The sequence below is a fragment of the Hypanus sabinus genome, chromosome 26, assembly GCF_030144855.1.
Source record: "Hypanus sabinus isolate sHypSab1 chromosome 26, sHypSab1.hap1, whole genome shotgun sequence".
Lineage (NCBI taxonomy): Eukaryota > Metazoa > Chordata > Chondrichthyes > Myliobatiformes > Dasyatidae > Hypanus > Hypanus sabinus.
In genome coordinates this window covers 26143623-26215711 of record NC_082731.1, presented here as the reverse complement: position 1 = coordinate 26215711, position 72089 = coordinate 26143623, and the positions used below count along the sequence as shown (strand labels likewise).

The 72089-nt window shown below is 42.5% G+C and overlaps 1 protein-coding gene across 2 annotated transcripts; it reads right to left on the bottom strand.

Moving 5' to 3' along the window:
* Positions 1-39000: 39000 nt before the first annotated feature.
* On the bottom strand, positions 39001-60799 carry LOC132381328 (T cell receptor delta constant). Of its 2 annotated transcripts, none has more exons than XM_059950694.1 (5): positions 60702-60799; positions 43008-43322; positions 42411-42461; positions 41154-41264; positions 39001-40127 (listed from the first exon to the last, which is right to left on the bottom strand). In XM_059950694.1, exons 1-4 carry the CDS (start codon positions 60739-60741, stop codon positions 41155-41157), a joined length of 516 nt encoding a protein of 171 aa, XP_059806677.1. In that variant the 5' UTR covers positions 60742-60799; the 3' UTR covers positions 39001-40127; position 41154. The 2 variants fall into 2 exon arrangements, with proteins under 2 accessions (XP_059806677.1, XP_059806678.1); XM_059950695.1 differs by lacking the exon at positions 60702-60799 and adding an exon at positions 59139-59229.
* Positions 60800-72089: the final 11290 nt, after the last annotated feature.

Sequence of the window (72089 nt, the reverse complement as noted above, 5' to 3'; positions counted from 1 at the left end):
AGGAAAAATAATATTTCTGAAACAGAAACTACGAAAGTGGATCTAAATCTATGAAAGTATTGGCGTCGAAACTGAAAAATAAAGATAGCAGAAAATACAGTTCATAGAATTAGGGATCCAAGAAAAAGGTGGTAGAAATAAACTAAAGGAAATTCAGGCAGCTTCTGAAGTGTTGTACAAAACTCTATATTCCAATGTTCCACGGGGAAGCATAACCCAAATTGACACCTTCATGAATTCTCTGGAGTTACTCATTCTAAGTGAAGAACAGAATAGAACCATGACTGCTGACACAACTGAAGCTGAACTAAAAACTGCAATTAGTAGGCCTAAGTCATCAGTATCAGATAAATATACGGCAGAGTGGTATGAAGAATTTAAAACATAATTAATTCCCGTTTCACGGAACTGGGCCCTAAAAGAGGCACAAATGCCACCCAGCTTGAAGGAGGTGAAAATCACAGCTGTACCGGAAGAAGGCAAGGATAAAATTGAAATTGGGTCATGTAAACCAATATCTGTTCTTACTGTGGATTATACATTATCTACCTACATCATGGCCAAACGATTAGACGATTTCCTACCCACACACGTACATAATGATCAGACAGGTTTTGTATAACAACGACAAACACAGTACAATATACAGACCCATCACATTACGGATCATATACAAAAATAATTTGAAGCAATAGTGATAAGCGTGGACGCTGAAAAGGCATTTGGTTCGGTTAATTGGAATTGTCTTTACAGAGTTTTATATGAAGGTTAACATGACACAATTATTAAAACTATACAGGCACTATATGACAATCCTACTGCAAGGATTAAAATCAATGGATATTTATCAAATAGTTTTACCCTAGAAAGGGGTACGAGACAGGGCTGTGAATTTTCACTGGTACTCTTCGCATTATATTCAGATTCAGTTTATTGTCATTTAGAAACCACAAATGCAATACAGTTAAAAAATGAGACAACGTTCCCCCAGAATGATATCACAAAAGCATGTGACAAAACAGACTACCCCAGAAAATCCACGTAACGTTTGGCAATCACAAATCCAGAGTCCGGAGAGGCTGCTGCATACTAATATCGCGCTACCGTCCAGCGCGTTCCCCGGAAAGGAGCTCCAAATCCACCAGACAAAAACAAGACCAAAAACTAAAGCTACAAGACCTGCACAAAACCACATAATTACAACACATAGTCACAACAGTGCAAACAATAGCATAATTGATAAAAAAAAACAGACTATGGGCACAGTAAAAATAGTCCAAGATGTTAAAGTCTTTTAACATGTTCAGTTAAAAGAAGATGTTAAGTTCAGAAGAAACCCCCACAGTTTCCACAAGTCCCCAGGGTCCCGACAGACTCGCCATCCCAGGCTGGCGGCAGAAGGGAGCACCCGGCTATGGACTTCCAAGGCGCAGCCCGACTCAGCCTCGCAGACGCAGCAAACACCGAAAGCGACCTGAGTCCGTCGAAAGAACTCCAAGTCCGTCGTACCTCCGAGCCGACGACAATCCCCTCCGGCACAGCTTCTCCGAGCACCATCCTCTGCCGAGCGTATTAAGACGGCCCAGCCAACGGTAATCGGCAACGCGACACCGAGGACTGGGGGCCTGTCCTTCCCAGCAGAGGCCCGGACCTCACAGTAGCAGCAGCAACGAAGGAGGTCTTCCTGGAATTTCCCGATGTTTCTCCGTGCTTCCACGTCCATTTTTCATCGATTATGTTTGCACACGGCACCCCACTTCACAAATAACAGATAATCAGTTCCGGAGTGGCCGCTGCAAGCTGCGTCGCACCACCATCTTGGATATGAGCATCTGGAACCATTAGCTCAATACATCAGAAATAATGAAGATATCAGCGAAATTACTATTAAAGTGACAGAGCATGAATTGGCCAGTTAGAGCATAAATTGGCCTGTTACGCCGATGACATTTTGTTCTTTGAGGGCACCCAACAAACTCTTTACCGAAATTGATGCAATCCTTTGAACAATATGGTCAATTAACAGGATGCAAGATCAACATAGATAAAACCCAATTACTTTCATATAACTATAGCCCACCAAGAGAAATTGTAAGTATTTACCCCTGGGCATGGCAAACAGAGTCTTTCAAATACTTGGCAAAATTATCGGAATGCAATTATTCGCCATATATAAAAATTAAGAAAGATATAACAAGATGGAACCTAATTCCTTTTTTAATGTCTCAGTTCAAGGATTGAATCCATTAAAATAAATGTACTTCCCAGACTATTGTATCTCTTTCAGACCCTACCAATAGAGATTAACCAAAATCAATTCAATGGAAATGTTACCAAATTATATATGGCAAGGTAAAATGCCCAGAGACCTTCCAGAAACATTGCAATTAACCAGGGAAAGGGGGGGGGGGGGGATGGGGCCAACCTTCTCTTGGAGATTATTATTTTGCAGCACAGTTGAGAGCTGAGAAATGCTAGTAGAACCCGTCATGTGACACTCAATGGAACAAAAAAACAATGAAGAGGGGATACTTTTCTTTCCCATACAGGCAATTTTGGCTGATAACAACCTACAAAATTACATAAATACCATTGATAACCCATGAATGAAATGAACTCTTAAAATAATGAAACATTTTATAAAAGAATATAAACTAGAGGGAGATATTGCAATATTTACATGGCGTGCATATGACTCAGATTTTATGCCGAATAAACTAGATGCTAGATTTAAGGTCTTGACAGCGAAAGGGATAACAGTTATTTGTAATATAATGAAGGAAAGAACGCTGTTCAGTTTTGAAATGCTTAAAGAGAAACACTTTTCTTTTAGAAAAACAAATATTTTTATCAGTATTTACAGATGCGACAGTATGTCAGTTAGAAGGGTAAAACGTAACCAAATTTGAAAGAGCTATTTAGAAAAGCATATAATTCAGATAACGGCAGTAAAATTATTTCAAGCGTGTTTAAGGGTTTGTCAAATCTTAAAACACATTCGACTTCATACATTAAGACAAAATGGGAGAAGGAAGGAGGGATAATTATATGTGAGGAAGAATGGACAATAATATGGAGGTTTCAATGGAAGTGTACCAGTTCACAGAAATGACGGGAGATTTGGTGGAAAAACTTGACATGATAATTAATTACAACATCTCAGAAATCCCATTGTGATAGTAATCTCCCTGTTTGCTGGAGATATTGTGGAAGTCAAAATGGAATCCCCTATCATATTTTCTGGGAATGCATATTGGAGTGGGATACATAATGCCCTACAAGGCATTTTTAAATGAGAAAGTAAGATCATATATTTTGGCTCTATACCTGAACAATAGTTGAAAAGAGATAGACATTTAATGAATATGCTGTTGGTGGCTGGTAAAAACACTTACCAGGAAATGGCTATCACAGGAGAGCCCAACTTTAAACGCATGGATGGAAATTACAATGGACATTTATAAAATGGAGAGGATTACAGCATTTGTTAATCATAAGCTGGAGCAATTTGGTTCATATTGAGAAAAATGGTTTACTTACATAATACCTCATAGGCTTGATTTTATTCTCACAAATCAATGAATATGTTGTAAAAATACCTCCCTACATGTACATAGTTTATTCCTTTTGCTTGTTCTTTCTTCTCTTTTCCATAAGTGTATACCTCAGATAAATATTAAGTGGATATTTGTGGCAATATGACTATATATATATATAAACACACACGCATAGAGTGCTTGGGGAGGTATATATATATATATATATATATCTTGTGAAAATGCTTGTTTAATAACGAACTCAATGAAAAATAAATTACCAAAAAAAAAAAAAAACAGGTTGAATGGCGTATAAGACTCGATGGCTAGACAGCCTAATTCTTCTTTTGTCTCTTATGGTACTATCATCTAAAATACTCAATTAGTTCATTTTCCATCTCTATTTGTCCTCCAGTATTATTTATCGGGCCTTATTTTCCAGCAGTCCGACATCCACTCTGATCTCTCTTTCATTTTATGCATGCTTGTAAAATTCCTTTGCTATCGACTTTGATATTTTTTGCTAGCCTGCATTCAGATTTCACGTTTTTCCTTCTAAGGATTCCTTTAGTTGTTTTCTGTAGTTTTTCAAAAGCTTCCCAATCCTCCATTTTACCACTAATTTTTGCTTTGTTGTATGTACTCTCTTTTGCTTCTAAATTATCTTTGACTTGCCTTGTCAGCCACGGTTGTTCTGTTTTGCCATTTGAGTATTTCTTTGTTTTAGGTACATATCCTCTTTCCCCCCAGAAGCTCACGCCGTTGCTGCTCTGCTGTAATTCCTGCTGGCATCTTCTTCTAATTTACCTTGGTCAACTCCTCTCTCATACCACTGTAATTTACTTTACTCCACTGAAACACTCCTAGGTCAGGCTTTTCTTTCTTACTCCCGACGTCGAACTGCTCTTTGTTGATTACAGTTCAGTTTTCAACACTATCAGTAGTAATGTGCAAAGTCCAAAAAGTTGTAACTCTGTACTTTCCTCTGCATCTGAATTCCTGTCTTCCTCATTGGGAGATCACATTCAGTGCGGAGCGGAAATAGCTGATTATCTTGGCTCATACTTTGACTGTTAAGTTGCTTTTATTTCATTTAGCTTTTCTATAAAAGCTGCTTGTTCAGTATTCTGCTTGACTGGGTCGTTGTTGAAGATACGAGATAAGGAGAAATATGTGCCATCCAATTAGGATGGTCGAATTAAGGGGATGTTTCTTTGGTGAGGGACCCGAAGGTTGGGCTTGGGACTTCTGAGCGAAAGGAGATTTGTAGGCCTCCGTTAGTCTCGATAGACCATGGATTTTCACCTTGGAAAGTTTCCAGGGCGCAAGCCTGGGCAAGGGTTTTTTTATATGGAAGACCGGCAGTTGTCCAAGCTGCAAGTCTCCTTTCTCCACGCCACCAATGTTGTCCAAGGGAAGGGCTTTAGGAAACGAAAGGCAGAGGGAAGATACAGGACAGAAGAGGTCGTAGGATTCCAGCTGGAGCGGAATCGTGATGCGATAAGGCCAGGGGCAAGATCGATTGAGGATCGATGGAGAAATTTTAAGCTCATCTTGTGACTGCTTCATTAAAATGGCCCCTTTTCTTTTCGTTCTTTTCTTCACTGACAGTTTAGTCAAATAAATTCCGTCAAATATGTATACGATAAGATATGGAAATTGATATAAATATAAACTGTCAGTCATATGCTGTGTATGGTTTGCTATTTCGTGGCGCTAGTTTGTAACAAGGTAGCAAATTATACAACACCCACGCATAGAGGGCTTGGGGAGGGAGAGAGCTTTAATCTCAGCCATTTGGAGGGGCTAGATGTCTTCCCTCGACTTATACAGCCAAGGAAACCAAGGGTTTTCATTGTGTGGGCTTGTCCGGGATTGATTTTGTTGGATGATGTTTGATTGCCCTGAGCATTGATTCAATGCGTTATGGTACGTGGTTATGGATGCTGCAAGGTGTGAGTGGTGGTGGAATCCATGAGGTTACTAGTAATGATTGCGTGGGTATTGAGTCGGGTGGACATTGGTATTCCTGAGAAGTTGTTAATTCAAACTTTAAGTACCGTTAAGCAGGAGCAGTTACGATTGTGGAGAGCAATTTTGACAAATCAGCGGGAAAAGACTTTGTTTTAGTTGAGACTAACGCTGACGTAACGGCGGAAAACTTCCTGATACTATTGAGGCCCCGGGAGAGGAGAGCGGGCTGAATCGCAAGCCGAGTCTCCCCTGGCTGGGAGCGGTCCAAAGACAGACATTCGGTTTCTGCGGAACGAGGTGAAGAAATGGTCTGATCTGTAATATCTCATGAGTCCTCCCAGTCAGGAGTAAGAATTCTGAATTGGCAGTGCCCAGGCAGAGGGTCCTAGTTACGAAAGCTGAGAATGTTTTCAGGGGTGAAGCTCACACCGAGGGGGAAGAGGAGTATGAGACCTGGGCGGAGCAGACTTTTCAGATGTTGGATAAGTGGGAGTGCTTTGATGACTAAAAAGACCGCGAATGGTTGAAGAGATGAGAGGCCGGTCTGCTGCTGTAGTGAGATCCGCAAAGACACAGAACGCTTTGCTACCTCGGAGGGCTGCATGCAAGTGTTAGGAGATGTGTTTGGCGCTACGGGAAGTCCAATGGAGCTTATGAGGTAATTTCAGAACATGTTTCAGGAGAAAGGGGAAAAATGCCCACATTTTTCGGCTAATGAGGTAACTAAATTGCTCGAGGCGTAAAAAGACCATTCTGACGGATGAGGCGAACAGTCAAGAATAAACTAAATAGCAAAATACGTCCAGTCCCTGAACGCTTCGGGTCTCGAACTGGCTCGAAAGACGCTCCCCAATCCATCGTTAGTTGAGCTGATCAGAGAATTAAGAGGAGGAGTATGTGTCGGAGGGGCGGAGATGGTGGGGCTTCTTCTGCAGGATAGCGTACACATTAGCAGCCCTCTCGCTGGTGACCACGGATAGCCCACTCCGGGAGTGGTAAAGAAGATTGTGGCAGATTTGAGATATTTTGGTTGTTACCAGAGGGTGCCACCTCCCTGTAAGACAGGGACGCGGCTCTTTAAGCGAACGGACTACGCAGAGGACTGCTAGTAACCGGGGTCCCGCGCGAAGGGGACCGGCCGTTATTGTCTGTTATAACTGTGGCGAAGACGGCTACTTTAGGCGGGAGTCTGAACGACAGGAAACCCCTCTGAGACTGAGCCCCCTGTACCTAAGCAGAGAGTGATCTCCGGAAACTTAGAAGTGACCCAGTGAGGGAATGGCCTGGCGTTTCGTGGGGAACACTTTCCCAGAAATATATCAAGCATCACCCTAAAGCAAAAAAAAAAACTATCCCTGAAAGCATCGTGGGGCCAAACTCCAGTGTATCGCTACGGACAGAGGATAGTTGCGCTAGAAGCATACTTGACACAGGCTCGCAGGTACTTTACTGTACCGTTCGTTTTACATCTGGAATTTGACGCATTTACCATTGAAGTCTCACAGTACACTACAGATCTGGGTCTTAGTAAGGCTGATTATCCGTATGCTGGTTACTTGTCGTTGAAGCTGGAGTTTTCGGAAGCAGATGTGGGAGTAGCTGGACCCTATTGCGTGGAGGCTAAGGACAGAGTTAGAGAGGGTTTTTTGAAAACGTTGTCTGTTCACACGGTGTTTCAAGCTGCTTTTGAGGAAGTGCGAAGACGCACTAGGCTGTAAGGTAAGCTTAGACGAGGGTATTTGTGGTTTACCCAGTCAAAACCAGTCGTGTTACGGCCTGGGGAAATAGCGACACCGATGGGAACCCCAAATTACCCAGAAGGGCCCCCATAGTGGATGCTCCGGAAGACCACAAAAAGGAGACAGGCTTACCTGCTGGGGCACTGGTGAGGCCCGAACTGCAGAAGTGCTCAATTGTACAGGTGAACAGGATGGGAGTGACCGTCAGGAACGCTACGGCTAGGGAAGCCACCATCAAGAGGAGTTGCCACTGGCGCACCTTTTCTCGGTTACAGTGATGTCTAGTGTCCCTGTAGGACAAGCCGGGGAGAAACTCTCCAAAAAGGGAAAGTTTTCAACTGAGTAATTCAATTTTTTGGGACTCCCCAGTACCTGAAGGTTGGAAGACGATGTTGGTAGAGAAAATGTTGAAGCTGGAAGGTATATTTTCTACTGAACACACACCAGCAGGGTGACAGAGAACACACCCTTCAGAGAAAGTTTGCTGCGCCTGGCACTTGCAGAGGCGGAAAAAGTTCGGCAGCATTTGTGGAATTTGGGATCATCACTGAGTCCAGGAGCTCTTATGGGTCCCCAATAATAGCTGGCAGGAAGAATAATAGGAAGTTACGAATGTGTGTGGACAACAGGACTTTGAACAGGTGTACCGTCCCCGACCAGTATACGGTCCCGACGATTGAAGATGTGCTGGCCTGTCTGAGTGGTGCGGAGCGGTTCAGTGTGCTGATCTTCATGAGTGGATTTTACAAGATCCCCATGTGTGAGCTGACAAAGAGAAAACGGCATTATTATGTCCACTGGGATTCTTCCAGTTCGAAAGAATGCCGCAGGGCCTATTCGGAACCCCTGCAATTTTCCAGCGTATCATGGAGATAACGGTGGGGGATATGAACTTGCTTGAGGTATTTCTGTATCCGAATATGTTCGGGTCCACCTTGGCGGAAAACTAAGCGGGCTTACTGAAGTTGTTGGGCCGCCTGAATGCTGAAGGTTTAAAACTTGCCCTGGACATGTGCCATTTCAGCAACACGTCTTTCAACTATTGCGGGCACATAGTCTCGTGGAATAGAGTAGCTACGGATCTGTCTAAGGTAGAGGCGGTGACCATGTAGACAAGGTCCCTTACTGAGCGCTTTGCGCTCGTTCCTTGGGTTCTGTGAGTGCTCTTGAAGGATTACACGAGTGAGTTACCCTTTGAATCAACTTCTGTGCGATTACCCTCTATTAGGGCAGGACGAAATGAGAGGTGTGCAAAGATTATATTAACCTGTCGGAGCCTTTTGGGACGAGATGGGCTGCGAAATTTGAAGAGGTCTTTTAGTCTCTAAAGGAGCTGCTGACAAAAGCCCCTGTGCAGGCTTTTGCAGATCCCGGATTGCCATATGTACGGCATACGGATACCATCAGAGATGACTCACGAGGTACCCTGCATTAGGACCAGGATCCATTTTGAGACCTGTTGCATTTGTCAGCCGGCGCCTGTCACCCTTCGAGAAAGGGTTGGAGTTCCTTGCCTTGAAATGGGTTGTGGTGGGGACTGAAAGGTTAAGTGACTACCTCTATAGAGCCAGGTTTGAAGTGAAGACGGACAATAATCCTCTAACTGATATTCTGACCTCGACGAAATTGGACGCCACAGGCTATCGGTGCCTGTCGGCATTGTCTGCCCATTGTTTCAGCCTGAAATAGCAGCCGGGAAGTCGGAACATTGAGGCCGATGCGTTGGCCCGACCTGCGCGTGCCAGGCTGGACGAGGACGGAGAATGTTCCTGACCCGGAGTGAAGACCATGTGTCAATTTTACTTCAAGGTAAAGGCAAAGGAAAGGCAAAGGCAATATACGAGCGCTAGATCAACTGGAAGCTACTGGTGACGCCAGTCCACAAGCTTACTGCAACCTGACCACCCTGTAGGTAAACCAGTTGCCAGAAATCAGTCTTGGGGAAGTGGCAGATGCTCAGCAAGATGACGCGGGCAACGGTACTGTTTGATCCGCAGTCGAAAATGGAGACATGGCCCATGCGGAGAGGAAGAAATACGCTGCAGTGACTGAATTACTGAGAGAATGGCCCGGATTTGAGTTGAGGAGCCGAATCCTATACCGGGTCACTTCGCCTCTGGATCGGCCTCGGCATTCTTAGCTGATTGGGTCTGAGAAGCATCGGAGGATTGTGCTGACGTCGCTTCATGATGATTCTGTCTATTTGGGGATTGCCAAGACCTATGGACTGCTCAGCAAGGGCGTATCTACGGAAAATAGTGTCTATGACAAGCACTGATTTTGCGCCTTTGTCTAAACATCTGACACTTATATTTAGATAACTTTACCATAATATCAGCTCAAAAATGCAAGTCAAGCACGTTATCTTTTATTAAACAAATTATGGCACTACATGAAAATTGTAACTGCACCTTCCTTGCTTTCACAGATGCAAATTGCTCTATGATGTGATCAAAGCCAGTTTTTTTTTTTCAGTTTCTTCTCTTTCTACACTCAGCGGAGCAAGATCACAAAGTCTGCCTTGACCCATGGAGGCTGTTAAATACGAAAGTATTAGTTTTAACTTGCTGAATGATCTCTCACAGCTGGCGATGGAAACTGCGATGAGTAGCATTATCTGTATAGCATTGCGAAGATCGGGAAGACGCTGTCATCTCCATACTGAATAATAAGTTTAAGAAGCACTTCTGGTCTTGATATGTTCATGTTGACCAGCCTTGATAGCAATATTCTGCAATCCAAAATGTCTTCATATAGCTGCTGTCTTCAACATCAGAGCTGTACAATTCGCCCAAATTTTCGCACTTTTTCTTTAGGTCGTTACCGTCGGCGCCGGTACACAGTCACTCAACATCGGGAAGGAACCCAAACGGCGTCAGTGTCATGCAAACGACCGAATCTTTCGTCCATTTCTCTGTGAAGACGGTCGAGTGTTCCCTTCATGACTCTTTCCGTTTCTTCCTCAGTTGTGAGTTCTCTCGAGTTCTCATCAGCCATTCGTTTCTTTCGTCTCTGACATCTTTCAACTTCAATATTTCTTTCTTGACAGAGACCGACTCCTTCTTCGAATGTCTCACTGGCCAACACCTCTTTCAACATAAAAATGATCTTGGAGAGCTTTCAAATCCAGGGCAGCGTCGTGGAAGTTCATGCTAGGATCCTGCAGCCTCTTTTGAATACGGTCAATGTGAATAAGTACATTGTTCCAAAATCCTAGCAAATTCAGAAACTCGTAACTCAACAGCTACTTTGGGGCACTTCTTTTTTCACTGGTCTCGTATTCATTGTCTGTCATGTCCTGGAGAACTTGAAGTATCTTCTCAAAGTACTTGTTGACGGGCTTTACTGTTTCTGTCCTTGCAGTCAACCTGGTTTTGGACTCCGACTTAACAACCATAGGCACGGCGTTCTTGGAGTTTTTCCCAGCGCTGTGTTGAACAAGAGAAAAACACGTAGAGAGCTTCGATAGTTCCAAAAAATGTAACCATCATTGTCTACTGCTTGGCTACATCTACCAAGCTGAGTGAGTGATTGTCGCAATTCACAAACACGTCACGTTATTGTTCTCACTTATTCTTTGATGAACACCGCTTCTGTGTCCAACCATCAGAGCAGCATTGTCAGAGCATTGCGACCGACAATCTTGTAGCTTCATTATACCTTCCCGACAATGACGACTACATTGATACTGCTTCCTTCACCCATGTTGTGCTCGTCAATTTCATCGACTTCGCCTCTAACTTCCACCCAGCCCTCAAATTCACTTGGTCCATCTCGGACACTCCTCTCCCATTTCTCGATCTCTCGGTCTCTGGCAGTGGCAACAGACTGTCCACTGACATCTTCTATAAAACCACTGACTCTCATAACTACCACTACAATACCTCTTCCCACCCTGCCACATGCAAAAATGTTATTCCCGGTTCCTCCGTCTCCACCGCATCTGCTCCCAGAATGAGGCTTTCATATCCAGGACATCTCAATTGTCCTCTTTCTTTAAGGATAGTGGTTTCCCTTCTGCCGTCAATCAGTCTCTTCCATTTCCCGCAATTCGGCCCTCACCCCATCCTCCCGTCACCACAACAGAGACCGAGTTCCCCTTGTCCTCACCGAACACCGCACCAGCCTCTGGAACCAATATATTATCCTCTGCAACTTCCGACACCTTCAACAAGACCTTCTCTACCCTTCTCTACTTTCCACGTGGAGCGGACCCTCCGCAACTCCCTGTTCCACAGGTCCCTCCCCACAGATCTCCCACCTGGCACTTATCCCTGCACGCTTATGTGCTACACCTGTCCCTACACCTCCTCTATTACTACCATTCAGGTAGCCGCAAACAGTCCTTCTAGGTGAGGCAACACTTCACCTTTGAGCCTGTTGGAGTCATTTATTGCATCCGGTGTTCCAGTGCGGCCCCCTCTACATCAGGGAGACCAGACGCTGATTGAGGTACCTCTTCGTCGAGCATCTCCACTCCATCCGCTACACCACACACAGGATCTCTCGGTTGCCAACCACCTTAACTCTGCTTCACATTACCATTCGGATATGTTCATACATAGCTTCCTCTACTGCCATGATGAGGCCAAACTCATGTTGGAGGTGCAACAACTCATCTACCGTTTGGGTAGTCTCCAGTCCCTTGGCATGGACATTGAATTCTCCATCTTCCGGTAACTCCCTTCCCCTGTCTTCCCCCAATCCATTTTCACTCTACCTTATCCTCCAGCTGCCAATCACCTTCCTCATGGTTCCGCCTTCTTCTACTACCGATAGTGCAGTACCCTTACATTCCTTCTTCACTTTCCTGCCTATACCTTCCCTGCTTCTGCTCCCCCTCCCGTTGATCTTTCCCCTCACTGGTTTTTTACCTTGGAACCTACCAGCCGTCTCCTTCCCACTCTCCCTCTCACCTTCGTTCTAGGGCCCCTGCCAATCCCTCTTCAGTCCTGGCGAAGGGCTCGGCCCGAATCGTTGACTGCTTATTTTCCCGGATGCTGCCTGAACTGAGTTCCTCCAGCGTGTTGTGCATGTTTCTTTGACCCCAGCATCTACAGAGTATTTAGTGTTCATGATCTTGTAGCTCCATTTCGTCCTTCTCTAGCTGTTTCAATATTTCTTAAACCAAGCTCTCAGCATCCTTCTAGCTTACCTGGATAAAACCAAGGAAGGACTCTCTAACACGGACTGGTTTCCTCTCAAAATCAACTTCCACATACCCTACTACTTCTGAATCTGCTCACGGTGTGACTGATCAGGAGTAGAATCGAATATGAAAACATAGTACTTGGCTTTGCGAATAATTCTCAAGAAACTATGGCGAACAGTGGATGCCATCATGTGGATGAATTAGTTCTGGACACCCGTTGAAAGTTAAGACGTGGATCTAGGATGACTTTCCAAATGAGTGAGGTGTTCTTTTCTGACAGGGTAAAAGATGGCCAGTAGTTTCAGTAAACCAAGGGAATTTCCCACATTGGAGCCATCGTCCACCTGAAATGATTCCCTGTGTCCTCGCAAAGCCAGGTTCCGAGTTGCAAGGAATTTTATGCAGTGGAGGTTTCTCGTCAAGATATCACACGACTTATGTTTTTCCTTCTCAATCTGTGACTGAAATACTGCGTCAATAACTCCTCTGTTTCCAGCTTAGTTTCCTTACATTTTCTTCCATTGATTCTCGATGATTCTTACCATTTTCATGAACACTAATCCTTTCAGTTACTTTCCACTGGTTGAATCCACTTTTCTGCTCCAATGAGGCCTGATGGTCTGACCGAGAATAGTGAAGACAACAGATACAAAATGCAGACTTTTTAAAAAAGGGGAATAGACCAGCTATGAGAGAGTCACTTTCACAGCATAACCATTTCCCAATTTCCTCTTGATCTAAGTTTTGCTCATTGAGCGGTTTTTTTTTGTTGGTAGGAAAGGCCCCTCAGTGTTCCGGAAATACTTCAAACCCAGCTTTATCATTTCTGTTCTAAACGCGTCAGGCAGAATTGCTTTTCCTGTATCCGTGTCGAAGTTCAGAAGTCCAATGTCATGCTGTTCAGTCACTTCTGGCATGACAGTTCGAGGCTCTTTGACAACATCAAGTTCACTTGGTTCAGTGTCGTCAGGTAAAATCTCGTCAATAAACTCAACATCACCACCACCACCATTGTCTTCCCCTCCTGTCATGTTCATGCTCTCTTGGCAGCCTCACTCTTAATGTCATCATAATCGGATTTATCTGTCTTGACTTCCTCCTCGGCTTGTGACGCTTTGGTGCTTGATCCACCTTTGGATTCTAACAAATTTGTAGCAGGTGCAGGCGACTTCATGGAAAGTGTCGAAATACTTGCTCCGGGCTTTTCAAAGAAAGGCATGAAAAATTTGCTCGACTTCTTGGCTTACTCCACCTCCAGCTTTCATCTCTTCTGCCATTCATCTCCACTTTCCTTCTGCTTCGTGAAGAAATGTTTCTTGGTCTTTTTACACAATGCTCAGAAATAAGGCCATCCGAGTGCTTCTCACCCATGATAATCAAAGACAGATCGTACATCTGAAGAAAATTCTTTTTTCACTATCCGAGCATGGCTTTTCTGGTTTTAATAGAAATTGCTCAGTAGCGCCCTCTTCAAGTGACGCCCAGGGTCACTTAACATACCATGCCGTACCTTAGATACTCGCCATATTATCTGATGTTTAGGCGCGAGGTGAGGTTGCCCGTTGACCACTGTTCAGGGATCTGCGAGGAAGATCTACCACCGAAGACTTACCTGAAGTGTGAACGATAGGAAACTCCTCATACGATAAGACATATCTTATGTGTCTGATATAAGAAGGGAGCTGAAAAGGCTCATGAATTAGCTGAGGTCGTGGCTACCAAGCAGGATCAAAGAAATAAGAGGAGTCATGATCAAAAGGTTAGTTTCCCACAACTCATGCCTGGAGGACGAGTCCGCCTAAAGAATTTGGAGCTACTCGGAAGCGTAAGTTACATGACGGCTGGGCGGCTACGTCCTATATCGTGGAGAGTCAGATGCCAAACGTCCCAGTTTTCTGGATGAAACCGAAGGTTGGGAATGGGCCTGTCAAGATTCTCCATCGAAACCACCTTCTGCTTCTGGGACAGGAGGTGCATATTGCCCAGGAGTCCTACCTGGATCCTACACTCAGTAAGAGGACTGTTCCGCAATGTCGATGACTGAAGGACCAGCAGCAGAAAGGATCAAACCGGCGGCCGCACCTGAGTGGGATACGGATACAGACTCAGAGCATGAGCAAATGGAGCTGTGGTAAATGCTGCCCAATAATTGAGGAAGATACCCCCAACCTTTCTCACGCTGAGACAGGTTAAATGGTAGAGGTGGTGGCGGGGCGGGGGTTGGGTGCTTAGCACTGCTCAGGCAGGCTTACAGCTGGATAATGAACGGGAGCTGGTCCCTGAAATAACTGGGGATATAGCTGAGCTCAGCCAAATGGCAGAGGGATTCCAGTTGCGGAAATGAACGCAGGATAGATCGGAGTAGGCCTCGCCATATAAACCAGAAGTATTCCTGTCTGAAACTGAAGAAGTTGATGACGTGGTAAGGAGGTCTTAAAAGCTGAAAAGACCCCCAGATAGGTAGGCCTATGTAGCACCAGTGGAACAGAGTACTACGAATAGGCCACTGTTGAGATATGTCACTGCACTCTACAAATCGATTAGAGGTGCTGACATCACAAAATCCCTTTGAAAGCGATGTTGTTAATACGAGATGACAAATTATTTCAAATTTATGAGGACATGACTATTTTGGTGTGGTGAGAGTGCAATGACCTGGTGCAGATTTTTACTGTATTTAATTCATTTAGCAGTTCTGTAAGAAAAGTCTGTTCTGTTTTCAGCTTGTTTGGGTATTGTTGAAGATAAGAGATGAGGAGAAATGTGTGCCATCTAATTAGGATGGTCGACTTAAAGGGAAGTCTCACTGGTCAGGGCCACCACATTTGGGCTCGGGGCTTTTGTTCGAGAAGAGATGAAGGAGGAAGACGCAGTGGAGAAGAGGTCATAGTATTTGATCCAGAGCGGGGCCGTGATTCGACGAAGCTAGGGACGAGATCGATTGAGGATCGGTGACTGTGGAGAAACTTGGAGTTCCAACTTGTGCACATTTAACAGTTTGATTAAAATGGGCCATTTCCGTTTTTGTTTTTTACTTTCCTAACCGTTTAGTCAAATTAAGATTCATAAATATAATATTTTAATCGTATGCAGTGTACGATTTGTTATATTATGGTTCTAATTTGTAATAGGGGAGAAAATTACACAACAACCACACAAATAGGGGTTTGGGGTGAGAGATTGTCTTCCTTAGACTTTCACAGCCAAGGAAACGAAGGGGTTTCACAAGGAAGGTACGGGGGTCTGAGACCAAGAACTCCAGCAGAGTTCTACAGATATATTGCGGAGAGCATTCTAATTGGGCGCATCCCTGCCCGGTGTAGAGCGCCGACTGCTTTCTGATGCCTCCTTCGAGCTATCCTGTCTATTCGTCAGCTCCTTCTTGTTAGCCCGTAACTTTGCAGAGCTCGTTTGTTCCTTGTTTCCTAAACCTTAAGTAAGCTTCTTTGTTCCTTTTGACTAGATGTACCTATAACTTGCCATCTGTTGCTCCTTCACCCTACTATACTTTCCCTGCATCAATAGGAACAATCAAATCAGAACCCCATCCGAATACTTCTTTAAAGTTATCAACATTTACATTGTGCATTTCCCGGAGTACATCTGCTCCCACTTTACGCTCCAAATTTCCTGGCTAACGGCATTATCCCTTCCACCTATTATGTTCTTCACCATACCGTTTGCTCCTATCACGTTCTAAGCTTATTCTCAAGGTAATAAAGTTATAGTCACACTATTCGAAATGTTCACACGCCAAGGGATTTGACATCTAACCAGATTCATTGCCTGGTACCTTATCCAGTATCGAATCTTCTCCAGTCATCTTCTCTGCATATCATGTTTGTAATTCCTCCTGTACACACCAAACAAATTTCACCATTTCTGAACCTTTTGTAACAAGGAGGTGTCCGTTAATATTAGGGAAGTTGAAGTCACGCAAAACAACAACCTATTAGTTTCCACCATTTTCAAAATATGCCTCCAGATAAAGTGATCCCTTCTTTCCTGTTTCTGAGTTCTAGCCACACTGGCTCATTAGATAATCCATGTACGATGTCACCACTTACTTGTGTCTCTATTGCTTTATAATGTTGGTGGGAAATTGCTCATTCGATCTGTTCTCTAGCCTACTGAGCTTCCCGCTGTCTACAGCCCTCGTTGTATTCATAAATAAAACGGCAGAATCGGAAATTGAGCATCTCTAAAGGAGCAGTAGAGGGAGCCAAACATGTGCAGTCAGGGCCTGACCGCCCTGCTTTAAAATTTAATTAATACATACTGGCAAGATACCTGCAGGCTGCAATGATGCATGTTATTGCGAGTTCGACAACTACAGAGAATTTTTATTGAACAAATAAAATAATAATGCCATACTTCTAGTCCCACTGTACCTGTACAGGCTATCAGAACTACATATACTAATCACATTTGTACTAATACTATTTCCCTTTCTTTTCTTCATACTTAAATGTCTTCATGGAGAAGGGTTTGTTTCCATGTTGTATGTCTCTATGACTATGATGTCCATCGGAAAGTCATTCTAAGTGTCAGCTACTTAGTGTGAAAAATGTTCCTCCCTCGGTTCCTCATTAAAATTTATCCTTCTGGCCTTAAATACCTGTATGCTGACTTTAACCGGCCCTGCGATGGGAAGTACTCAATGACAACTCACTATATCTGTTTCTCACAGTATTCTGTACAACCTCATTAAGAGCAAACCGTACAGGTATTTGTTAGTAAGAGGACGCGGTGATGAAAAAAAACACAAACAAACAACGCAAAAACAACTGCAGGGCAAAAGGGAAAGGATTTCTATTCCTTAGACTGAGAAAGGAACACTCGGAATGCTGTTGCACCAGAGTCAGTAGAGCTTTCAAAGAGATATCGATAGAGGGATAGGTTAATGTGATGCGGATGCAAAATGTAACTTTGGATGGATCCAGCTGCATATCTGACTCCAAGAGTCACCAGTGGCACAATGACACAAATCGGCTTCTTGATTGTGTGCTTCCTACGTACCAGTAATGGCAGAGAAACGGAAATTGCAATCCTATGCAAAAATTAGAAATGGGAGTCTATCACATTCATTGTTCGTAATTGAACGTTAAATTATTTGGCTTCACGTCACTCAAAATATGTAGTACTTTGTTTGCATTCGGATGAGAAAATACCTGTTACTTCCAACAGACTAGAGATGCATGTTTATGAAGGAGACCCAAGTTGATCGATTTAGGCTTCACATGGAAACTGAGTGATCAGTTCAGAAGTTTGAATCATGTGAGCATTCAATTTTCTAACTTCAGCATGAATTTAATTTAAGCATAACAGTACCTCCAGTAGAGGGCGGCCGATATATAGATGAAGAGGCGACAGGTAGGTGATCAAAAACACAGGACATTTTGTAGATGCTGGAAATCCAAAGTAACATACACAAAATGCAGGAGGATTCAGCAGCATCAATGTGAGTGAACGGACAATCGATGTTTCAGGCGGAGACTGATTAATACAGTTAGGCAAATTAATAATCCTGGGCAGCTTATTGTGACTATCCTGTGACAACTCATAAGACCAGAAGACATAGGAGCAGAATTAGACCATTTTGCCCATCAAGTCTGCTCGCCATTCAATCATGGCTGATTCGCTTTTTTCCATCTCCTCCTCAACCCCATTTCCCGCCCTACTCCCTGTAACCTTTAATGCCATGCTCAATCAGGAACCTATCAATTTCCACCTTATGTGCACCCGACTAGCAGACCTCCATACCTGCATGTGGCAACAAATTCCGGAAATTCACCACACATTGTCTAAAGAAAAACATTCGCATCTGCGTTTTCAACGGGCGCCCCTCTATCCTGCGGCTGTGCCCTCTTATCCTAGACTCTCCCAGCATGGGAAACATCGTTTCCTCATCTACTCTTAGGCCTTTCAACATTCGAAAGCTTTTAATTAGATCGCCGGTCAGGCTTCTGCAATCCTGCGAGAGCAGACCCTGGACCGCCAAACGTCCTCGTATGATAACCCTTTCATTCCTGGATTCATGCTTGTTAACCTTCACTAGACCCTCTCCAATGTCAACACATCTTTTCTAAGACGAGGGAGCAAAAACTGTTCACAATACCCAAGGTTTATATACGTTATAAAGTTTCAGCATCACATCCTTGCTCTTCTATTCTAGACCTCTTGAAATGAATGCTAACAGAGCATTTTCCTTCCCTACCACCGAGTCTACCTGCAAGTTAACCTTTAGGGTATTCTGAATAAGGACTCCCAAGTCCACCTGAATTTCAGATTCCTGGATTTCCTCCCCATTTAGAAAACAGTCCGCACATTTATTTCTACTACCAAAATGCGTGACCATGCATTTTTCCAACAGTGTATTTCATTTTCCAGTTCGTTTCCCGGTCTCCCAATCTGTCTAAATCCTTCTTAACCCATCCGTTTCCACAACACTATCTCTTTCCACAAAACTTCGTATAATCTGCAAAGCAATCTATTCCATCATCTAAATCATTTATATACAGCATGAAAAAAGAAGAGGTCCCTACACCGATCTCTCGATAACACTAGTAGTCACTGGCAGACAACCAGAAAAGTTTCCTTTTATTCTCACCCGCTGATTCCCACCAATTAGCCAATGCTCTAAACATACTAGTAACTTTCCTGTAATACCATGGACTCTTAACTTGGTAAGCAACCTCATGTGTGGCATCTTGTCAAAGGCCTTCTCAATGTCCAAATATACAACATCCACCGCATCCCCTTTATTTATCCTACTTGTAATCACCTCAAGGAATTCTAATACGTTCTTTCTGAAGAAAACCATGCTGATTTTGTACTATCTTGTCCTCTGTCAACAAATACTCCATCACCTCAAATTTAGCAATTGACTGCAACGTCTTCCCAACTATTCTCAGACTAACTGGTCTATAATTTTCTTTCTTCTGTATTCCTCCTTTAAAAATCCACCAACACCAATTATACCAACTCTTTGCCTTCTATTGGTTAACCAATCTACTATCCATGCAAATACCCTTCATTGACTCCACGCATCCGTGTCGAGGAAAGGCATCGAAACATTCGGGCTCTGAAGACCAGATTATGTAATGGTTTCTTCCCCCAAGCTATCAGACTCCTCAATACCCAGAGCCTGGACTGACACCTTACTGCCCAATTGTCCTGTTTATCATTTATTGTATTGCCTGCAGTGTTTTGTGCACTTTATGTAGTCATATGTAGGTCTGTAGTCTAGTGTAGTTGTTTTTTTCCCCCTGTGTTGTTGTTTTCTTTTTACGTAGTTCAGTCTAGATTTTGCACTGTGTCATGTAACACCATGGCCCTGGAAAATGTTGTCTCATTTTTACTATGTACTGTACCAGCAGTTATCGTTGAAATGATAATAAGAGTAACTTTACTTGACTTGACTTGAAGTCTCTTGTGCAGCATCTTATCGAACGCCTTCTGGAAATCCAAATATACGACATCCACTTGTTCCCCTCTATCCAGTGCAGTCACTATGTCCTCAAAGAACTCCAGTAAGTTTGTTAAACAGGACCTGTCCTTTCTGAATTCATGCTGAGTCTTTCTAATGGAACCACTGCTTTCTAAATGTTTCGTTATTTCTTCCTTAATGACATCTTCAAGCATTTTCTCGACTACAGATATTAAGCTAACAGGCCTATAGTCACCCGTCTTTTGCCTACATCCTTTTTAAAAATGGCGTGACATTTGCTGTCTTGCAATCCACCAGGACCTGCCCAGAGTCTAGAGAGTTTTGATAAAATGATTACCAACGCGTCTACTGTAAGCTCCACAATTTCTTCAGCACTTTGTGATGCATCCTATCAGGATCAGGGGACTTAATCTACCTTCAGGCTCTCTAGTTTTCTCATTATCTTTTTAGTGACAGTGACTTTATCTGGGTCCTCACTTCCCATTCCGTCCACAACATACTTCTTTGGCATATTAGACGTGTCCTCCACCGTGAAGACCGATACAAAATAGTCGTTCAATGCCTCAGCAAATTCCTTATCACTTAATATCAATTTCTCCTTCTTGTCATGCGAGGTACCTACGTTGACTTTAGCTATCCTATTCCGCTTTATATATTGATAAAAAACTTTTGCTATATGTTTTTATATTTTGTGCTAATTTACTTTCATGCTATATTTTTCCGTTCCTCATTTCTCGTCTAGTTGCTCTCGTTCTTATAGAGTGGAGTAACATCTGCAATTTTTCAGTACTCTAACACCATGCCACAATCAAGTAATTTCTATTGCCACCACAATCTCTAAAGCTACCCCTTTTTGAACCCCAGGGTGCAGTTCCTCTGGTCCGGGTGATCTATGTATCTATAGGTCTTTCAGCTTTTTGGGCTCCTTCCCCTTTGTGACAACTATGCGCATTTAGATACAGCACCTCCTGCTGAGGAAAAATCTTATAATTCCATTCACACTCCAGTTATTCCAAGAGAAATAGAACACACCAAACCCATCTCCGCACATACCAGTTCCAAAACGGTACGTTTACTTTTGCCATTAAATGCACTGAGTGGGAATTTGAAGTGGTCGGTTAACCCCCCAGCAGGATATATGAATGTCGCAACAAATGGAAGGATATAGCGCTCACGGAGGTCAGCATGGACATCACTTCTCCGAACTAAGTGATCCACTAACAGGCGAAGAAAAGGCCAATAACCGACGATTTGCATTTCAGTATTTGAAGAAAGAGACTACAGAGCTGATAGATACTCTGGATCCATAAATGTTGCTGTGAATTGATGGATAGCAAACGCAACCCCTTATTAAATCAAGAGCGGACAGGGACATATTTCAGACAAACGTTTGTGATGAGAAGATTGCTAGCATCGGTTATGATGCAGATTATTTTTGTTGTACACCATGAAAATAATCAGATGATTCTCTTCTGGAGAAAGTGGGAACTGTACAGATTGAATGGGTTGCACCTGAACTAGAGGGGGAGCAATATCCTTGCAGGTAGGTTTGCTAGCATGGGTCGTGAGGGTTTAAACTAATTTACAAGGGGGATGTGACCCGGAGCGATGGAGCAGTGAAAAAAGTGCATGGAGTAAAGCCAGATCCAAAAAATAGAGAGGCTTTCAGGAAAGAGAAGCGGAATAAAGGGTGTAAACGTAGTAAGGTAGAAGGGCTAAAGTGCGTGTACTTCAATGCAAGAAGCATCAGGAACAAAGGTGATGAACTGCGAGCTTGGATACATACATGGAATTATGATGTAGTGGCCTTTACGGAGACTTGGCTGGCACCAGGGTAGGAATGGATTCTCAATATTCCTGGATTTCAGTGCTTTAAAAGGGATAGAGAGGGGGAAAATGGGAGGAGGGGTGGCATTACTGGTCAGGGATACTATTACAGCTGCAGAAAGGGTGGGTAATGTAGCAGGATCCTCTTTTGACTCTGTATGGGTGGAAGTCAGGAACAGGAAGGGAGCAGTTACTCAACTGGGTGTATTCTATAGGTCCTCTAGTAGCAGCAGAGATACCGAGGAGCAGATTGTGAGGCAGATTTTGGAAAGGTGCAAAAATAACAGGGTTGTTATCATGGGTGACTTTAACTTCTCTAATATTGATTGGCACTTGATTAGTTCCAATGGTTTAGATAGGGCAGAGTTTGTTAAGTGTGTCCAGGATGGATTCCTGTCACAGTATGTTGACAGGCCGATTAGGGGTAAAGCCATACTAGATCTAGTATTAGGTCACGAACCGGGTCAGGTCACAGTTCTATCAGTGGGTGAGCATCTGGGGGACAGTGATCACAGCTCCCTGACCTTAAGCATTATCATGGAAAAGGATAGAATCAGAGGGGACAGGAACGTTTTTAATTGGGTAAGGGCAAATTTTGAGGCTATAAGACTAGAACTTGCGGGTGTGGATTAGGATGATGTTTTTGCAACTGAAATGTACGATGGACATGTGGTCAATGTTTAGGGATATCTTGCAGGATGTTTGGGATAATTTTTTTTTTTCCGGTGAGGAAGATAAATAATGGTAAGGTGAAGGAACCATGGGTGACAAGTGATGTGGAAAATCTGGACAGGTGGAAGAAGGCACGTACTTGAGGTTTAGGAAGCAAGGATCAGATGGATCTATTGAGCAATACAGGGTAGCAAGAAAGGAGCTTACGAAGGGGCTGAGAAGAGCAAGAAGGGGGCATAAGAAGGCCTTGGCGAGCAGGGTAAAGGAAAACCCCAAGGCATTCTTCAATTATGTGAAGAACAAAAGGATGACAGGAGTGAAGGTAGGACCGATTAGAGATAAAACTGGGAACATATGCCTGGAGGCTATGGAAGTGAGCGAGGTCCTGAATGACCACTGAAAAAGAAATTGCTGACGGTGAGGACAATATGAGTGAGGTTGACGTTCTGAAGCATGTTAATATTAATGGAGAGGAGGTGTTGGAATTGTTAAAATACATTAGGACAGATAAGTCCACAGGGCCTGACGGAATATTCCCCAGGCTGCTCCACGAGGCAAGCGAAGAGATTTCTGAGCCTCTGGCTAGGGTCTTTATGTCCTCGTTGTCCACGGGAATGCTACCGGAGGTTTAGAGGGAGGCGAATGTTGTCCCCTTGTTCAAAAAAAGGTAGCAGGGATAGTCCGCGTAATTATAGACCAGTGAACCTTACGTCTGTGTGGGAAAGCCGTTGGAAAAGATTTTTAGCGATAGGATCTATGGGCATTTAGAGAATCATGGTCTGATCAGGGACAGTCAGCATGGCTTTGTGAAGGGCAGATCGTGCCTAACAAGCCTGATAGTGTTCCTTGAGGAGGTGACCAGGCATACAGATGAGGGTCGTGCAGTGGAAGTGATCTACATGGATTTTAGTAAGGCATTTGACAAGGTTCCACATGGTAGGCTTATTCAGAAAGTCAGAATGCATGGGATCCAGGGAAGTTTAGCCAGGTGGATTCAGAATTGGCTTGCCTGCAGAAGGCAGAGAGCCCTGATGGAGGGAGTACATTCAGACTGGAGAGTTGTGACTAGTGATGGCCCACAAGGATCTGTTCTGGGACCTCTACTTTTTGTGATTTTTATGAACGACCTGGATGTGGGGGTAGAAGAGTTGGTTGGCAAGTTTGCAGACGACACAAATGTTGGAGGTGGTGTAGATAGTGTAGAGGATTGTCGAAGATTGCATGGAGACATTGATCGGATGCAAAAGTGGGCTGAGAAGTGGCAGATGGAGTTCAACCCAAAGAAGTGTGAGGTCGTAAACTTTGGAAGGACAAAATCCAAGGCAGAGTACAAAGTAAGTGGCAGGATACTTGGCAGTGTAGAGGAGCAGAGTGATCTGGGAGTACATGTCCACAGATCCCTGAAAGTTGCCTCACAGGTAGATAGTGTAGTTAAGAAAGCTTATGGGGTGCTAGCTTTCATAAGTCGAGGGATAGAGTTTAAGAGTCGCGATGAAATGATGCAGCTCTATAAATCACTAGTTAGGCCACACTTAGAGTACTGTGTCCAGTTCTGGTCGTCTCACTATAGGAAGGATGTGGAAGCTTTGGAAAGGGTACAGAGGAGATTTACCAGGATGCTGTCTGGTTTAGAGAGTATGGATTATGATCAGTGATTAAGGGAGCTAGGGCTTTACTCTTTGGAGAGAAGGAGGATGAGTGGAGACATGATAGAGGTGTACAAGATATTTAGAGGAATAGACAGAGTGGAAAGCCAGCGCCTCTTCCTCAGGGCACTACTGCTCAGTACAAGAGGACATGGCTTTAAGATAAGGGGAGGGAAGTTCAAGGGGGATATTAGAGGAAGGTTTTTCGCTCTGAGAGTGTTTGGTGCGTGGAATGCACTGCCTGAATCAGTGGTGGAGACAGATACACTCGTGAAGTTTAAGAGACAACTAGACAGGTATATGGAGGAATTTAAAGTGGGGGTTATATGGGAGGCAGGGATTGCAGGTCGGCACAACATTGTGGGCCGAAGGTCCTGTAATGTGCTCTACGTTCTATGTTCTATATTCCGTTAAGGAGATGCTAGCCTGGTTACGTGAAAGGGAAATTGTTTAACTAACACATCGCATGTTCTTTGGGGATGCACCTGAGTGAGCGAATAACAGGGAACAAGCTGATGTGGTGTATTCGCAATTTTCGAAGGCGTTCCATTTTTTTTTTCAAAATACTAATATATTGAAGATTGGTTATGATGTGGAACACAAAGAGAGGAGATTATCGGATATTTCTCATGCTGATTAGCAGAATATTGTTTTATACTGCGTTGAATTGGACCTGTATCAATGATTTGGCCGAATAGACCATGTCCCTTAATCCTGTACTGTCTAACGACAGATAAATGGGGAAACCTCTTTTGCGCCCTCTACAAAGCCTCAAAATCTTTCCTGTAATAGGGTGACCAGAACTAAGTGAAAAATTTCAGAAGCTATGACACTATAATTTTCTAGATTTACTAACCCCAAACCTAATATTGCTTTCCGACTCTGGAACTTACTATCCTGACTTAAAAAGACAAGCATGCCACTGTACATGCCATCTTTTTACCATAACAACTTTTTAGGCTAATTTCAGAGAGATATGGACAGACCTCAAGAGCACTTTGAACATCCATACTGTTAAGCATCTTAGGATTAATAGTGCACTGCCGCTTTAAGACACATGTCCCAAAGTGAGACACCTCTCATTTAGTCAGATTAAACATCATATTCCTTAGAATTCTGACCTCACAATCCACTTCATTATGAATTTCACCTTGACTGCTTCATTGCACTTTCTCTGTAATACTTTATTCTGCATCCTCTTATTATTTCCTTTGCATGCCATAGACGTACTGATGTGATGAATTAATCTGTACGCATAACATGCAAACGGAGTTTTTCCACTGCACTTCTGCAGATGCGATATTCATAAACCATTTTACAAACAAACACATTTATCAAATTATATCTGCATCAGATTGATATCCTCCCATATCATCTAGCAATCTTCTGCATTGTACACAACATCTCAAATATTTGCTTCAACTAAGAACACTAACACAACTAATGTATCTGCATTTCATCCAGGTCATATATGATTTATAATATAAATATAAATAAACACCAAAGTAACAATTGTGTATGTGTTTATAAATGTACAGTATATGCATAAATAAATAAACTAATCTCTCTCTCTCTCCCTCTCTCTCATGTGTACACACACAGGCACACACACGCACACATACATATGTACAAAAGCATGCGTCTATTTTCACCAATCATTTCTCTCAACGCCTTGAAAATCTCAATTACGTTAGTGTGACAGAATTTACCCCGCATATAAACATTCTGACTGCCCCCAATTCCAAATACTCATGGACCATAATCCATAGAATTCCCTCCAATATCTGGCCTACCACTGACGTGAGTGGATTTATTACATATTTCTACGGTGATACGTGTTTCCCTTCTTGAACAAAATAATTGTTCTCCAGCCCAGAGAGGACACAAAGATCTTGGTCAAGACCCAATCAAGTTTGTCCAACCTGAGTATTGGTTAATCAATGGAAGACATAGCCTGTGTAGATAAACAGTGCTATTTATTTCCAGAGTGGAAATGTCAAATAATGGCGGGTATATCTTTAAGATGAGTGGGAGAACGTACAGCAGATATGTAAGATGCAATTGTAATGACAGAGCTTGGCTGGAAATGTTGCAGGGCCTGCAGCCTCTAACTCCTCTATGTTTATTGAGTTGTTTTGTATGAATCTGTCCTTCTGGACCGATGGACAGAAGCATGATTGGCTGTGCTGGTATGCACCGAAGAAGAGCATTTGAAAACTTATTCTCTGGCCAGCATTATTTTCTTATTAACAGTGTGCTGATCTTCTCCAGTAATTATGGACATGGATAGGTCTAAAGAGCTTCCTGAAGAATGATCAATTCTGTTCCTCGCAGTAGAAAATGGGACGAATTTTTGGAAACTGAAGCAATTCTGAGAAACGGGAGTGTTGTTGCTATTGAAGACAGCAGTCTTCCAGTTCTCAGGCATTGAACAACATTGATCAGCTGGTAAAATCAACATACAAATGACAAAAAGAGAACATAGAAAATAGAAATTTACAGCACATTACAGAGCGTTTTCTGATAATTTTATCTCTTCATCGTTCCTCTTTCAATTTGTCTTCATTTGAGGGCACAATATAATTAATAATTTTTCATGATTGACTGGCATTATTTTAAGTATCGAGGCCATCGTCAGTAGCAGCCAGTGAGCTCTTTAGGTCTCTTCCGTGGATCAATACAGAAGCGTCGAGCTGCAATGCTTGAATAATTGAGTAATAGCAATAGATTCACAGGTCCTGCAGTTCATCTATGTTATTCCCATTCATAAAATTGGTCAATATCCTTACAAACCATTCCAATTATCGTACTTGTTGTATTACTCTTTAAGTGTTGATTGTGTACCTCTGTCAAGCAATTCCTATTACAGCTTATTAGATATATGAACCACCCTCTGTGTGAAATAATTCCCTCCGGCACCTTTAATATCTTTCACCTCTCATTGCAAACATATACCAAATCATTCTTTATTCCATAACGCTGGGAGGAAAACTGAATTTTGTCCCTATCCACTCCCTCATCCGACTTTGTGAGATAGATACTCCTCCTTCTATGCATCAATAAAAATAGTCCTCTGAACTCTTTCACTTTAATATATATTCCCCATGACAGTGCAATCAAAGGTGAATACAAAGGTCCAGCCTTTCCGCCGACTCCTGGTGACAATCCCTACTTTTCCGCCACAGGCGGCTGGGCGGACGCTCGTCCAAAACATCAGGATAATGGAAGCGTTGATAAGGTGAAAGATTAGTCCAGGTAAACCAGGAATCCAAGATATACGAACAAGTAAACACGGGAACTTGAATACTTCGGTATCGACAGGTCTTTGTCTTCCTGTCGCAATGCTGGCCTCTCCATACTGACCCCATTCGCTGAACCCCAAATGACTGCTGCTTCAGGTGCTCATCTAATATTGCACAAATGTTGTAACACTGCCTGCTTTCACTATATCTACACTTAGTACCTTTTGGGCTTCTTCCGAACTTTGTCATTCAAGCGACGATACATCATATATTTACATTCGCGACGTTTAGAATAAGATCCTACTAGAGGCAAATGGTATTCTAAAAGAGTGGCAAAAAGAGTCGGCATGGGTGTGGTGGACAGTAGGACCTATTTCAGGATCGTAACCAAGGATAGATGGAAAACATTCATTGCTGCCCCAACCGCCAGCGGCGTAATGGACAAAAGAAACAGCCAGACTCCGTTTATTTGGGTATAGAACTCTAAAATTAAAAGGCTTACTTTCAACATGAGAGGTAGAAAAAATCATGCAGTTTGAGGAGCAAACTTTTCACAACACTGCTATTCGGTATTTGGAATGGGCGGACGATAGAGCATTTAGACATATAAGTGAATAGGAATAGTGTCATGGTTCGGTCTGGCAATTCCCCATTGCCTCTTTAATCGGGTTCTAACCCCCTTGCCTGATTTTCAATCATTCCTAATTCGGCAAATCACACACACCTGCTTCACATCAGTAACTGAAGGATAAACGCCCTGGAAACATAAGAACCGGTGTGAGTAACCTCGTTTCCTGGTTCTTAGGACTGCCAGTTCTAAGTCTAGCTTCGCTCTTGGATATCGATTCCACGCTTGTTACGTCAATAACGCCTCCCGACTCTGCCTCTGCGCCTGTGCTCTGCAGCTGGGTTCGTCCACCGGCACGCTTGTGTAACCGAACATACTGCCCATAATGATCCCGTACAACAGGCCCGAGGGGCTGTTACGAGGGGATGCCTTGGTTTGGGCAACCACGATACGGGAAAACCGACTAGAGGATTGTTTCTCCTTCTTCTACTTTTTTGCTGAAATGAGGAAGGTCTTCGAAAAACCCACTCGAGGTACAGACGCCGCTAAACGCTTGCTGACTCTTTGTCAGTGTTCGCGAAGTGCAGCAAGGTATTCTAGCGATTTCCGAACCTTAGCCGCAGACTCAGGGTGGACTGATGTGGCCCTACGGGAGCTGTTTCTACAGGGCGTCTGGGACAAAATAAAGGATGAACTGACAGCGAGGCAGGACACGGACTATCTGACTCTCTGATCTCACTTGCCACTAGATTGGATTATTGACCAAGAGTGGCTGAGTGAAAGAACCAGTTGCCGCGCTCCTCGGGGAAGCCCACTTATCAGTCACAGCCAGCCTCCCTTCCCCAGACTCTCCAAGTGTAGGTCCTTCTCCGACCGTACCCCACCCACCCCACCCCCACGCTGTGGAAGTAACCGATGCAGCTGGGACAGAGCCGTCTCTCCCCGGTCGAACGATTTCGGAGGTGGAGAGATGGGGACTGTTTCTATTGTGGCCATCCAAGACATTTCCAGGATACCTGCCCTCAGCGGCCAAAAGGGAGGGCAGCAGTGAAAAAAGAATGGTACATGGTGAGCCGGAAGATACTCCCTTCAGTCCTCCCACCCCGCCCCCACCCCCCCAGACTCGAATGCAGATCCCAGCTACCGTGAATTACCAATGACAGTCTCTGTCCCTATACGCTTTGGAGGATTCCGGTGCCGAGGGCAATCTACTTGACGAAGACATAGCCTCCCAGGCTGGAATACTGCACGAGCCGATAACTACCCTCTTGGACGGAAAACTGCTGGCTCGGGTGACCCACTGTGCGCCGGCCCTGACCTTGATCCTATCCGGCAACGATCGGGAGGAGGTAGGATTCAGTCTCATTCGTTCACCTCAAGCCCCGGTAGATCTAGGGTATCCATGGCTGACCCAACACAATCCCCACATCGACTGGTCCATCGGGAGGATATCCGAATGGAGCCAGTCTTGCCACGCCAACAGTCTGCGGTCAGCCACATCTCCCAGTGAAGCTACGCGACCCCGCTGATCTCGGAACCCCTCGATTTGTCCCGAGTCCCCACGGAATACCATGAGCTGGGACCGGTATTCAGTAAACAAAGGACCCTTTCCCTACCTCCGCATCGCCCATGTGATTGTGCAATCGACCTTCTCCCCGAGGCCTCGATACCCACCAATCTCCTTTTTAACCTATCCCGTCCGGAGTAAGAGGCCATGGAGAAGTACATCAGCCAGTCCCTCGCGGCGGGCATTATTCAGACCTTCATGTTCCCCGGTAGGCGCCGGTTTCTCCTTTGTAGAAAAGAAGGACGGGTCGCTTCGTCTTTGCATTGACTACAGAGGCCTAAGCAGTATGACAGTTGAGACTAAGTTCCCTCTACCACTGATCAGTTCGGGTTTTGAACCATTGCATTGAGCCAGCATTTTCTGAATGCTGGGCCTTTGGAACGCCTAACATCCAGTCAGGGTGAGAGAGGGGGACGAGTGAAGGACGGCCTTTAATACACCTCTGGACCACTTCGAATATTTGGACATGCCGTTTTGCCTCACTGATGCTCCCGACGTTTTTCAAACCCTCATTAATGGAGTATTGAGGGACCTTATTAATCGGTTCGTATTCGTTTACCTCGATGATATCCTGATATTTTCTAGCTCCCCAAGAACACGTTCACCATGTTCGTCAAGTCCTCCAGAGACGGTGGGAAAAACAATTATTTTTGAAGGCGGAGAAATGTGAGTTCGATGTTCCTTCGGTCAGCTTCCTGGGTTATATCATTGAGAACGGGCAGATGAGAGTAGACCCCGAGAAGATCCGGGCAGTGGAAAAATGGCCTAGGCCCACGACCCGGAAAAACTCCAACGATTGCTGGGGTTTGCAAATTTCTACCGCCGATTTATCAGAGACTACAGTCGAGTGGTAGCCTCTCTTACCCGGCTTACCTCGTCTACTACCCCATTCTGTTGGAACTCCGAAGCTGACTCGGCGTTCAGTGACCTGAGGAACCGTTTCACCACCGCTCCCATCCTGCTCCGTCGGGACTCAGTCCGTCAATTCATTGTCGAGATGGACGCCTCTGACTCCGGGATAGGAGCAGTCCTATCCGAACGATCAAGTCTGGACGACAAGCTTCACTCCTGCGCCTTCAATTCTCGCCGACTTTTCCCCCGATGAGCGGAATTATGATGTGGGGAATCGGGAACCACCGGCTGTCAAACTAGCATTGGAAGAATGGAGGCATTGGCTAGAGGGGGCAGAACAACGGTTTGTGGTATGGACTGATCATAAAAACCTGGGGTATATTCAGACCGCCAAACGTTTGAACTCCCGCCAGGACCGTTTGGCATTATTTTTTGTACGGTTCAAGTTTTCCTTCACATCCCGTCCAGTGTCCAAGTACAGGAAGCCTGACGCGCTCTCCCACCAATACGACTCCAAGGAGGACACTTCCAGCTCAGGGACTATCCTCCCAGCATCCTGCGTGGTTGCCACCCGCACTTGGGAGATCTAGTCCAGAGTAAATGAAGCCCAATGTGATGACCCTTACTCCGGTAATGGACCGGGCATACACCTGTCCTTTTCCCATTTCCGTCGGGTCTCATGTTCTCCATTGAGGACACACGTCTAGTTTCGCCTGCCACCCCGGGAGTGATCGGCCTCGAGCGCACCTGAAAAGAACACTTTTGGTGGCCGTCCATTGTGGCGGATACACGCTCCTATGTCTCGGCATGTTCCACCTGTGCCCGGGGAAAAAGCCCGCGGCTTTATTTCGTTCTCTACCTGTCCCTAGTCATCCTTTGTCACATATCGCCCTAGACCTCGTCACTGGTCTACTCCATTAACATGGGAACAGCACCGTACTCACCGTGGTAGACCGGTTCTTCAAAGCGGTGCACTTTGTAGCCTTCTCTGAACTACCTTCCTCTCAAGAAACCGCAGATATTCTCGTCCGGCACATCTTCCGCCACCCCGGAATCCCCACGGACATCGTCTCCATTCGAGGTCCCCAGTTTGTCTCACAGGTACGGAAGGCCTTCTGTCAAGCCTTAAGTGCATCGGTCAGCCTGTTATCTGGCTTCCACCACCAGACGAACGGGCAGACGGAAGGGGTCGACCAAGACCTGGAGGCGACGCTACGTTGTGTAACGGCCGTTGGAATGTCTCCATTCGAGTGTTCCCTCGGGCTCCAAAACCCGCTTTCCCCGCGCAAGGAAAGGAGATTGCGATACCGTCTGTTCAGGACCACACTGATCGGTGCCTTAAGGTTTGGGAGGTGTCATGCACGGCCTTACTCAGGTCAGCAAAACGCAATAAGAAGACGGCTGACACACACCGGACCCCGGCGCCGGAGTACCAACCGGGGCAGATGGCGTGGCTTTCATCCAAGGGCATCCAGCTCCAGAACAAACATAGGAAACTCGCCCGTCACGTCCTGGGACCATTCAAGGTCGAAAGTGTTATCAATCCCGCAGCGGCCCTCCTAAAACTACCAAGATCTATGCGCTTCCACCCGACTTTTCATGTTTCCCAGTTAAAGCCAGTCCCCTTCAGCCCCGTGTCCCCGTCTGAGACCCCCCAACTGCCAGTATCATCGACAACCATCTGGTATACACTGTCCGAGGACTACTGGACGTGCGCCGTAGGGACAGGGGTTTCCAATACCTCGTAGACTGGGAAGGGTACGGTCCAGAATAGCGTTCCTGGGCTCCCCGCATCTTCATCCTAGAGCAGTCCCTCATCCAGAATTTTCATTGGGACCATCTAAACAGGCCTGGAGGATCGCCTGGAGGCTCCCGTTGAAGGAGGGGTATTGTTATCATTCCCGCCTGGCAATTCCTTATTACCTCTTTAATAGGGCCCTAACCCCCTTGCCTGATTTCCAATCATTCCTAATTCGGCAAATCACACACACCTGCTTCCCATCAGTAACTGCAGGATAAAATCCCTTGAAACACAACAGGGAACTGCCAGTTCGTTGGTCGACTCCGGTGTTTGTAACCTCGTTTCATGGTTCTTAGGACTGGCATTTCTAAGTCTAGCATCGCTCCTAGATACCGATTCCATGCTCGCTACGTCAATAACGCCTCCCGAATCTGCCTCCGCGCCTGTATTCTGCACCTGGGTTCGTCCATCGCCACGCTCGTGTAACAAATAGAGCAAAGAGATGCGAGTGTGACGAAGGCTATTTGGATTAGTGCACACTGGGATCATTGTCGGTATGGGCAATGGATGAAGGGCCCGTTGACTATCGTTGACGCTATGATACCCTCAAAACCTATTATTTCTGGTGAAACTCCTCCATCTGGCTATAAACAACGGTATAGGACAATTATTTTTCTCCATCTCTTTAGCCTAATAATTGTGTACCATTCTACTGGGTCCCCCTTTCCCCGCCTTCACCGCCCCAAGTAACACTGTCAGTCTCCCCAGTCTCTTTGCATCAGACAAACGCTCCCTCCCGGGTAAAATCATTTTCATTCTCGTTTGCATACTATCTAATTCAAACATATCCTACCTATACTGTAGCAAAATAACAATCCATCTGCCATCTAATGTTTTGGATGATGTTTCTGCTCCAACGATTCCATACACCAACCAACAAAGGCAACTAATCACCTGTCTTCCTAGACTCCTTATGTAGCAATCATCTACCTTCAGTAATCTTTGGATTTATGATCCACGTTTTTCATCTTCTTCCGCACACGCTGACCCGTTCTTTGCACATGTTATTACTCTCCCAAAATGTATAACCGGATTTTTTATATCTATTTCAGTTCTGGTCACATCACTACAGGAAAGATGTGCATACTGTAGGGAGAGTGCAGAGGAGATTTACAAGGATGTTTTCTAAATTGTAGGGCCTATCTTATGAGAAGGTTGAGTGTATTTGGCCTTTTCTCTTTGGAGCGACAGACGATGAGAGGTGACCTGTTGTATAAGATGATGAGGGTCATTGATAGCATGGATAGCCAGAGGGTTTTCCCAGGGCTGAAATGGCTAACACCAGGGAGCATAGTTTTAAGGTGCTTGGAAATAGGTATCGGGGTAAGATTTTCACACAGAGTGCGTGGAATGCACTGCTGGCGGCGGTGGTGGAAGCGGATACAATAGGGCTTTTTAAGAGCCTCTTAGTTAGGTACATGGAGCGTGGAAAAGTAGAAGGCTATGCGCTAAGGACATTCTAGGCAGTTTCTAGAGTAGGTTACATGGTCGGCACAATATGGTGGACGTAGGGCGTGTAATATGCTGCAATTCGCTATGTATGTTTCTGTCAATCTGGCTCATATCCCCTCACTGTACAATAACAGGTCATTCGGCCTATCTAGATATTTCGAATCAGAGCCCCACTTACTTCTTTGTCACCTTCTCTTTCTCATAGGCCCATTGACTTCACCTTCATCCTTCAGCCGCTGAGAAGAAAAATAACTTGCTTTGACAACTTTCTTTGTCAATTCTTTGAGTTGGAGAGGGAAATCGTGATGTCCAGGGAGCTTATGCAGTCGCAGGGAGAAAGTGTGAACCATACGGGGACAGTACTGGCGGTCAACGTTGAACCGTCAGCTGGAAATTTGAGGCAGCTGTGTCAAACCTCATACAGTATGGCCACAGGAATCTCCAAAGTCAAATGCTTTCACCATGCTATCTCCAGCAAAGTAGAATCCGAAATCAGCATCAGTCTCCAGGTTTATTAGGTGTGGGCGGCAAAGAAGCATACTGATTAGAGACATTTTTCCTTAATTCCAGCAACTGACGTTCAAATTGATCTCGGAATCAGATTACATAGTCTGAGCTTTTAATCAATTGATTTTAGAAAAATACAGCGCGATGTTTTGAAAGAAGCATGTTCAGTGACGATATTGGTTACACAGTTGATAACTAAGATCTGCTATTACATAGCACCATTCATGTCCTCTTCGAAGGTCACAAAGGAGCTTATAGCTATTAAAATCTGATCGGTATTACGTTAGCGAGGTAACATTGATTGAAAAAAGAAGTCCCATCACTTCGCACAACACATCCTTTCCTTGCCCAGACTGCTTTTCACAGTAATACCAATTTGAATTTAACAATGAACACGGAAAAAGGAATCAAGGTTCATGGTTTTATGTATAAAACCTAACACAAAACTGCACTGCCACCTCAATACAAACAACAGTTTTTTAAATCAATGGTTGGATGAGAAGCCTTAAGACTCCGAAACAAGAGCAGATCAAGTTTAAGTCTGAGAACTCTTTGCGTTTGAGTATGAGATCTTTCTTCTGCAGGGACCTGGGAAAAGGGCAGGGGTTGAGTCGAAAAAATGCACGTTAGCGCTGCTGCTGCAGACGAACAGCTACCCGTTTTGCTTCACAGTATTAGATTACTTGGTTACTTGCTTGAAAAAAATTCTTACTGTATTGAATTTATATCTCATTCTTTATATTCGTAAATGAATGTAGGGGCCTGCAGACGATTTAAAAATAGGTGTAGTGAAACATTTATAAATATTAATTTGACTCAAATGTTTTACCATTCGGAGAAGCTGATTCGATAACGAAAATAATTAGTATATATTTGGTAAAGATAAATTGTTTTCAAGTAACTGGGGAGGAGGTTTTCTTTAAGAAAACAAATAATAAGCTGTGGTTCACAGACATGGAATATAGCCATGCGACAATTAATTCCCTTTGGTTGTTGCTAAGAAGAGATAGGTTTGTTATGTATAAAAACAGTTCTTTTGCAGGCTGACTTTTTAGTTAATCTTGACAATATTTCGTTTTCTTGCTTATTGCAGCATCCGTCCGCAATATCCCTTGCCTTAACTGCTATCTCGCTTCTCTAGTTTCTATTCGGAGCTGATGAAACCGCAGTTTTTCCGTTTGTGCAAATGAACTCATTTTGCCAGAGCATTTGCTAAAACCACAACTCCAATACATTTCCGGCTGCCGTTGGTTGTCATGTCAACCAGGCATCTGGTTCCACCAATCAAGACGTAGCTCGTCTCTACTTATCAGCACCCTGTTCATGTCGAAACCTGTTAACTCTATTGCTACCGGTTGATTTTAAAGTAAGTTTTACAAGATATATTATCTTGTTAGTCCACAGGCAGGTCTAGGCCACAGAGACCTGAGTCTGTTAAATTAGGCGAAAAATTATAAAAACGTTTATTTAGCAAGTTAGTTATTCATCATTTCGCATGTTTAAAACAGAATGCAATTATATCACTTCTTATTGTTATAAGTAGGCAATTGCGTTTAGTTTGGATATTGGGGTAGATTTCTATAAATGTTTAGCTGGATAAAAATAATGGGCAACCGGAGGGAATCACAGAGCAACATAAAAGTGACGTTTTAAAGGAAAAAGTGAAATATCCCGCAGAGTCTGGAAATTTGATACAAATACAGAAAATACTCAGAAAAGTTTGGCAAATCAGGCAGGGTCGCAGGGGACAGTAACAGTCAAGGTTTCGGATTTATAGTTTGCAAATGAAAAACATAGAGGTGCAAGTTTGCTTTCAATGGGAGAGACTACGGAGGTTCAATAAAGGGATGTTTGTGTTATAACAAGTCGAAATGACTTGATGGTGGCTGTTGTCAGGACAGTATGGTTATTGGCTTGTGTACTGCGTTGTTAATGGTAAATTCGTAGGATGCATTTGTCGGAGAGGCTGATCCACGTAGGATAAAATGGTAGAACCTGCTGAGCCAAACGTAGCGTCGGAGAGCGATACAGCATGGAAAAAGATCCTTCAGTGTCACATAATTTACATCAACAAGTCACCATGCATTTACGTCCATTAGTCCCATTGTTATATTTTCCCCACATCATCGTCAGATTCCCCTTATTTTCAATTCGACTACTCGCCTAAGAAGGGCAATTTACTTCAGCTAATTAACCTTTCTGGGAAGTGGGAGGAGATTGGAGCACCAAGAAGAAAACCATGTGGTCACAGGGAGAATGTGTAACCTCCACTCAGACCGCACTAAAGATCAGGATCCAACCAAGGTCTTCGGGATGAGAGGTTCCATTGGCTAGCGTTCACCCATGGTAGCGCTAGAGTAAGAAAGCCAACGTGAAGTGTCGAAAATGAAAACTGCTGGAAAAATTCAGCAGATCGTGCAGCGTCTATGGAAGAAAAACAATTAACGTATTTACACTTGGATTATTGAATACATAAGATATCTAGGTGCTGGGACCTGGAGTAACCAACTGCTGGAGGACCAGAGCGGGTTGAGGAACACCTGTGGGGGAGGGGAATTGCTTGATACACTCAAATCTGGGAGTAAGCGGGTTGATGCAGAATTATCAGAAAAAAAAGTCAAATATAACAAGTTTAGAGAATCTTGTTTATCGAGAGATATGGAGGACCTGGTTTAGAAAAAAGATTGAGTTGCACAAAAGGTATAGGCAGAAAGGAGGCAAATGTAAAATTATAAGAAATGCAAGAAAAAACAATAAAGAAATCAGGATGGCTAAAAGAATGCATGATGTTTCTCTGTCAGACAATTTCAATGAGCACGAGCTTCTGCAGATATATTAAGAAAGAATGGACAGCAAGGGACAAAATTGGAAGATCAGACTGATCATCTATGCATAGAACCTAAAGTTATGGGGAGATCATAAATTCACATTCTGCATCTGTATTTAATCGAGAAAGTCTGTAGAATTGAGGCAAAGGAGCAGTGGATGCCGTCTGTATGTTTAGAAAGGCATTTAAAATGTCCCACAAAGGAGGTTGGTCAAAAAGGTTCATTTAAGCGGAAGTAGTGAAGTGCTTCAGATATTGGCCCCGAGGAAGAAGCCAGAGAGTGATCGTCGATAGTTTTCTTTATGACTGGACACCTGCGAACAGTGGTGCACAGTCAGTATCTGTAATAAGGCAGTTGCTGTTTTTCAACGATCAACGATCGAGATAATAATGTAAAATGGATTGGAAAATATGGGGATGGGTACTGGAATGGGGTATAGTGGGCAGGAGTATCTGGACCATCTGGAATATGGACTGATCAATGGCTTTGAAGTGCGAGCTGTGCACTTTAGTTCGGTAAAACAGGGTAGGACTTATTCAGCGAGCGGCAGGACTCTGAACAGCGCAGTAGAACAGAGGGATCTGGGAATACAGATCCAAATTTCTTTGAAATTGGTCTCACAGTTAGATAGGGTGGTAAATACAGCCTTCGGCACATTGGCTTTTAGAAATCAAAGATCTGGGTACCCGAATGGTGCTGTTATGTTGAAATGCTACAAGACGTTAGTGTGGACCAATTTGTAGTATTATATGGTTACATTAAAATAGGGAAAGATGTTAAATCGATTGGAAAAAGTGCAGAGAAAAAAAATCAAGGATGTTGCCAGAACTTAGAACCCCAGTTAGAGCGATATAGGTGGGGTAATTTCAAGCAGGGTTTCTCCACTGCAATTGGTCAACACTAAAGGTCATGGGTTAAGTGTAAAAGGTCAAATGTTTCAGGAGAGCACCTTGACTCAGAAGATGCTGAAAGTGATGAAGCGGCTGTCAGCAGAAGTGATAGATGCGGGTTCGATTTTTAACATTGTATGTGTACATGGATGGGATATTTATCTAGGGCTATGGTCCCTGTGCATGTCGTTGGATTCGGCAGATTGACAAACAACTGAAAATGCTCAGATGCTGGAAATCAAAGCAACACAAGCAGAATGTTGAAGTAACTCGGCAGACCACGCAGAGTCTATGGAAAAGAGTAAACAAGTCGACATTTCGGACCTGATGGAGAGTCTCGGCCTGAAAACTCGATTGTCCTGCTGAGTTGCTCAAACTTTTTGTGTGTGTACACAGGTTAATAATAGATGAAAAGAGTCAGAAACTGCAAGGGGAGTCAAGAGGGGACAGTGGAAGGAGAAAGTTGCGTGTATTATGCTGGAACACAAAGGGTAACTGTACTGGAATGTGGTAATTAAGGAAGATATTCCTTTGAGTCTTCAAGGCAGAAATGAAACCAGTGCTAGATGGAGAAGAGGATAGGTGACATGGCTGTAAACTGTGATGTTGGTACGTGGATGGAACGCGTAAGAGAGAGAGAGCTTCCAGACATAGGGAATGATATCAGTCCATTGGAGAGTCCAGGGAATAAAAGGGGTACGGAGTGAACCCACTTTATTTAGAGGGATTGCTGTCTTCAGAGTGCAGAAAAAGATGTGGGGGTTTCATAGCAAAATGCTCAGAGTTCGATAGAAAAGGCAACTTGTTGGCATTGAAAGTACAGAACAAATTGCACAGCATTCAACAAACGTGCTCAAAATGCGTCATATATTTGGCATTCCCACTATTTATGTAGCGTATGTGTAGTGCGTGTATCACTCATAAAATGGACTGATATAAGGCTTCTCCATCAGACTCCCTATAACTTTCACTGTCCATCTCCCCGGAAGGCAGCCTCAAGACGCGCACGAGGATACCATCAATCCCAAGTACTCTGCCTAGATACTCACCATCCCGATAGAGGCAAACATTTGTTGGGTAAATATTCTGTAACCCCCCTCATACCCTCCCCTATCTTATACAACTGGGTCTGAGAACGCCGTTAGCGTCACCCTCATCATCCCATTAAGAGATTAACGTCCAACATTTCCAAAGGCTCCAACATTTCTCAATGTGTTGCAAGTATTACATAGTTCCCATGTCAATGGCATTAATTCAGTTCAGACCATTTTGAATAGAGATAAATGGAAACCAGGAATCACTAAAGCAGCATATTTATTCATCATCGCAAATAAAAGAACAGAAAACATATTATTACTGGACAGAGTCACTGAAATTATTGGAAGAGCTTATTTCTCACTGAGCAAAACATTAAATATATATTTGATTTTCAGCTGCGTTGATAGTAATAATAAAACAAATTACTTGTATGTAAAGAGACAGGCAATATAATGACGGAGCTAATCCCTGGTAAAAACAAAATTCTTAGCATTTACGAAATCAGAAATTGCTGTTCGGCATCCAGCATTTCGTTTAATTAGATAGAACGGCAGCATAGAAAGGAAGTACGAGTGATTGCATAGGTACGCAGAATGATATCACATTTCCCGCCTGATGCATGATCCTAATTATGCTTATTCTTTGGCTGGTTGACATAAGCCAAGGCTGAATGGCCTAATTCTGCCCTCGCGTCTTTTGATCTTATGGAAAAATTTCATTCTCCAGCCATCATACAGGTAACACAAGGCAGCCATTTTAAAGCCCCTGCAAATAACAGCATCGCAATAATTTGTCCATACGTTCACTGCAATTCAGAAAGGAGTTTAATATTTAGGCTGATTTCTAAAGCAATGTGAGAAAGAAATGTAGGACATTGCAAAAGGTGGGCTTGGTGGGATAGGAGTGGAAGATGAGCTTTAAGTGACCAGCAATTTCAAAGAGTTGCTTCGGCCAAATTGAATGAAATAGCATCCTTTTGATCGAAACGTTTCTATAACACTAATAAAGCACATAAAACTTGAAATATATATGCGCTGTAAAATACAATTAACAACCCAGTTTCGTCTGGAAAAAAAGGGCATGTTCATCTATGGTGCCTACGCGAGTATTTAATTTTCTTTGACGAATATTTGACCTAAGGCATCCAACAAATACTACAAAGCTACTCCATCACGGTACTGCATAGAAATTAGACAGAGATATAACTTAGAAGCGTTGGATAATATTGGACCGGTCATTTAAATATGCACATGCACATAGCAAAGGGACAGTGTTCCGATGTGAAGTCTCCGGCACTGGGCTCCCAGCGGTTGGTGTCAAAGCACCAATTCATTCCAGCGGAAATAATTCTTACTTGAATTTAAAAGAAAACACTGGCGCCGATAACTGGAGGGGAAAGAAAGAAAGGATACAGAAAATTAGCAAAAAGATTAATTTCAGGAATACAATAATTCTCCTCTCTATCTTGTTCGATACCACGGATTCCTAAGAGCCTAGCGTCCTGAAGGACAGTTTAGAAATCCCAATATTTGGGATCAAAAATGGCCACGAGGCCCCCTCAAGGTTTCAACGCCATTCTAGGAAACCAGGGAAGGACAGGAAACCCTAAATCTACTCTGACATGCTTTGTAGCCGCCACTTAATTTTGTTGCCTGGCAGCTACAATCTGACTTTTGCTTATTGATAATTCACAAGGCACACAACGAAATTCCGAGTGCACGGAAATGGGCCCTTCAAGCAATTCCGAGGTGTTGTAATTTGGGAGGGTATATCAGGGTAGGACTTACACAGTGAATGGTAAGTCACCGAGAAGTGCGATAGAACAGAGGGATTTGGGAATACACATTATAATTCCATGCTGGTGACGTCATATATGGACAGTAGATGAAGATAGATTTTGGCACATTGGTGTTCAGAAATCAAAGTATTGTCTATGGAGTTGGAATGCCATACTGGAGACGTATACAAAGTTGGCAGGTCTCACTCGGAGTACTTTATGCAGTTACGGTCATCAATTTACAGGAAGGGCATTAATAAGATTGCAAGTACTAAATGACATAACCGATTTTTTTAATCGCTGGTACCAGCATCTATAGCCAGGCGATCTTCTTCTCTCCATCTACCCTTTAAAGCCTAATTATAATGTTTCACCTATCAGTAAGACAACTCCACATATCCCTACTTTCTAGAGAAGGCGGCCACAGTCTTCAGTACCGCCTTTTACAGGACAAATCTGTCACACCTGAAGACATTTTGGTACTGCTTTCACAGTCCTGCATGAAAATGGAGTGGAGGTCACTTTGTTGGGTGCAGAACAGAAGCGTTCGCAAGAGTGATTTTTAAAGCATTGCCATATAATACATCTTGCAGGAAACTGCCTCTGTTCTATGAATTTATGCCAGGCAGCCTTACCTTAAATGATCCAAGCTCTGGCCGTCATCATGACGTTGAATGCAATGCTCTTCAAAAATAGAATTCGCAAACCAATCACCGTCAAAGACATAGAATTCTCTTTTGGTAAATCTAAAATGATTTTCAAAACAAATCATCAAATCAGCAGAATTTCATTTCTGTGTTGAGTTCTCAATAATTTTCATGCAGCTTTAGAGGGTATTTTGCTGGATTCTTGTTCCCAGTTCATATAATTATGCCGGTAAAACCGTATAATGATTTCTTTATGCATTAATTTAATTACACAACTGCCTACATGTCGGCCTTTCTATAGACTACCATTGCCACCTATCCATATGTCTGCCCATCTCCCAAGAGTGACCTTTATTCCCAATGTGTGATCCTGCCTCTGGGTGAAGAGTGTAATTCTACATAAATAATCACGTAACTGTATTATTGGACATTATAACTTGCCTCTCCCCTCCCTCTGTCTTTCTCTAGGTATCGTTTGGAATTATTCTGTATTTCTATATATCGACGGCATGCTGGGTAAAAAGGTTGCCCCTCAGATTCTTAATAAACTATTGTGAGCTTTTATGTGAATCTGATCAACTAATTATGTTACTTATAATACAAACATTCATCTGTCTATCTCTCTCTATATGTATGTATGTACAGTATTGTACAAAAATCTCAGTCACACATATGTAGCAAGGCTGCCTAATGATTTTCTACAGTACTGATTGTGTTAACTCGGATTGTAGAGCAAGTTTGTAAATCTGGCGGGAGCAAAGAATGTTGGCAGTAGCGAAGGTGGAGGGCCGCGGGAGGGATGTTGGACAGGTGGCAGCGAAAGAGTGCCGGGGCCGGGAAGAGGGCATTAACGCAGACACACCCTGCTCTGCGAAACCAGGCAAGGTCAGCTGGATGCTAACAGTTGATTATTACACAAAATATCTCTGGTGCTTCCTTCTCTCTCATTTTCCCCGCCATTACCCCTGTCTACAATAAAGAACCATATCAGAATTTCGTTATCATTACTTACGCATGATTTTTTTTTGCAGCAGGGAAGTTCAATATATACAATTAATGCAGTGCTATTCAGCAGTCTCAGGGAACCCAGCTATTTATATGCGCTTAAGTCTTTTGGAGAGTATTGAACGGATGTATGTATGTATGTATGTATGTATCTATTTATAGCCACCCCATTCCTGTGTACACCAGCGCATTATGTATCTAGCTTTGAGTATATCTGTTGACCATCTTCGCTCTGATTACCAGTTTGTATCTTTTGGTTGCTTGTCCATAATTCACATGGTTTGACCGTCTCTGCAAAGCAAAAAAAAGGAACATGAATTATTAATCGCGACTTCGATTTCGTTGTCATTACTGACATTACCAGTGCCATTCCTGTTCAAAAGGCTGCGACTGCACTTCAGCATGAATAATCTCACCGATGTTTTGATTATTTTGCATTGATTAAGCTCAATCAGTGTTGACTGAGAGCTCTATATCTCTTTCGCCGCACATTAGTGAACGAATTAATGCTCCGATTTTCCAACAGATTGCCGTGCACATTCCACATTTTTACGCAGCAATGCCAAAGAAGCACTTCTCTTATTGAAGTGCTTCCAGTATGAGAAGTCAACCTACGTCCCAGTCTATTCCCTTGCAACATTTCGTGCAACAATGATGTACTGGCCAAATGATTTCCATTCTAAAAATCTTTACTGAGCCCGATCACATTGCTGCTTGTGGTCTCGGGATGTACACAGATTATGTGCCTGGCTACCCTGCAAAGGATGATTTTTTAGCATCAGGAATGCTTCTTATTTGCAAAATTCAATTCTTTTTCACGTAATGTATAACACTCACCTGGTGCAGTTTGATTGACCACTTCGACTTTCGGCTCGATTAGTTTGTTATTATGCTTGACCTCACACGTGATGCTTGATTTCTGACCATTTGAAAGAGGCGGAAGGAAATTGGAACTGCTGTAATATCCGTCCTCTGTCACCACACTTGTGTCGGTCAATGTGGACTGTGAACTACGAGACATTTTGACTTCAACTTCCTTGGGGTAAAATTTGGAGGCCAGGCACACTGCTGGTGGTACTTCGTCGCCTTTCACACTGGAGTTCACGGGCGGGTAAAGAATTGATATTTCTGGTGTTTTTTCTGGCTTTTTCTCTAAAATTTCAGAAAAAGAATTAAAAACAATGATCAGAGTCCACTCAGGCAGACTGCAGTTAAGTTATACCATGGTTTGTTAACCACATGTAACATAGACGCTGTAACACAGAAGGTGGTACCAGGACTATGTCATTCGGCTCTTCAATCTTCTCTGCCATTTGTGGCCATATATTTTAAATTCAGCAACCCGTCTTTGCATTATTTCCCCGCCACTTGATTTTTTTTTCATTTTTGGGTCTGCATGTGAATCCTCTTCAATATTAATTTGCGTCAAATTTATTGTGTTCCAGAAAATTCCACGGTTTTGGTGAGGGAAACCGTCGCCCTCAGTCTAGCCCTAAGTGGTGTTTGATCCCATGTTCTGGACTTATCTGGACGGAAAAAAAGTCAGTCTTGGAATTATACACTTATCTTGTTAAGCTCTGGTGACATCTTTGACATTGGTTCTAGAGCAGATTATTATTTTTTTTAAGAAGGAAAAAAATCAGTTTCAATTGACCTAGGTATAAGAGACAGGCGATAGAGACATGGGTGACAAGTGAAGTGGAAAATCTAGTCACGTGGAAGAAGGCAGCATACATGAGGTTTAGGAAGCAAGGATCAGATGGGACTATTCAGGAATATAAGGTAGCAAGAAAGGAGCTTAAGAAGGGGCTGAGAAAAGGAAGAAGGGGGCATGAGAAGGCCTTGGCGAGTAGGGTAAAGGAAAACCGCAAGGTATTCTTCAATTATATGAAGAACAAAAGGATGACAGGAGTAAAGTTAGGACCAATTAGAGATAAAAGTGGGAAGATGTGCCTGGAGGCTGAAGAAGTGAGCGAGGTCCTCAATGAATACTTCTCTTCGGTATTCACCAGTGAGAGGGTACTTGATGACGGTGAGGACAACATCAGTGAGTTTGATGTTCTAGAGCATGTTGTTATTAAGGGAGAGGAGGTGTTGGAGTTGTTAAAATACATTAGGACGGATAAGTCCCTGGGGCCTGACGGAATATTCCACAGGCTGCTTCACGTGGGGAGGGAAGAGATTGCTGAGCCTCTGGCTAGGGTCGTTATGTCCTCGTTGTCCACGGGAATGCTACCGGAGGTTTGGAGGGAGGCGAATGTTGTCCCTTTGTTCAAAAGTTGTAGCAGGGATAGTCCGGGTAATTATAACCCGTGAGCCTTACGTCTGTGGTGGGAAAGCCGTTGGAAAAGATTCTTAGAGATAGGATCTATGGGAATTTAGAGAATCATGGTCTGATCAGGGACAGTCAGCATGGCATTGTGAAGGGCAGATCGTGCCTAACAAGCCTGATAGAGTTATTTGAGGAGAAGACCAAGCATATAGATGAGGGTAGTGCAATGGATGTGATCTACATTGATTTTAATAAGGCATTTGACAAGGTTCCACATGGTAGGCTTATTCAGAATGTTAGAAGCATGGGATCCAAGAAAATTTGGCCAGGTGGATTCAGAGTTGGCTTGACTGAAGAAGGCAGAGGGTTGTAGTGGAGGGCTTATATTCAGATTGAAGGCTTGTGACTAGTAGTGTCCCACAAGGATCTGTTCTCGATCCTCTACCTTTAGCGATTTTTATTAACAACCTGGATGTGGTGGTAGAAGGGTGGGTTTGCAAGCTTGCCGACCTTTATGTTGGTGGTGTTGTAGATAATGTAGAGGATTGTCGAAGATTGCAGAGAGACATTGATAGGATGCAGAAGTGGTCTGAGAAGTGGCAGATGGAGTTCAACCCGGAGAAGTGTGAGGTGGTACACTTTGGAAGGACAAACTCCAAGGCAGAGTACAAAGTAAATGGCAGGATACTTGGTAGTGTGGAGAAGCAGGGGGATCTGGGGGTACATGTCCACAGATTCCTGAAAGTTGCCTCACAGATACATAGCGTAGTTAAGAAAGCTTATGGGGTGCTAGCTTTCATAAGTCGAGGGATAGAGTTTAAGAGTCGCGATGTAATGATGCAGCTCTATAAAACTCTAGTTAGGCCACCCTTGGAGTACTGTGTCCAGTTCTGGTCGCCTCACTATAGGAAGGATGTGGAAGCATTGGAAAGGGTACAGAGGATATTTACCAGGATGTTGTCTGTTTTCTAGAGTATGGATTATGATCAGAGATTAAGGGAGCTAGGGCTTTACTGTTGGGAGAGAAGGAGGATGAGAGGAGACGTAATAGAGGTGGACAAGATATTAAGAGGAATAGACAGAGTGGACAGCCAGCGCCTCTTCCCCAGGGCACCACTGCTCAGTACAAGAGAACATTACTTTAAGTTAAGGGCAGGGAAGTTTAAGGGGGATATTAGAGGAAGGTTTTTCACTCAGAGAGTGGTTGGTGAGTGGAATGCACTGCCTGAGTCAGTGGTGGAGGCAGATACACTAGTGAAGTTTAAGAGACTACTAGACAGGTATATGGAGGAATTTAAGGTGGAGGGTTATAATTTAAGCAGGTTTTGAGTGTCAGCACAACATTGTGAGCCGAAGGATCTGTAATTTGCGATACTATTCTATGTTCTATGTTCTATAGTCATTTATTAAAAAGAAGATCCGATTGTTGTTTGAACAATTTTGGAGCTTCCAAGAGGAAGACACATTTTTATTGACCTTTACAATATCCCAGGGAACACGTTGCCCGCATCTTCTCGCTCCCCAGGATTGTATGAGTTTTAATGAATACCCCTCTGTTCCCTAACTCTAGCGAATGCCAGCACTGACAAGACATACATCTCCGTCTCTCGCTGCCTTTCTTTTTTTCTCTCTCTACCCCTTTATTTCTCCTTCCATCCCTCACTGCACCACAGTCAGAAATAGATATGTCTCTAGCTATACGTCTATTCATCTATTTGTCGCCTTTTTATCTATCTCTCCATCACTCTGTACGTGTATATTCATCTTTCCTTCTCTCTGTCTATATCTGTATTTCTATTTATCTATCTGTATCTCTTTTTAATCTCTCCATCTTCCTATCTATCTATCTCTCCCTCCCTCACTCACTCACTCACTTACTCACTCTGTATTTGTATGGTTGGCATTCCCTCTCTTTATCTCTCTGTATCTCGATCTATCTATCTATCTATCATCTATCTATCTATCTATCTATCTATCTATCTATCTATCTATCTATCTATCTATCTATCTATCTATCTATCTATCTATCCATACACCTATCTCTCCCACACTCTGTATGCGTATATTTGTCTTACCCTCCCTTTTCCTCGCTTCTCCGCTCTCTACCTATCTCTATCTCGCCCTCTCTCTCTACCAAAAAGCTCGACACCATCTGGTACAAAGCAGCCATTTATCCTGTCACCTCATCAGCTGTGCTGAATCACCATTACCAATACTGGTAGGACATTCTCGATGAAAAAAAAAATATAAAAAATATATATAAAAAGTATATATACTGAGTAGTCCCCTCGTGAAGTCTCGCTATTCTCACCTGGAAATACTAGGCCAATTTTCTTTTATTTCCGGGCACACTCCTCTAAGTCTACTTCCACCGGTATTGTGGACATGTCTTTGGTAGCCGCTTTGCAATGGAAAGAAATGAAGTGCCCCACTCCATCCTCTTACGAAATTAAGGGAATATAAATGCCGACAAGTAAGAGAAGCCTGGGCCCTGAACGCGCGCTGAACCAATCATTGGTTCCTGCGTAACATCGCCAACCACAGCCGGCAGGTCTGAGAAAGACCCGTGTATTCCCATCCTCTGCGTTTTATCTATAACCAACTCGCATTCAACCCTAATAAATTCCCGACAAATGCATTTGTCTGATTTTGTTCACCAACGTCCATTCTTGATCATTAAAGCGCTCCATTTTAAAATACAAATACAGCTTTGCAAATTCCTTCCTTATTTTGTCCAAAAGGACAGACAACGGTGGGTGGCTATAGTTTTCTTCCGTACTGGAGGAGGGTAAATCCCAGTGTTCTCCTGTAATTCTTGTTGCTGAATTTAGTTTTCTTTGAGTGCATGCCACATCTTCTAAAGTTATAGGTAGTAGAACATTTGACTGCATTTTAAATTATGCAAAAGGATTTAAGTTGTCTACTGAAACGGGCAGCCATGCGGTTAATGATTTGTAAGTAGACAGAAATGTGATGTAAAAGGTATTGATGGAACGAATGAGGCAGTGGAAAATATTCTAAACGATATGCAACAATTAGTGAACGCGGCAGGAGAGCCCAGCTATGGCTAATTAATCACATACATTGTGAGCTTTATCGAGAAAGGCATTAGACGATAAATAGTACGTCAGTGGTAACTTTATAAAACACTGGTTCGGCTTAATAGAATCTTATTTACCATTGCCAGTCGTTGCGTTATCTGAAAGATTTGAATGTATCAGAGAAGGTCTAAATTTAGGGTATTGTTTTCTGTTCTGAGGGCAGGAGTTACAAGGTCAGATTAAGTGAATTGGGTTAGATTCGTCAGCGAAATAAAATACTGATGCGAGATTTGATGGAAATAAATCGGCAGAGGTCTGAATACAGCAGGTCATAGAAAATTGATCCTCGTGGTCAACAGGAGGAATACTACATAGTTAATGGCAACCAAAATAAAGGGAAACAGAATGCGTTCAGGAGGGGAATATATGTTTGTGACTTTCGAAGGCCTGAATGTATTTTGCGTCCCTCAATGGGAGATTAAAAAAAAACTGATAAAGAAAATTTGATAAGGTTACAAGATAGGGCTAGGTCGAGCTGTGACAGCTGGGACGTATAAGTAGTATCGAATCCCTTTCTGAGCTGTAGCCATTTTGTAATTCTAAGGTATACTTTCTCAAAGCTCTCCACGTAACTTTTCAGCCAAAAACTTTCTTTCTTGAATCTGTATTGACTCTGCGTAATCGAAATTATATCTATTAAGTGGCTTCATATCATTTGCTCGGTTATACACTCCAGAATTTTACCACCCGATGTATGATAAACCTTCAGAGCTATATTACTTTTCTCTCAGTTAGTGGGTTAATTGATCATATGGTCACGTTGAACCAGAAGGCCTGCCAATTTGCCATAGCTCCAAATTGGAAAATAAAAATAACATACAATATGGATGCTGTTACCGGTATTCTCCCTCTCCCCGAAAGTTTACTCTCCAGTCCACACCATTCAATTCAACACCAGCATCCATAGTATTTTGGAAGACATGAAGCAGGGCAGCAGATCTATTTCAAATCTATAAACATTCGGACAACAGGGACTCTACTTCCAGGGAAGGCCAAATAAAATTTGCATGTCTCCTTTGTCACCAATTGGTTTTGCAACTGCTCTGCTGGAAATCGCAATAAACTGCAGAATGGTGGAAACAGATCATCACTTCAAAGAAACAATGATTCTCTCTGTGAACTGTGTTTGCAGCCCATTTTGTAAGAAGCTAACATATTCGAGAACCCCTTTCACCCCAGTAATTTTCCTTCACCACACCACGTTGGCAGATGATATGAAACTTGTAGGCACATACCAGCAGATTCAAGGGATAGCTTCTATCTCCCACCCTGTTATAACATTATGAACGGTTCCCCAGACGACAAACAGATTCTTGACGCTAAAATTTACTTCCTAGTGACCTTGCATCTTGTTATCAGCCTGCACTCTCTCTGTAAACACAACATCAATTCTGCATTCTGTTATTGGTTTTCCTTCCAGCTACCTCAATGCATTAATGTAATAGAAATGATCCATGTCGATGACATAAAAGAGATTTTCCTTGTTCCTCAGTACACGTGATAATAATAAACTCATTTACTAATTTACCAATTCGTTACTTTGAGGTTGGTTAGCTTCTCAGATATCTTTTTAACTAACACGAATTTATTTTACCTTCCCCCCCCCCTTTATTGTAGAAGGAACAGGGTTCTACTGTTTCCCACAGAAGCATCTTAAGAAAAAGGACGGACAAGTAGGATTTTTATAAGTTATCCGCATTTTACTTGTTTCTCATTAAAAAATATTCTCACCAGCATATACCCTCGGAGATTTTTTTTAACTTTTGATATATATCCATTGAAGATTTTAATGCCCAATTCACTCCTTGATAATGTGCTCCCTTATAATATGTTTCCTTGATTGTGAATTTCGGTATTATTTTTCCTGAATTTGGTGGCTTTTGCAATTCCTAATACCTCCTCACATTTTTTGCCACATTACAAATCGAAATGTAAGTTTAATTGCCTGCTGTGTAGGCTGTGCGAGGAGAAACAGGATGGAGTTGATCGATATATGAAAAGTAATCGGTTGTCAGCGAATAACTTGGAAAGTGCATTTAGTGGCATTTCTCTGAGAGGGCATTCCCTGAAATGACAGACAGACCTACTTGCGTACTATGGACAAGCTCAGAAATATAACAAACTCAGGCTAACGTAATTCCAGTTTATATCAGTTTTCCACACTTCATTTGACAATTTCTTATTATGCTTCATTTCAACCTTTTCTTCCAAATTATTTGATGGAATTGAAATCCCTTTACTTTACGTTCTTTGGCATAGAAGTTAGATTCCGTTCTTCCATATCCTGCCTGCTAGTGAATGCCTCATATTTTATTATGTTCAGATTCAACACCCTGTCTGAACACATCACTTACAGAACGAATAGAATAAACCAACATTTAATTGGAAACCATTAGCACAATGGTTAATTTAAAACATCTCCTTTAATTTTTGCTCTTGTACAATATAATGGAATCTTGACCCCTCAATCTATCTCATCGCAGCCTTGCAACTTATTTATATAAACTATTGCACTTTCCTGGCAACATTTTTTTAATCGACTACGGTTATCAAGCCTTACATTCAGTTGTCAGTTTTAATTTTCTCTCTTTCCCTATCAAACGTCGGTGTGGGTGGAGGTGGGTGTGCGGGAGAGTGTTATATTTACGGCCATACGATTCCAGGACCTATGGAGCTTTACAAGCTAGTAAGTAGAGAAGTTATTCTCTACAATCAGCTGTGTTTACTGATGTAAAATTTACTCTTTCTTAACACTTTACTGCTTTGACAGAGGTACATTGAATAGTTTCTCAATACGCAACAATTCAGCGTATGAACTTATCAGCTGGCTGCCTTTTATTCTGCTGGCAATAGCTGTGAATATTCCAGTCACGGCTGCTGAAAGAGCAAGCGATGAAAATTCATCGACCTAAAATGATAAACCTGTTTCTTCCTCCACACCCACTACACGAACTGCTAATTCTTCGAGCACATTTATGAAAATTTTCTGACATACTGAATATTTCACAGCAAACACATTTCACTGAAACATGATCCTTTAGCTTCAGTTTAAAAGTAATCTGAGAAAATAAAGCAAGGAATGTTATTTTCAGTAGCAGTTGGCTGGTAACAGGATATAATTAAAATAGTTGAAAGAGGGGCGTGGGAAGACGTTTTTAAGATTCAAATGCAAAGCAGTTAGGTCCAAGAATATTACAAAAAGTATATAAGGAGTAACGTTCCAGGTGAATTTAACTCTAAAGAACATAAATAGGATAGGAGAGAATATTGGAAATATATATGAAAGGTGCGAAGACAAAAGGAATTCATGTTGGATTTATTCTTGTTTTGCTGCAGCAACATAGTCATAGAAAAATGGACACCAACAGAAGTTCTTCGGCCTAGTGACATCCCGCTGATCTTTAACCAGGTATTTACAATGCTTTTGCGCAGATCCAATTCTAATTACCCTGCATTAGATCTTCACAGACCTCACTGCAATCTCCCGTTAACTCACCTAATATTCTGCAGCTCACTGAGCCACAGAGAATAATTTGGAATGTTCAATTAAACTGAAAATCTTCATGACATTTGGAAGTTGGGAGGGGCAATAGGAACAGACACCCAGAGGAATCCCTCGTGGTCACAGGGAGAGTGTGAAGACTCCATGAATGCTGCACCGAGTTCAGTATTGAGCCTTGGTTTCTTTCTTAATGAAGTAACAACACTACGAGTTGAGCCATTGTGCAAAGAGGTCTCGAATTTCGTGTTCAATGCAGTCGCTACATGGGTGGGTTACAGTTCCCCTTGGAATGAACTTTAAGTGACTTTATTTCTATGGCCAGTTTCTCTCCCTGCTATTAGCTAACAGCCAGCAACAAAAAAAAAACAAACAAACAAACAAACATATACATTTACCAGAAGAAGAGGATGCTCACACTTACTTGGCACAGCTCACAGCTGTTAGCTGGGCCATGCTGCAAAATATGAGTGTGTAAATATAATGTTCTCTCAAAGAATAACCCAGCCCAGACTTTTCATTAGACCTGAACTAAACAACTTTACAAATACCCCATGTGTTGTAGTAATCCTTGTTATCCATGTGGTTGATGCAATCAGCCTGCGACGGGACGTTCTATACAAAACATTGTGCGTTTCTCTGCCTGATAGCTATAACACAAGCCCAAATCCAGGGATCGCCCTAGTTAGGAGGACATTTTTATGCATGAATCCAGGAATCAATCTTCAAATCTTTATATATCATTTGGGGCTCTAGCCTTTCTTTCTATTTTCATTAGAATGGAAGCGAAGGCTCAGCGTGATTGAATTGATGACAAATGTTGAGCTCAATTAAGAAGCGAAATAAGTGGCTTCACATTCTATCACCGTTCATGGAGCCGTTATCACCAGGACGGGCTGAACAACCTCCTATTTTCTGTACGACTTCAGGAGAGTTGTCATGCAGCGCATTGACGCATTTTCCCCACTAACAACCAGGGCCATCAGCAACAATTTCATCCTGTTCCCCCAGAGAGCCAAATTCCCTTCCCCAAATATGATTTCACACCACCGAACTACTTCCAAAGTAAAATACGATGGAAAACACGAGTGCTACTTAAACAGGTTTGTGAAAAGTAAATGGCGATGACTTACTGGGTTCAACGGTGAGTTTCGTGCCGTTTCCAAAAATCAGCTTCTCTGCATCACGGTGAATTCAGCTGCTACAAATACTGCTCTTACCACATAAGAGACCCTTCTATGGTTTCTGAGCAAATTACCTTATTCTGCATTCTGAGCGCACTTTGAGTCTACATTTGCTTGCCATTTACAGTGGAATGCATATATTTCTCCCATCCTTAGCGGCATCACAATGAAGCTCCGTAACACCAAAACCCAAATTAACTTGTTTTTAATCACCTCTACGGTGGTACTGAAATGCATTACATATTGCGAGATGGTGGGGACGGGACATAAATGTGGGGTAGTGATGACCTTCCAGTTGTCGTATAGATGCCTTCCTGTGTCCCGGGAAAAGGGCACCATTGAGATGATGCTGAAAAATTTGGAGGTGTGCGGATGTGAGACAGATTGAGGTAGTTATAGTCTGGTCAGATACTGCAGACGCAGTGTTAGATTTTAAGGGTAAGACCTGCAAAGTGCGACGACGGAAAAATAAAACCATGGCAGATTCGTTCTTGATTTTGCTGCAGCTACATAGTGTAAGAAAAATAGGACACCAGCAGAAGTCCTTTGGCCAGTGGACACCCTGCGGATCATTAAGCACACTTTCATAATGCTTATGCAGGGAATCCCATTCTAATCTCCATGCTTTGGATCAACATAGGCCCCACTATAATCTTTCATCAACTGACCTAATAGTCTACAACTTACTTACACACAGAGAATATCTTAGAGTGTTAAATTAACCTGAGAATCCTCAATACTTTTGAAAGATAGGAGGGTCGAATTGAACGACAACCCAAAGGAACCCTCGTGGCCACAGTTCGCCCGTGAACACTGATACAGCGCAGTGTTTGGTATTGAACCATAGCTTCTGTGTTAATGAGCCAGCAACACTAAGAGTTGAGCCATAGAACCATAGAACATTACAGCACAGAAAGTCCTTTTAGCCCTTCCTGGCTGTGCTGAACCATTTATCTGCCTAGTCCCACTGACCTGCACCTGGACCATACCCCTCCATACACCTGTCATCCATGCACCTGTCCAAGGTTTTCTTAAATGTTAAAAGTGAGCCTGCATTTACCACTTCATTTGGCAGCTCATTCCACACTCACACCACTCTCTGTACAAAAGAACCTCTCCCCCAATGTTCCCTTTACACTTTTTCCCCTTCACCCTTAACCCATGTCATCCGGTTTCTTTCTCCCATAGCCTCAGTGGTAAAAGCCTGCTTGCCATTGTGCAGAGTCTCCAAATTTATGTTCAATGCAATGGCAACATGAGCGGGTCTCTGTTTCCTTTAAAATGAGCTCTGTATCTTTGACTTAATTTCAATCGTATTGTTCTCTCTCTGCCGTCGGCTAGCAGCCGGCAGCAGAAAATATACATCAACCAGAGGGAAAGATGTCAACTCTTACTTGGCCCAGCTGTCAGCTGGTTCCTGCTGCCAAATATGAGTTTGTAAGTCGAATATTCTCACTTCAAGAATAACCCAGCCAGATCTTTTCATTAGCGAAAAGTAACCACGAATTGAACAACTTTCTCAAGTACCCCTCCCCCATGTTGTAGGAATCTTTGGTATCAATGTGGTTAATGGAGTCCGCCAACGAAGCTTCGTTATATATAAAACAATTGACTAGGGGCCTTATTTTTTAAGTTCGAAAACCTATCTTTGCTATCTTTAATAGAATGGCAGCGACGTTCAGTTTGACTGGAATTGATTACAAGTACCTGAGCTCACTCGAGGGAGTGTGTGAAAAGAAGTAGATTAGAAGTCTATGACCCTACATGGACCTATTATCTTCACGACGGGCTGAACGACCTCTAAAGTGCGGTGAGACTCCGGGAGAGCTGTTGCCATGAATATTGTCGCAATGTTCCCACTAGCAACCAGAATCATCACCAGCCACTTCACACTACATTCACCTGTACAGCCAAGTCCCCTTCCAGGAACAAATTGTTAAACCAAATAACCAACTCGCAAGTAAAACCTGATGAGAAACACGACTGTTACTTTAATAGGCTTATAAAAATCAAAATATTTCGACATACCTGGTTCCACCGTGAGTTTCGTGCCACCTCCGAAGATAAGCTTATTGTCACTGTGTGAACAGCTGCTACAAATACAGCTCTCACCACATAACCTTCTATGTTTTCATAGCAATTTGCCTTATGCTGTATTTGCGTGCAATATACATTGGAACCCATATAATGCTCCACTCTTTTCTAACATCACAGAAAAGCTCCATAACTCCACAACTTCAATTTATTGTTTTATCAGCTCTACTCTGATGCTGAAATGCATTACATGCTCTGGGCTGGTAGTAACGGGACAGAGATGGTTTCAAGTGGCAGATTTCCAGTCCTTGTCATCGTATCGATGTTCTCCTGGTTCCAAGAAAAAAAGCACTAGGGGATGATGCTGATGAATTAGGAGCAATATAGGTGTGAGAGAGATTGGGTTTGGTGTAGTCTGTGCAGTTACTGCAGACGCAGTGTTGGACCCTTAGGAGTGAAAGGAGGATTTCAAAAGTAAGACCTCGAAATTGGAAACTCCTGGTTTGCTGTCACTAATCAAACACATCACATCCATGTGTCACCCTTCACCATTCCAAAGAAAAGAATAACAAGAAAATAAGGGGGGCATTTGGGCAATTGTGTCAAACTTCAAAGTTGTGCAGATGGTTCCAGGTTTCTCGAGGCATTGGGACCAGCCCTGGTGCATACAGAATTATTTAAAAATAAATGCTTGCTATTGAACAGGACGGGCTTATATCCACCTGTGGAGTGGGGGAGTTTAAAGTGTAATGCTGGTGGTGGGGTTGTGACATTCAAGTTTTAGAGTGTTGCCTTAAGTAAATAGAAGTAGAATTGATGGATAAGGAGTAGTAACTAAAAACGGTGATTAAAGGTGCAGAAGTTGTCCTACCTTCAGTGTATTTTAGATGGATGAAGAGGAATAGATGGAAACCTGCACAATATATGCCGGCAAACGCAGAAAGTATAGGGAGTAATGTTGATAAAAGGACAAATCTCTGTTTGGGGATATTATGTGGTAACCAGAACTGTAAATTGGTTTAGAATTGGTTGCCTTGATATGTTCCCTGTCGTATAGCTATATTTAGATACAGATTGTTGAGAAAAAGAAGGGCTGTCAGTTTGATAAAGCGACGATGTTACCTAGTCACAAAGAGATACGCCAGGAAATAGGCATTTCAGCCCACTGAACCGCCCCCACCTATTAAACACCTATTTTCATCAATCTTCATCTATCCTTGTTTTTATTTTCAAAAAGAAAACTTCCTTTCACTTATCCTATCACTACAGGTAAATTACAGAGGCCTGTTAACGTACAGGCTCCGTGTTCTGAGATTGTGACACGCAGTTCGAGACACGGATACAAACGATGCATTATCTGTAAATTTCTTTACTTCCCGTAAGAATATCATACATACACTTCAAGGAGATCAACTTCCGATTCCTTTATTCCAAATTTAGGCGAGTCTTTCCGAAGTTATTTTATCCCCTTGTAATAATACAATCGCGCTACAATAGAAATCAACTTCATGAACCTTCAATACATTTCCTTCTTTGCATTTAGACGAGATTTTCCTATGTTATCCATGTGCTACCTGAACAGAGATCTGTAAAACTGCATCAGAGTTATCTATTCTTACATGAGAGTGTTTTTGCAATAAGTTCCAGTGCACCACTTACCTTCCTAATTCGTATACATGAAGATCTCAGAGTTCCTCCTAACAGATTTCAGCTTCTCCATTGACACTATTGTATTTCTTCCGGACAAAATGGAATATCTCATCTTTCCGTGTTATAATACTTCTGCTATCTCCTTGCCAGTGCATTTATCTACTGTATTCCTAGAGGTTTCTCTGCATCCTCCTCACACCGACTCTGCATCTACGTTATCCAGTACTTTAATATAGATTGCATAAAGCAGCTCAAATCCCATCTTCCCTTGATTCCCCTTCGCTGATTTTCTGAAGTAAACCATTCTCCAATTAGTATTAAAATTTCGTATTAACCTTGGCAACCTGTTCCTATTCTATACCTTCACAGTATTGCTCGGGTCAATTTTGACCCGGTCCAAGAATCCCCTTATAACAAGTGCCTATATAAAGTTTTGAACCACAGCTCTATTTACAATGTACAAATAATCTATCTTATATTAATAAATGGGTGATTAATTCTTAATTAATATTTCAGAGATTTAATATCCATTTCAATAGACACGGGTCAAAGTTGACCTAGAACAGCCTCAATGTACAAAAATTTGTAGCATAAAATATTTAAATATTTTCCTTTTTGCGTATTTTGGGTGACTAGGAAAAGTAATCACGTTTATGTTAAAAATGGCATTTCGGGTGTTTTTCCCGCTGTCAGATATCAAAACAGGTCAAATTGGCCCGAATATTATGCAAGGGTTAATAGGCTTCGTATTGAGTAAGCCTCGTCAATGAATGAAAAACACAGGAAAATATGGGCATGAACAGACCATATGGTTTCCCAGCCTTTCCCACCATTCATTATGGCTGCTATTCTGCATACAAGTTTCAACTCATTTTAAAGTTCGGTATAAACCTCAATTCTGCGAGTTAAAACTGCACATTAAGTTCTCTGATCTGATATGCTGCGCAGAATTGCATGTAGCCCCGCTTTATTCCAGAAAATAAAAACTATGTGCTTGATATGTGAATTACAAATACAAATCGAGGGACACTCATTTGATCAGTGTTTCTGTTTCAAGACCGCTTAGCATACATTAATTCGACTTCAATTTTCTCATATGCACCTGTTATACTATGGCCAACAGTTTCTATTTATGTTACTTTGCAGTTCATATTACTTGAACTCAAACTCCAAGAGGAATCAACATGCAGCTTATTACACTACACGATTAGCGATAGTAAGCACAAATCAGAGGAGCGTATTCTGAATAGTCATGATACCCAAGTTAGGCAAGACATTGATTAGAGAGAAGGGGTGGGGATTGAGGGGAATAAACTCAGTTAATGGGATGTATAAATTGATGTGAGGGTCTTTTGGATGGATTGAGAATGACTTCGTATTTAAATTCTTGAGGCATACATTATGAAATATTGACTTGACGTAGAATAGCAGTTCAGAACAGATTTTTAAAATGTAGTATGTTATTATTGAAGACCAGGATTTAATACATTCTCCCCCTTTCAAATCTTGTGCTTTTGAAGACCTGTACTCCATAGTTGAGATACCACCACATTTATTCTCTGACGCCTAACTAAGGTACCGTTCAGCAGAAAATGGCATTACTCAGAAGAGAAGGAAAACACTTATTTGACACAACTGCCAGTTGCGTCTCGTTGCCGAATATTAACTTCCGCTGCCTCAGTTACAATTTCCCAGGCACATACCTTCCACTAGACCAACCTGCCCATATTTCACCTTTTACACCAACAGTCTTTCGTGTAGTTTATAGTTTAATCGAGCTGTCAGTGAATGATAAAGCCTTTTACTAAACAATGAAATAAATAGAAGTTAAAACTTTGAACTTAGAGCAGAAAGTTTGGGTTTTGTTCAGTGACCACCAATTAGCAGAGTAATAAAAAAAGTAGAACTCATGTGGCAAAACTGTTTCACTGCCATATGTTACTTTTCCCTCACATCTATTCTCGCAGTTCCAGTCACCCAGATGGAAACCTACCACTGTACAACGTTATAATTTCTAGCTATTGCTTGGGTCAAGAATTTGCAATTCTGACTCTAGCCGAGATCAGCAAATGGATTTTGTGATGCGCATACAGATTTCATCCGAACAGCATAATTCTGTATTTAGCGCTTTCCCTGCTAGAAAGAAGTTCTAAATTGTTCAGGAACCGAAGTTCAGGAATTAGAAAGCAAATCTCTCCCCTAAAACACTTTACAGAACTTTAAGCTATTGCAAGGAAACTTTAGAATGCACTGCCTCCAGATATCATAAAACTGCGTTTTGACCAAAAACGAATTTTTTTTCTCAACAGTCAGCAGGTCGAGCAGTATCTGAGTCTGATAAATTTTCTAAGATCTGGAACATTTACACAGTTTCTTTCTCCACCCAGCTGACATGGCATCCTGTTTGCTTAGCCAGCTATAAATGCAAATTAGTACTCCAAGCAACCATTGACATAATTAATTTCACTAAATTGTCATGGACACAACAGCCACACTATTAATAAATTAAAAATCAGCATTTCTGGATTCATTTTGAACATATACAGGAGATGTTTCATGCTCTTGGCTTGAGATAGGGTGCCAGTGGTGTTCAGTGTGTGGTGAGGTTATTTACGTGTGAGGCTCTCTTGATTGATGTCTTCCTACGTGCGCACTCCAGGCATGCTACAAGAAATCACTCAGTTAAAATAAATACTATCTTGAGTTCATCTTCAGGACAACAGTACATTCAGTAATTCGACCTTTTTGCTGCCAGATGTTGTCACTGCAGCTGAGGAGTTCAATATCTCTAGTACATATAAAGGCTGAAACTGATTGGACGACTTTCACCCTACTACTAAGCTGTCGCTACCATAACGTTCTAGCGACAATATTAAGACTCAATTGATCAGAGTACGTAAATTCTCAGAAGGAAAACGAACTCACCCTCTTGACAAAATCATCGCCTGTAATGCCACCAAAGTTCAGCTTCTAGCTAGACAATAGCAATGCCCAGGCATAAACCAGTCACTAATCATGAAGACCATTTTCCAATAATTATGTTAATGGCCTCATAGCATGTTCTCTGCAATGTCTGTGTTTTTCGTACTATCTGTCACTGAATGATAAACCCTTGCACAAACTGATAAAGTAAGCTTAAAATAATGCACCAGTGGATGCAAAGGACATGTTCTGTTTAGAAAAAAGCATAAAATAGCATCAACTAGAAGCAATGGAACTGGAACTTACTTGGCAAAACCGTCAACTGTGTCCCACTGCCAAACACCATTCTTTGTCTGTTGTAATCGTAATATCACTGAGATAAACACTCATACATAATCCTGCAACTTGACTGGCGAGCTAATTTCGAAATATTGCTTGGGCTAACGTGTTTGTAAGCCTTAGGATATTCAAACACACACCCATGGAAATTATACTATCTGTGGACTGATTGCATCGAAGGTAGCATTACAATACCTTCACCTCATATATACCGCTAGTTCGAAGTCATTTATTTAGCTACATTAACAAAACGTTTGGAAGAGTTGCTGCTTGACTGAAAGTGAACATGAGTACCAATGAACTTAGGTTATTTTTTTCCAGAAGTTATTCCATTGTCGCATTTCCCGGTACTACTCTCAAAGCTGAACTAATTAATTACCATATTGTCAATTCAACTCCCTTTTGGAAATCTGATTCAGGCTGGCTTTAGCACTTCTCGAGAGAGCTGACATATCCTATTTGGGTGATATTTCCTTTAACACAGTTCCTTCTTTGGTCAAAGAAAGAATTCGACATATCGTATCTGCTCTGTCCTCAAATGTCCTCTATATCCCATGATTCTCTCCATCCAACCATTCCTTTCCAGCTAGAGCAGTTACCCCCTTCCATTCCATCATACCCATTCACAATAGGTAAAATCTCCAGCAGCAATTAAATGTCTATGCCTTTTGGAATATGGGGAAACACAAGAGCTTGGTGGGGGGGGAGGGGGTTGGTCGGGGGTTCGGCAGTGGCTCTGGAACTCAAATAATCACAGGAAGAACAGGAACTCCTCAGGGCAGCGCCCAAGTTGGTAGAACCATCCTCCAATTGGAATAACCTGTCTGCATTTACACTATTCAAGGCCCCAGTTTGTCAAAGTCGCTCAATTCTCTTCCCAACATCATTCTCTAGTATGGCGTTTTCCCCTAAGTTCCTCATTATAGAACCATTTTAGAAAATCTTCCCCACATCCATGAACTTCAGCTCTTTCCTTCCAGGAAACCACGAGAATACTTTATATGTGGCCTAAAATGTCAGTCAGCGCTTCAAATGTGGCCGATCACAAGAAGAATTAAGCTTGTTGTTAACTTGCAAATAGAAAGCAACAGGTTCTGCCCCATCCTTCTACACGCACATGTGGGAAGGATGGTGACTTTGGTTTTCGGGGACGAGGGGTAGTGAGGGTTGCAGAAATTATGCAGATCGGCGTTGCGCATCGATCAGTGAGCGGCTTTATGTCGCGTGCCTGCCTTGACAGTTTATTTCCAATTTGTTTTTTAAGGTATGTTTGAAGGCAATTGAAGCCTTGCGACTGAATGTGATTCCGTATTCCCTGTCTGTCCAACAATACACGAAACAACATTTTCCTGGCATATTTTGTGAATAAAGCTCACGTTTTTATCAAATGGAGTATGTAGAAACGTTGATAGTGTTTGGATGACTTTCACCCTACCGCTAGGTTCTCATTGCCTTAGCTTTCTGACAACAATTACAAAGCACCAGTCAGCAGTAAATAGCACAGCTGAATTGAAAAAAAAACTGACTTACTTGGCACAACTGTCAGCTGAGTGCCGCCGCCAAATATCATCTTCCTAGTTCTACACAATGAGAACGAGTAAGGCAAAAATTTGCTAATCCACTAGCGGCCCCAATTACAACAATGACACCAACGGCCGTTTGTGCTGTTTTCTAATCGCAATGTATCTGTGAATTTTAACACCTTGCACAAAGTGATAAGGCAAGTATCAAATGCTGGAACTTTGCACCAGAGAGTGTTTTATTCTGTTAGTCGCAGAAAAGGACTTCAACATAAACATACAGAATTGAAACTGACATGCAATACTCTCAACGTAGTGGTACTGCCAAACCTTGTCTTAACAGTCGCATCGAAGTAGATCATAGGACAACCGCCCGTCCAGAAACACCCCAGAGAATCAAAGGGACTTTTAAAACAAGAGAAACTCCGTCGATGCTGGAAATCAAAGGAACACAAACAAACTGCTGGAGGAACTCAGTAGGCCAGTCAACAATCGAAAACAGTACCGTCGAAGTTATGGACCGGGACTCTTCAGCAGGACACTGCTGCACCCTGCTAAACGGTCTCGTCCCGAAAAGTTGACTGCACTCTTTTATGTAGATGCTACCTGGCTTGCTGAGTTCCTTCAGCATTTTGTGTGTGTTGCAAAGGAACATTTATTGTTCATGCTCGGGCTCGGAGTCTGCAACAGTAACTGAAGCAAAGAACCATCAAGGAAAATAATAATGCATCTGTATAGTTTTTCTCTTAAGATTAAACTCCAAATTCAAGGATAGCTATTTTGTAATATGTAATACGAACTATCTGCTTCGTGGAATCAGAGAAATATCATTCTGCCGAAAGCAGCCATTTGTCCTTATAACTTCACACTTAACATATTCACAGCTCTTTAGCGAGGAAACAGGCTCTTCGGCCCTTATCATTTCTACCAATCAATATGCACTTTAAGCCAATCTCATTTGTCTGTCTTTGGCCCATATCCCTCGAAACATTTTCTGTTCATGTACTTGTCCAAATATTTACCTGTGTCGGCTCTTAGAGGGAACTATGTACTTGTACCTCAAGGTATCCTTTTCTAATAACACCCCAGGACCCACCATTCATTTCATGTATCCGTGGCTGGTTTAGTTTCTCAAAATACTCCACTTCACTATTTCCTAAATTAACTGCCATCTGCTAATTCCTTGTCTACTTCTTCAGTGCAATTATATTTAAAGTATCCTTGGACAACCGTCTTCACTCCCAGTACAGCACGAATTATGGCACCATCTGTAAACTGGCTGATCATACCACCTTATTTCAACGAGGAACCTTTGTATTCAGCTTGCTGTATCGCTTTGGATTTGTCGTTCTGAGTTGCTGAGTTCAGATTGTCCTCGTCAATCTACTTGGTCACATCCTCAAAATATAATCTAATTTATGAGATACTTCCTCCTAGAAAAAGTTTATGCATACTATCCCCAATCAAACTTTGGGTTTCCAAATACAGATATATATCATCGTTCAGAATCCACTTCAGTTTTCTCCCTGTCACGGTTGTTCGGCCAACTTGACACATGGAGTCAAGAGATTAGAGTTATAGATCAAGGAAACAGGGGCATCCTTCCAACGTGTTTTCCCTACTAAATATCTATCCATGCTAGCTTCAGTTTTGAGGGCACACATCCTCCAAGTCCTTTCTATATGAACATTTCTGTTTGTCTTTTAAACATTGTAATGAAACTGATGTATTGAGCTTCCGCTTGCAGCTCGTTCATGCATCCACCATCATCCGCATAAAATGCTTGCCATTTAGCTCCATTTAAATATCTGACCTCACACTTTACACCTATGTCTTCTCGTTTTATATACCACTGCCCTGGGGGAAAAACGTGTAATCGGTCATCGTATCAACCCTCCATACAATCTTGGCAGAAATAAAAATCTCATCTTGTCCAGCTCTTCTTATCACTGAAGTGCACACACAATTTCCAGCTTACTTTCCAGGTTTGTCTTTTTGAAATAGAACACAGCATTACCATTCCTCCAGATTTCCGATATGTCGAGAAAATTTCACCAATTTTACTTGCCTGTGTTCTATTCACGGATTCTTGCAACAACGTGCTTCATCTTAAATCCCACATCTCTGGAAGGGTCCTGATTAGCTTTCCCCATTTCAAACCAGTACACTTTATCTCCATAGGAATCTCAAGAGTCCTGTTCTATTCTCGAGTTTTCACATGCCACACTACTTTCAACAATATCCTTATATGCAAACCCAGGAGCTTATACATATCCTCCTTTATTACTCTATCAATTTCGTTCTAATGTGGCTCAGCATTCATTTTAAAGAAGTTATTACTTCATAAAATTAAAGTTTTTTAAAATTGTGTTTGACTCCCGAGTATTCATTTTGCTTCAATTCTGCAAACCGAATTTCTTTCAATCGACAATCACGGTGATCTCATAAATAAATTTCGGTGCCCATGTTTAGATGAAAAGAAAAAAAACACGAAATTGTGCAGTGTCCTAACTTGGGTGATAAATGCGATGTAGACAATAATAACAAAAATACTTAGCAGAAACATCAATTTTAAAAACAAGAGAGAAAATATCGTGAAACATTCAGCAAGCAGGCATTATCTGGTGTTGAAAGCGTCTTTTATCTAAAATGTGGGCACTGTTTCTCTTTCAACAGATACTGACCGACATGATGAGTGCTCCTCATATATTCTGTTTCTGAATTATTATTTTAAGAGAATATGCTTTACCCACAGACTGACAGGTATATGATATTCGCTCCTCAAGGAACACTGTCAAAATCGGTGTAAGGGGGACAGCTTGTTCGGAAAATTAGGAAGAAAGTGCACAATTGAATAGGTAACACAAATTTTACTGTAAGGAATGTTGCATAAAGTATTTATTATGGTATAACGAGGGGCATGCAAACTGGCAAGTAGGCCGCAGAATCTCTTTGAAATTATACAGGTTAAAGCAACTATATATATTGGAGCTCTTCAATACCTGAAACTTATGACTGTAGCCCAAATCAGATAAAACAATGAATGTGTGGAAAAGTACTCTCTGACAACAGGTACAATACATTGCAGGATGGTGTTTTTGGTACACTAGATTGATCAGGAACATATAGTTAAGGATTAAATGGAAAAACCATAGCAAAAACACTGTCCTACTGCAGCAAATGGTATTCATGCCGATGGGTTAAGGTGTTCGAAAGGACATGGGATGTCGAATTCCTGGTGTACACGACTATGACCTGATAACTCGTCTATGGTTATCCACCTCGTGTGGGCGAATGGTGCAGAGACAGGGTCTGATAGGCACATGGACGGGAAAACGAGTGGGCTCCTGAGATTGATGGAATTGCACTTAGAGTCCACATGGAATTGACTAGACGAATTAATTTCTGTAATATTGTAGGAACATGGGAGGAAACACGAAGCAACCCTAAATGGTGAGGTTTGGCAATTAAATTCACATCAATGAATGCTATTGAATTGCTGTACACTCTTGTTGACAGTGTCGCACATCAACCGTTGCTGTGATTACTAATTTTATTTTTCATGATGCTCATTTGCACTACCACTCCCCCCCCCCACATTGAACAAGTGACCAGATGCAAGCAAAATAACAACATTGAATTTAATATTGATTTACTCACTCGGTTGTACGGTCAGTTGAGTCCCACCGCCGAATATTAATTTCTGTGCATACACCACATTAACTCCCCACTTAAAAACCTACACAAAGATACCCCAGGACCAAATATCTCCCTGTTACCATATCTCATAACCCAAGTAGTTCCACCAGTACCATAGCACAAGTACCGCGTTCTTTGATGAAATCCAACTTAAAAACTCATGGTTTGCATAGTTAACAAATTTTCAAGATGAGCTGTTGTTTTAATACATTTTATCCTAATTCAAGAGAGATCTAGAGCGCAAATTCAATCTAAATAGGGCAAACTGATACTGATAGATCCGCCGCACCATAATGCACGTATTTTGGCCACATCAAATTAACAGTGGTAGTTGTAGCAGCAGCAGTAATAATCATAATAGCCAATTCAATATTCCGAAGTTCCTAGCAACTGTTAAACGAATGTGTTTTGCTATGCCCGAACCTCATGTTTATCCAACCTGCGAGGAAAAAAAAATCGGTTTGCAGAATCGGAGTCGCTTTGACTTCCTCTCCCAAGGAATCGTACTGTCAATTTATCTTGTATATGATGGAACTTTTTGACTCAGTCGCTAGCATAATACTTTAAACAATCAGAAGCATTTGCAAGGGTTTGTATTTGGCATGAAATGGCCAGATGCCAGTGTAGTACCTTTGTATCACTGAGATCAAAGTTATGAACGACAAAGGATGATCATTATATCCACAGGGATTGTACTTATCAGCCTAAGCTTACTTTTGTCAAGTGCAACAGAGGGGCACAAAGTAGAGAAGCAAAAGCAGATCTATCGATAAAGGTTTGAGAATTCATGTGACTGGGATCTAGCTTCAAGGAAGCCTGAAGGGACACAACCATGTTTCACACATGGGTTGTTAAACGGATGGTGTTGCTAAATTGCACCGTACAGTTCTGCTTACTGGTCAGTGGGACATTGTTCGCCTGCACATAGACGAGTCCGTTCCAGATATGTAGAATTGTAGAAAACATTCTAATTATTCCCCGAAATGCTATCACTTGAAAAACTGGAGATTGAAATGCAGTACTCGACTGACCATTAAAGTAGTTATCTATTTCCCAACCAACTGCATATCAATCATTTACCTAATCGGATAATCTGCTGAATTAAGCATACACATAGAAATAAAAGAAAAGATGAGTAGTATGTTAAAGTTTGAGCACTTACTTGGTTCAACGATCAGCGTAGTCCCATTTGCAAAAACGAGCTTAGCTTCCTTCGTGTTACACACAGTTATATCTTGTTACAAAATCCTTCGGGATTCCCCCCACATTTCCAGGTAATCGGGTGACTTGTCTGCCGATGATAAATCCAGTCAGGAAAGCAGGATTGCCTCTACCACTCAGCGACCCATGTCATAGGGTTAAAGCCGTGGATATTCAGTGATTAATAAAGAATCGAGAATGGTCATTAAATGCAACGGAAACAGTTTGTTTGCTAATGCTGCTTCATATTAACCGAATTCCCGTCTGGACATCGAGATGCTGCGGCTAAAAAGTTAATGTACGGCCGCGGATCGCATTTCAACTACTGTGAGTCCCGTACACAGTGTTACACGGCAATACAAAAAGTCTCTCCTCGATGTTACCCACATGGACACGTGACAACAGGCTCCACTGCGCAGCAAGTTCAACAGAGAATAACTTCAAAGCGTTTCACATAAAAGAACTTGAACGCAATCTGAAAGTCAAGCAGCAATAGAATACATATGGAGACAGTTGACCGGCAATAGGGGCCGCTCCCACCAACGGAATAATTTTCAGTATTAACGAAATAGGCTATATGTAGTCATCATAGAACAGAGCAGAGCGAGCTGAAGATTAAAGGAAAAACCACAAGTTTCCGCATCTAAGCGGCATTTGAAGCTAAGCAGTGGGGATGTCAATGAATTACAACTAGGAGGTTTATGTACGGCGTCTGATGGCATTTCAATTACTGTGCGTACCCCAGTCCCACAGTGAAATAACTCAATACAAAAACCTTTCCCTTGCAGCACCCGTGAGTCACATGATCATATACGCAACGCTTTCAAGGCAGTGACCATTTCCTGAAGCGCTTCGTATGAGTGTTACTGAATGAAATCAAAGCTACAGTAGAAACAGTGACAGCAGATGTCCGGAATCAATGACATAGCCCATAAGAGACTTGGGCACCGAATGGTTGTAAGCAACATGCCTTTTCAAGTATGCTACACCATTCGGTAATCATAGTCGATGCAACCCCTACTTCTAAACATCCTTCGGTTTCTTAAATGTCCAGAGACTTACGAAGTTCAGCTCTAGATTTTTAATTCTGACTGAGGCCTTGCAGTCGAAAAGGAGTGCAGGATTTGAAAAATTAACTATGTTCCCAGTAATGAAATTGCTGCCGATCCCAATCCAGAATATCAGAGCCCTTACGCCGAGGCGGTGCCCCTATTTCAGGATTACCCAGCCAAAGTAGGAATATCTCTATATTATACTGGTTCTTCTATGCAGAATATTATGTGCTTTGAAAGTGTATAAATTACTGTTTTAATCTCCAGTGATGCTCGGCCATTCATTAGAAAATTCATTCATTAGAGATTATTCCTCATCAACTCAGCACAACTATTAATCCCAATAATTCAGGTTAACTGATTTATAAAACCCTCGTCAAACCTGGCACCACTGCACTGTCCTGAACAGAAGGCTTTCATTGTGGGAATTTTACTTCAATAGTCTCTCTCCGAAATTGTTCTGCGTTTTCACCTCTTTACACCCATTTATCGGAAAGCTAAAAAGATAGCAATTCTGGGCAAGTCTTCCTTCTTTGACACTTGGTAGTAGGTAGTAGATTATTTTAGTGCAGTTCATTTTTTCGTGTTTTTACTCTCGAGCTGTACCCATCACCCCGTTATTAGACAGTTAGTTTTACAGCTGAAGTCTACCGTCAACCGAGTTTTCCCTCCCCACACTCCCATTTGTTCTGTATACCTTCTTCTGTTCCGTTCTAGCTTTTGACGGAAGCTCGTTGAGCTGAAACGTTAACTCACGTTTATTTCTTACAATGGATACGGCCGGACCAGATTAACCGTTTTGAATTTCTAGCATCTGTCTAGTTTTTCAGTTTTTCTATGACGAAAGGGTGTTTCTAGGGAGAGATAAGGATTGAAACATTAAATTCTATGGGCAGGGCCTCGTGAGCTTAAATTATGCGGTGCATCTCAGTTCATAGGATATAGAACAGTGAAGGCAGAGCCTGTTCAGCTCGACTATATCTGTGTAAAACATGTTGCTATATTTAAGCAGCATGTCAGCTTGCATCTCCCCATTTCCTGAATGAGGAATTGTCCTTCAAATTCTCTTAAAATATGCCACCTTGTTCGCTTCCACAACTTTTAATAAACTACAAGACACTTTACTCTCTTCGCATTTTATAAATGTCTGGTGTAATCCCTCTGCTTCCTTCCTCTCACGATAAATAAATCCTTGTTTGTCTGAGCTATCCTCATAGATCATACACTCCAATCCAGATAACATACAGGTGACCCTCTCCTCTGCCATATCCAAAGCCTCACATCCTTCCAAAAATGCGACAACCAGAATTGCACACATTACACAAAATGCCGTCGAGGAAAAGTTTTATATAGCTGCAATATTACTTGTCAACATTTATATCCATTGACACGAACGATAACGGGATATATAATTTGTACGCTTCCTTTTCCACACCTTTCACAGAGCGAAAACCTTGTTTTGGAGGCTTGTGGTTCGAAGTCTTGCGTGCCTCAATGATCCAGAGGGCCTTGTGCTTTGGCACTTGGTCGGGTCACCCACGCCAAACAGATCAAAGGGTTCAGGCCACACTAAAAGTGGTCCACCGGTCAGAAATGAGACTGAGAGAATTTGTTGAAAGACTATTGGTGTGAAATATTATCTATATTTCTCATCGCACAGCTGTTGCTCAGGAGTAGCAGCGCGGGGGTTACTGACGCTACATGTGAGTTGTTGAGATTTGCGTCCCTGCATCAGCAGGTGGTACGTAAAATCCTGTCTGGATCAGTGATCCTCTGGGTCTTTGGAAAACAATAATCAAACTGATACCAGGGTGCTGGGATGAAGAGGCAGGGGTATCGAAGATGGGAAGGTCGGCAGGCCGCTGTGCTGGAGAAGAGAACTGGGGCTGTGTGTCTCAGTCGAAATTTGCAATAGCATAACACTTGAATATTTGCACAAGATGATAGACCGTAAATAAGCAGATTGGGTGAGACACGGTCTGATTGTAGTAAGTGGATAGAATATCAAACAATATGAACATCAGGTGGGCAATATTATTTATTTAACTTTTTGGATCTGGCCATTAATGATACAGTCAGATTGAGTTACCCGTCTGAGCTGCCATTCAGAGAGCATTTGGAGGCAAAGGCATTGATGGGTCGATAGTCATAAATAGGGTTGGAGGGTAAGGATGAGTGATAACCTACACTGAGGGACACCAGTAAAACTGAAGGAGCAGCATTAGTAATGACCAGATTTTAAATTACGAACAAGAAAGTAGTTGGCCGTCTGCTTCTGATCATTACTAATTTGAGTTCAAATTTGACAGTTTTGCTGTGGTAGTATCCGTGGACACGTTCATACAACTCTCTGCTCTAGTCATCTGTTTTAATGTTCTGTTCTGTCACCATCGCTCTGAATCCAACTCGAGATCTGTCTATTCGATCCAACACTGTGTACACGATGTCCTACACAATATGTAAATAGGCCTACAAGAGAAGAAAATGCACTTGATCTAGTACTGGGAAATGAACCGGGTCAGGTGTGAGGTTGCTCAGCGGGAGAGCATTTTGAAGATAGTAATCACAATTCTATCTACTTTACCATAGCGTTGGAGAACGATAGGAGCAGACAAGTCAGAGGAATGATTTATTTGAGTAAGGCAAAATATGAGGCTATCAGGCAGGAACTTGGAAGCATGAATTGGAATCAGATGTTCTCGGGGAAGCGTGCGGAAGAAAAGCGGCAAACGTTCAAAGAATATTTGCGTGGGGTTCTTCGTAGTTTACGTTCAAATGAGACATGGAAGAGATGGTAGGGTACAGGAACCGTGGTGTACAGAGGCTGTTGTAAATCTAGTCAAGAAGAAATGAAGAGCTTAAGAAAGGTTCAAAAACTAGGTATTGATAGAGATCTAGAAGATGAAAAGGCTAGCAGGAAGGAAATTAAGAATGTAATTAGGAGATCCAGAAGTGGCCATAAGAGGGATTCGGCGGGTAGCATTAAAGAAAAGCCCAAGTAATTCTACAAGTATGTGAAGATCAAGAGGATAAGATGAGGGAGAATAGGACCATGCATGAGTGACAGTGGAAAAGTGTGTATGGAACCGGAGGATATAGCAGAAGTACTTAATGAATAATTTGCTTCAGTATTCACTACATAAATGATCTTAGCGATTATAAGGATGACTTGCAACGGATAGAAAGCTTGAGCATGTAGATATTAAGGAAGAGGATGTATGGAGATTTTGGAAAGCATCAAGTTGGATAAATCACCGGGACCGAACGGTATGTACAAAGTTACTGTGGGAAGCGAGGGAAGAGATTGCTGAGCCTCTGGTGATGATCTTTTCGTCATCAATGAGGATGGGAGAGGTCCCGGAGGGTTAGAGGGTTTCGGAAGTTGTTTCCGTATTCAAGAAAGGGAGTATGGATAGCTCAGTAAATTATAGAGCAGTGAGTCTTACTTCAGTGGTTGGGATGTTGATGGGGAAGATCCCGAGAGGCAGGATTTATGAACATTTGATGAGGAGTAATATGATTAGGAATAGTCAACCTGGGTTTGTGGAAGGAAGGTAGTACATTATGAGCCTGATTGATTTTTTTTAGAATGTGACTAAACACATTGATGAATGTAAAGCAGTAGATATAGTGTATATGAATTTTAGCAAAGCATTTGATAAGGTACCACTTGCAAGGCTTATTGAGAAAGTAAGAAAGCATGGGATCCAACGGGATATTGCTTTGTGGATACAGAACTGGTTTGTAGATGGGTCATATTCTACATGAAGGCCGGTGATCAGTGGTGAGCCTCAGGGTTCTGTTCTGGGACCCTTGCTCTTCGTGATTTTTATAAATGTCCTGGATGAGTAAGTGGACCGATAGGTTAGTACATTTTCTGATGACACAAACGTTAGGGGTATTATGGACAGTGTAGAGGCCTGTCAGAGGTTATATCGGGAAATTGACAGGATGCAACACTGGGCTGAGAATTAGTAGATGTAGTTCAACCCAGAGAAGTGTGAGGAGTTCATTTTGTTAGGTCAAATATATGGCAGAATATAGCATTAATGATAAGACTATTGTCTGCATGGAGGATAAGAGGGATCTTGGATTTTCTCTGTTGTTAAGAAGTCATAAGGTGCATAGGCCTTCATCAATTGTGGGGTTGAGTTTGAGCCCAGAGGTGATGTTGCAGCTATATGGGACGCTGGTGAGACCCCACGTAGTCTACTGTGCTCATCTCTGCTCGCCTCAGTACAGGAAGGACGTGGAACTAGTAACACTTCGCCACTGCTTTCCCACTCCAAATTTCTTCCTCGCTGCAATCCACCTCCCAGCCCATCAGGGAATAAAACTAAAACCATAATACCATAAATTAATCATGGGACATGGCTTATAATTTTACTGTATCTCGAGACAGACCTGACGTCGGACATTACATGATGCGACTGACATACATGTGTATCCTGGGGAAACTGAGCAATTAACCGGATCATACACGTGTACACCATTCGCCCATATTATTTCTTAATCCCATTACCGTCACCATGAAAACAGCCGACAATAAAATCTGATCCCATTAACTTGACTCTGAACAGGTCTATTGTTGTCACTGACAGGGAACAAATTCAACAGCACTGAAACGCTCAGCCCCTGAACGTGGCTTCAGTTGGTGCTGAGGATCAGAAGCCAGACTTGAACCAAACACTGAGCTCACTCAGCACCACCGGCCGGTGTCAAGGTACAGTCTGGTGACAAGATCCGACCCCATTCCCCTGAGCCTGTTCCCGGTCTGTGGACAGTTCACTAGTGGGCTGGGGTATGAACCGTTGTAATGTTACTGAGCTCCAGAGAAACCCGACTTTGTTTACAGAGATTCACCTACATGCTCCAAATATCTCACTGAAGGCAGGTGATGCAATGAATTCGCCAATATTGTAAATTAACAGAGCACAAATAGGCGATGATGGAACTCAGAAGTTTCTCTTACCTGAAGTCACTGTCAACGAGGTTCCTCCGCCTCAGAATTCAAGACCATCACACTGTTCAGTGTCACCACTCAACCAGTGCAATATCTGCACGGCCGTCACATCCAATAATCTCAGAAACGTATCAGCATTATCCCTGTGTGGAGCAGGTGTGGCCATATCCTGAATTTAGAGCCCAAACTCTGAGCTTGGCTCCTCTTGTCATGTGAATAAAGGAGGCACTTTCAGAGTTTTTCCGTCTATGGACACCATCATCCTCCAGAAATGGAGTCGAATCATTATGGGCTTCTCATTACCCAGAAATAGACATTTGTCATAGCAGTCCGAGTCGGGATTCACTGATTTGACTTTGGGATGCAGCGGAACGGTAATGGTGGAGACAGACTGCGCTGCAGAAGCTAATTTGTCGGAAACAATTTCTGTTCGGCTCCCTACCGCTGCGGTCCATATCATCGTGTCTCAGCGTAGGACACAAAG

Bases quoted from the DNA above. Each gene is read 5' to 3' on its own strand.
- LOC132381328 (XM_059950694.1), bottom strand. From the start codon at position 60,741: ATGATATTTGGCGGCGGCACTCAGCTGACAGTTGTGCCAA. The intron at 43,323-60,701 runs GTAAGTCAGTTT...CTGAAATTTTAG, and splicing joins TCAGCTGACAGTTGTGCCAA to AGAAAAAGCCAGAAAAAACA. The intron at 41,265-42,410 runs GTAATCAGAGCG...AAATCATTTTAG, and splicing joins CAACCAAAAGATACAAACTG to ATTTACCAAAAGAGAATTCT.